The 72,089-nt window shown below is 42.1% G+C and overlaps 1 protein-coding gene across 3 annotated transcripts; it reads left to right on the top strand.

The window, feature by feature from the left end:
- The first annotated feature begins 14,466 nt into the window (after positions 1 to 14,466).
- LRRC3B (leucine rich repeat containing 3B) lies at positions 14,467 to 62,199 on the top strand. Of its 3 annotated transcripts, none has more exons than XM_037387357.1 (2): positions 14,467 to 14,625; positions 60,935 to 62,199. In XM_037387357.1, exon 2 carries the CDS (start codon positions 61,098 to 61,100, stop codon positions 61,875 to 61,877), a length of 780 nt encoding a protein of 259 aa, XP_037243254.1. In that variant the 5' UTR covers positions 14,467 to 14,625; positions 60,935 to 61,097; the 3' UTR covers positions 61,878 to 62,199. The 3 variants fall into 3 exon arrangements, with proteins under 3 accessions (XP_037243254.1, XP_037243252.1, XP_037243255.1); XM_037387355.1 differs by having other exon boundaries at positions 14,467 to 14,739; XM_037387358.1 differs by lacking the exon at positions 14,467 to 14,625 and adding an exon at positions 15,163 to 15,398.
- The last annotated feature ends 9,890 nt before the right edge of the window (positions 62,200 to 72,089 follow it).

Raw genomic sequence — 72,089 nt, 5'->3', positions numbered from 1 at the left:
TTATGGTGCTATTTGTAAGTAGTAATAGTGTCTTACAGAACCCTACCCACAGCAAGTTACTGTGGAGAAAAGAGTGAGAGAAGGTGCAGAGATGATCCCAGGCCACCTGCATCTGCCTAGTTCAGCCAGAACATGTCTTTGCCTATGAAGAGACATATCAAATGGGATAGCGGCCCAGCCAAAAATGGGCAGTTGTGCCTCTGTCATGACTACATGTTATAACGTGGGCTAAGGTGGTTTATTGCTAAACCACAGGCTTCCATCAGTTCAGATTTTGGGAGCAAGTCTGTTCTTTCCACCCCTGGTGGGTCGAGGCCAGTTTGTGGATGCAGTTGGTAGCAAGGAGGCATCAACTGCCTGGAAGCCAGGCACCTTGCCATACAGCTGTCTACGGGCCAGCACAGCTCTCCACAGCATAGATCTCCTGTCAAGTGATTCAGTTTGGACCACTGAGGATAGAGACAAGGAGTCTACTAAATAGCAGCTGTTTTGTTTGGTTTTTTTTTTCTTCTGCAATCCTCGTTCTTTCTCTTAATCATGCATGGTTATTATTTAGATTCACAGTTTCAAAATACATCTGTACATGTCCAGTTTCAAAAATAGGTCAAAGCACCCATCCCAGTGTCAGTAATAAAAATTCACAGGGTAAGCACAGAAGAAAGCCACCCATAAATGCACAACCTGCAGACCACCCTGCCTTAACTGTGAGGGCAAAAGTGAGTGCAGAGCAGGGTACCTCAAACATTAACAAAGTTCATGGCTGAAAGCAAGATCTAAGCCTACTACAGAGGATTTCAGCCAGCACCTCCCTTTATGAAGAGGGTACACTGAATCTCTGCTGGTCTCCCCAGGGGCACTGGGACATGGAAGTGAAGGGTGTTTCTCAAATTCCAAACTGTTTAGCACACACTAGGTTAAAGCTGACCCCTTTAGTCCCATCATGAAGCTTATCAGAAACCAACACTAGTTTTGGAGCACTATAGTATAATGTATTTTCAATTGCTGCTATATGTAAGATAGGAGCTAAGCACTGCTTCAACTACACTGGCAACCTCTGGCCCTGCTGGTGATGGGTGGCACTAATGACTAATAATAAATGGCTGTTCCAATTGCCATAAGATTAAGAGAAATAATCTTTTTGAACAAGAATTCTATACCCCAGTCTGCTTCTTAATAGCTACTCTTACAATTGGAAGATTACTAGCTAGTATTCCCAGGCATTATATTTAACATTCATTTACTCCCAGACTGGTATAATAACATAATCATAATAAAAATAGATTTATTGGTTTGTTTCTCCTTCTAGCTCAATTAGGTAAAGCTCAGAATTTTATAGGTTATTGAGGACACTGAAGCAGACGCTGAATAATAACAGCTAATCTCTGTTCATTGTGATATATCCCAGAACAGCTGCAAATGATGGCCAAGCTCTGTTATCATCCTGGATAGCATGAAAAATAAGGATTTCTTCCAAGTACTTCCAAGTCTGCATTACAGGCCCATTTTCATTTCCTGTTTAGTCCTCTTCTCTCCTTTGATTGAAATCCCATGAATTTCCACATATGCAAAACAGCTCTTCCTTGTTCTGTGTTCACTTAGAGGGGAAGACTATTGGACTATCCCAACCTATATTTTAACTGGGCCAAAAAGAGACTTAGGTTGCCACGGGTAGTTCCAAGTGTTCCTTCACTTGTGCTGGTTATACTGGAATGTTGGTTTTGAAAATATTGTATGACAAAAACTATTAATGATCAGCCTACAAGCATTTTTGGCAGTATCTAAAAAAACATGTTTATAATTGCCAACAAGTCCACAGAAAGCACAATAAATTGTGTGTTAAATATGGAGAGTCTCCATCCCTATAGATGAAATAGTCAAAATGCAATAACCCTTGTTAAACTGTGGTACAGTGTCACATTCTTTCAGTGGCTGTTTTGGGCTTCATGTTGTGTAAGACATTATAGTGCAAGGTATTGCTTCCCAGGTCATACAGTTGTCCCTGGGGAGTGTATCACAGAGCTAAAGTTTCTCAAATATTCCATCTTCTGTCCAACAGTGTGTTTTCTTGTCCCACCATTTCCTGGTTTCCCATTCCCAAGAAACTGAACTAAATATAGTTTGAGAAACTAAATTTCACTAGAATCAGTGCCTGGAAAAATCTCATGCATGACACCACCCATCTTACAAGCAGTGAAGTAGTAAGACATGGCAACTCAAGTGCTGTTTTTTAAAGAAAGTGACACATGGTAGTCCTGGTTTTTTGCATTCCTTGCTGCTTTTTGAAGTGTGTTAGACAGCTCTAAAAATAGGTGTGAGTGTAATTGCCATGCATTTGTAAAGGAGCCTGTTTGTGAATGCCAAAGAGGTTTGAATGTAGATACATTTTGAAAAAGTTGAGCTGGAGTAGTTCCTTTTCCTTCATCCCACACTGTTTCAGGGGATGCAAGAGTAGAGCATGTGTCCATGCAAGGTGCAGAAGAGCCCTGCCAGCAATCTGCAGCAAAAGGGACTGTGAGGTATGCAGCCAGTGGAAATCGTGCTGTTTCGTAAAATATATGCCGCCTTTTTCAATACAGAATTTTCCTCTTAAATATAAATGCAGTGGTTTTGTGCATATGTTTCAATGCTTATGAAAGCTAACAGTTGCAGATACTGGTATAGACTCCAATAGCTTTCCTGAAGTCAGTGGAACTAAGTTTTACAGTTCTCTATTTATTCCAACGAGCAAGAAAATATGTAGCCTTGCCACCTTCTTTTGCTCCAACACGATCCTAATCTTGACAAGTCACCATCATGTTCCAGAAAGACAACTGAAATGCGTCCCTTGTCTCTCTGTGCCTCCTGTCCCTACAGACGAGCAGCCCCTGTGACTTAGGGGCAGCAAGCAACATAAGCATGCTACATCCCTGGGCATTAGAGCATAGGGCTGTTCACGGTGGCTGTAGCTCATGTAGACAGAGCCGTTTTAGCTTTAAAGTAGCTAGCTTGGGCACTGATGATGGCATGGGAGCCATGGGAGCTTTGTAGTGCAAAGTCTGCCCAGGAATACTTAGGTAGTTAACACATGTATACTTTGTAGTAGCCACAGATGAAGTACTTTGACAGGTTGCATAAACAAGCAATAGGTCAGCATGGCTTATGAGCAGGTTAACTGGTGTTTTTCACTACCCTGCTTTTGTCGAGACTGGGAAAATGCTTGTGCAACAGGCCCAAGCTGTGATGGCTCACGTGCAATGTGGGGAAGTGGCTACTTGGAGCCCAGGCTGGTGATTGCCCCACAAGGCCTGGCTGGTCACGTGGGGCCCAGGTTGGCGCTGAACAAGCAGTTCACCACCATCGTGGTTAAGGAGTTTATAGCCTATTACCAGTTTTCTGAGTCATCCGATCATTTAATTCAAAGCCTCTAAATTAAAGTTTTCAGTCGCAAGGCTTTTAGCATTACAGCTCCCAATATACTTCATTCGCAGTTCTGAAAATGTAGTGAATAACTACCACCAAAAAAAAAGAAAAAGAAAATGCATTTCCAGTCAAGTGTATGTGGTATATGATGTTTCTTACATATATATTGCAGCAGCTTTCAAACTCCTCTTCCTTGAAATAATTTTAGGCTTAATTAGTACTTTAGAAGATTTGTTTTTTGAAGATCTGTAATGACCAAAAAATGTTTAGTTTGTTACTGAATCATATCTTTCTTAATCAATAACAATTACATGTACTTCAGTGTGAAGCATGAGTTCCCTGACACTTCTCAAAACACCTTACAAGGGAGCACAGCGTGCAGTTCATCGTTATACCCTGCCATGTCAAATGAATCACATTGTTATTGAATCATCAACAGATATTTAAAACCAAATTCCATGGAATTTCAACTGTTTACTGTGCCGTCTCTGAACATTATTTTTATCCAGTGTATGTCAGCCAATATTGTAATATATTTTTCATCTAATTTGGCAAGGCAATTACCTCAAATTGAGAACTCTTACCTTTTTGTGTAGTTAGCTTTTAAAGGCAAAGATGCCTTGTGTGATCTGAATATGGTTTGTAAAATCTGAAAACCTCCACATGCATTTTTGCTTGTCTTTGAGCCTGGCAACAGTTGAGGTACAGAATTTTATTAAACTGTCCAAATAAACCATTACTCTTGTACTGGTGGTGTTGTGTGCCAAATAGTAGCCTGAAGCAGAGCTGCTTGGCTCTGTTAAAACTCTGAACTAATAGGTTCATAATGAAAGCAACAATTCAAACTGAGCTGTAAGAAGCATGGAAGGGCCTATGCATCTCATAAAAACAAATATGTTGTTTCATCACTGTTCTGTGGTAACAGGGGTCATTTTTTGACTCAGCCTTGAAAGTGCACACAATATATGTGCACACAGCCTCTCCACGAGGAGATTCCTCAGCACATTTCGGAAGTGCTGCCCAACCCCTTCTTGTATGTGAATCCAAGGGACAGGAAAAAAGGAATGGGATGAAAGTCACTCTTTGACTTTAGGGTGAAGAAAAGATCAAGTTCTCACTTCAGTTCTATCTTGAAGGCTTAAATGGAAGAAAATTGTATGGGCCTGTGCCAGCCCTCTGCATCAGGGTGGATGCTATTCCAAAATGTAGCGCAGTTTTGCATGCCCAACTGGGAACAGTGGTACGCTGCTTAAAAAATCTGCTTCTTTGCAGGTCACGTACAGATACATGTCTTAGACTAATAAGAACTTCAAATTTAAGGTGGGTTTTTTTTTTTTAGTGTATCGTTCCAGATGAATTAAAAGATTTCTTTCCACCCCGTTTTTTATTGAGTCATATTATTCCTGAGATCATGATCCTCTGAATTCATATATGCACAGAGACCTTACCATCCAAATGTTTTCAACCACTCATCTCTCTCAAATTCATTTCTACACTTATTTTCATAATGCTTCTGCATGATCTAGAGAATAACTGTCCTAAAATGGAAATTTGGATTACAGCTGACTCTTCCCTTACCTGTTCTCCTTGGCTTTAGAAACTGATCTGTCCTTGGTTTTAGATAAATAATGCTATTTCAGAAATGTCTCATTAGTATAAACAATGATGTAGTTGATGTTTTTCTCCTGACATTGTAGCTAGCATCCGTATACAAGATCCATTGTTATTGTGTTCATGCTGCATTTCTGTAAGCACAAGCAATGCATCATCATGGGACAATAATTTTGCCAGATCAAGGCTGCAACTCTGCCCTCAGAGGGCTGTCTGTAAGCAGATAATACTGTTGAACTAGACAGAAGGATTTACAATGAACCTCTTTTTAATTATCCTGCATAACTCTAGGGAGCTTTTCAAAATGGTCCCTCTTTGAGTAATTTTAATATGTTTCTAAAAGATTTAAAGCGATATAGGTCCAGAGGCAGAATAATATGTATGGCTATTTTAAAATGCTAGTGTAAAACCCCAGCTGCACAGCTTTGTCTGTATTCATATTTTATTAATCAGTCCATTTTAATGTCCTCACTTTTCTCTCTTTCTCATTCTCTTCCTCTAAGTCCCTGCCCAGCTGCTTCCCAGAGACCATTTTAAAATTAATTCTAATGATTTTAGGCACTTCTAATGTGACTATCATCACAAGGTTGTCCTCTTAGTTTACCAGGTTGTTAGCTGGCAGTGGTACTATTTGGGGACCTTGTCTCATTGTTTCCCCCAAGCTGACAAGAGAACAGCCAAATCCTTGGTCTAATCGTGTTTATTTATTTACAATTTAAATTAATTTAAATGAATATGCCATGGGATATTGGCTTCCCTATAATATAATAGCAATGTAAAGAGGTCTAAGCTCCAGCTTTTTTTCAGAGAGGGAGCCAACTGAGACAAACCCTGTGACCAGGCTCATTCCCTGCAACCAGAAAAACCCTGCACCCATGGTGAATTTTCTCTGGCCTGTTGGGCATCTGGGGCAATTACTCCCCTCTGATTAATGATCAGTTTTGACTAGGAGTTTTGGATATTCCGCTGAGCCTGAAGGAATTCTTGGAAGACCACTGATTTTAAGTGGGGTCTAATGTTTATTTGGGTTAAACAATGGATGACAGCCTTTAGTGCCTTTCAGCACAACAGTTAGCAAGACCTCTAGTCAGAAGTTTTGCACTTAAATAGTTAAACGGGAGCAAAAAAGTCTGATTTTATTGACAGCCAGAAAAGAAGCAGGGAATTATGCTTCAAATGTTTCTTCTTGATCTTGTTCTTTCTTTTTTTACCGTTCTTGTGGATCACTATGTATCTATAAAGAGTCAATAACTTCAGCTTTGGCAGTTTGTCCAAAATCAGTGCCTTGCAACAAGAAATCTCTTTGTGGACTTCTTTGCAGAAAGATTTACTTGTCCCACTTCCTAAAAAACAGAGAGACAGTGTTCATGCTTATTTTCCCAGGACCTCTGGTTCTTTTATGATGCTTCTCCATTCAGGTTGCACTGGCAAAACTTAATTCAATGTGGGGGTTCACACTGGGCTGTCTTCTGTGGAATTCTCCTGAAAAGGACATTGTTGAAGAGTAATTACAACAATCACAGACTACGTTAAATCTCTGTCAGCTTCTCTTCAGAGTTTAACTTGAGGGGGAAAAAAAGTACATCTTCTTAGGGTTTCAATCTTGGTCCTCCCTGATGTCCGGCACCAAACAACAGTAATAACAAAGGGTATCTGATATATGTGAAGAAAAGAAAATCTTCACATGTAGAAGATATATATAAATATATGTTACTACAGGTCATGTAATTTCCCCTGTAATATCTGTTATTACACCACAACATATTTGTCCATAACATAACATACCTGTTATTACACCATAACATAATTGTCTTGCAAGACAATTTCATGGATGATTAAAGTACTTTTTCAACAAATTGGCTGCAGGAAAAAAATAAAATAGCAATCTCATAGTAATAACAGGTTTTATACAGCACTTTCCATCTTGTGAGCAAGATTTCCCTTGAAAGTAAATTGCACATACCTTCTCATTTTGTCTAGGTGGAAATTAAAGTGCCTAAGCATGAGGGATCATTTAACCTATATATTTTGTTCTCCCAATGTGTCCATAGGTATTGTTGGAAGTGTCACTCAGCAAAAGACTTAGGCACACAGTTAACTTTAAAGACTTTAAAAGGCTCAGTTGGTCAGTGGCAGTACCCTTGGTGCATAACACTGAGCAGATGTATAAATACCTGCAGGATCAGGACCTTAGGTTGGCAGTTTTTTTGGTGCACATTATACTTCTCATTCTATTAATGTAAAATACCATGTAAATATTTCGCAAAATATGTATGTTCAGTAAACACACACAAAATCCCAGTGAATTTGGCTAACAGTTTCTACATAACAATAACAGACATAATTTTAAAAATCAAACTAGTCAATCAAGTTGATTATTTTGAAAGGCTCAAAATAAAAGAACCTGGGTACCATGTGATTTCTTCCAGGGCAATCAAGTTCTTGTAAGTCCTTGTGATACTGTACATAAAGTAAGAAATATCTTCAATATCATCTGAACAGTGTCTCAGATGTCCAGGTCTCAGACGGCTGGAATGTTATGTTATTGTTAGTTGTTGCTAGATTACTTTTTTACAATCTTTTTCTTCTGTTTCACAAAGATAATAAATCCCCCAAAGTTTCTCATTTTCTGTCCAGACACCCTGCAAACTGCTTCTGAGATAGTGCCGGTTGCTTCTTGTATGTCCCATCAAAAACAATGATTCTTTATGAAAACTATTTATTTTTGCATTTAGCTATGAAAAATGACAGCAAGAATTACGCAATAGAGGATTTCTTTGGAAAACCTCCTTTGCAGTCTATACATACACTCAATGAGACAATCCCATTTCTTAAATAAAACTGGGGTGTAAAAGAAATCTGTGATAAATCTAAACCGAGAAGAGTATCTGGGTGAGCTGAGGCTATAATGTGTCCTTTCCTCCCACCCTGCAGCAAGAAAAAGTATCCCAAATTCTGGATGAAAAGCATTATATGAAGCTGTACCTACTATGTTCGTGTAGGCTGCCAGGTGCAAACATTTTGGGGATCTGTAATACCATGGTTTATTCATTTTATTTATGAATAATCTGCAATGTCACACTATTCATTACACTTATATATGATTAACACAACACTCGTTTTAAAATTATATTATTCAGAGGCAATAAGTCATGGAGATGTGCATCTGTGCTGGTATGATACATGTACGTGCTTTCTGTCTTGTTTCATCAGTCTGATGACTCTCTGGGTAAGAGGTTAAAAACAAATTATCACTAGTCATGTTAGTCTACAAAGAGGAACTTATGTTTATTCAGTAATGACTTTCCAGATGGAGCCACTTGGAGCTTGCAACCACACCAAAACATCATGGTGCCTGCCTTTGTGAATGTTTTGCCAGAGAGGGTGTTAAATATCTGAGTTCTCATGCAGGGATGCTGAGCACCCTCACCTGTCACAAGGATGAAACGCCTCATAGCTAAGAGCTGGAAGTCTTCAGAAACCTGCTTTGAACAGGGCTTCTCCATGTCCAAGCTGTCTGGTTGTCCTGCAGTCCTGTCCCATCAGTGCAGGCAGAAAGGGACTACTGATGGTGGATACTGTGAGGCCACCTCTCTTGCTAAAGGTAGACACCTCTGAGAAGTTTTTGAATTCTCCATGAGTTTGTCTCTCTCTGACCAGTGGTACTGGAGATTGTTTGGTGCCTGTGACTCATGTTGTAACCACCTGCATTCCTGGGAGGCCCTGGAAAAGTAGGGGCTGATATTAGGTTGGGACAAGCTTTACATTCCTCACAAGTTAAGGTCAAAAGAGATCATTAGATTGTCTAGTCTGATATCCTGAGGATTGGTGGCTACTAAATGTTGTACGTGTACCTCATAGCTGAGATAGCTATTTCATTAGCCGTGTTTTAGTCCTTGAGAAACCAAACTTATGTGCCCAAAGCAGTACCTGAGATCCTTGCAGTACCTGAGAACTGATTAGGCATGACATGTCCAGACAATCACAGAAACAATACATGCAAAAAAATCAACCTCTTTGCCAATCTGAGCTAGAAAAATCTCTGCTGCTCCTGGACTTGGCTGAATTCAGACCCAAGAATCAGATGTCTAAGATTATTTTCTTCATTGGTTTACTTTCCTCCTGGCTACAGCAAAATAAATAATACATGCTCCGAGGGAAGGCAAAAATCTACTGCAGAATATATGAGGCCAAATATCTTCTGGGAGGAGTGGAGAAGGGAATCCTCCTCCCCGCTGTAGGCAGCCAGCCGGAGCTCTCAAGTGCGGGATTTGATTATACTCATTACCTCAGAGCCAACCTGCAAACGTCTGAGAGGGCAGGGTACAATTCAAGGCACCTTGCTTCAGCCATAATATAAGAAGTCGCACAGATGCATCATTCTAATGGATGCAAGACTAGAGGGATCACCAAGGGATCTAGCCTGACGTGACCCTCCTTCCCTCCCTGTTTGAGGCTGCTCAGTCCATTACAGGTTCTCCCAGAAGCTGAAGTAAAGCCCATATTTAAGAAAGACAGCCAGTTTTTAGGACAAGATCACACAACGGTGAGTGCACCACCTCCCTTTGTAAGCTTTTACAGAGTTTAATTACCTTTACTGCTAGGAAATTGCATCTGATTTCAAGGTTGATTGCATCTCACCTTAAACTTCCAGTCACTGGATTTAGTTGTGCTTTTGTCAGCAAGAGTGAAAAAGCTCACCACTATCTGTTATCTTTTCCCTGTATCTTCTCATCCTTTTCTTGAGCAAGTGAAATATGTCCAGCTTTTTAGGCCTCCTGTCTCCAAGACTTGTGCTTGATTCGCAAAGTATTTGCATTTTCTCCAGTATTTTCTCATCTTCTTTAAAGTGCAGGCACCAGAACTGTGCCTGATGATTTTGAAACATGCAAGGACTGTGCAGAGTCCTTTCCACAGCATTGCACTGAGATCTCGTGTTAAGGGTGATTATCTAGAGTAATCACTTTTTATCATTCCCTGAGTCTTTGCTCTCTGAGCTAGTGTCCGTTCCTACAAGCTTTTGGCTCCCAGAGGTATTAATTTGCATTTGACTGTAGTAAAATGAATTTGGTGTGCTGCTTGTTGGACAGTGATCATTTAGCCAAATCAAATCACTGCAGAAGTAACGTGTCTTCTTTATTTACTGTGCTAAAATACATTGCGTCATGTGCAAGCCTTTAAAGCAAAGATTCTATCTCAAGGCCTGGATTGCTGAAACCAATATAAAATAAAGTTAGGTGAAGACTGTTTCCGATTCTGCTTGGGAAAGCTCCCCACATTGAATGAAACCTCCCCATTAAAAGACTACATTTTGAAATTTGTCAGTGAGACACTTCTTAATCCTTGTAATGGGTGACATGTTAGTTCCATGTAATGCAAGACTTGAAATTATGTTATGTAGTATTAAGTCGACTGCCTTCCAGAAATCCAAGTATGTCCTATCAATACAGCTGCTATTCTCATGCAGTCCTGTAATCTTTTATATAAATCTTCTAAATAGCCAAAAATTCCGCAAGTGTGTCTGACAAGACCTAACTTCCACTAGCCTGTTTTGACTAGCATTATATATATTTATTCTCCAGTTCTTTTTCTAATATTGAAGTATACCAGAAATGCATGCTGTTTTGTCACAAGCCCCAAACACTAATTTCAAGTAATGGATGGCGCATAGCAGAAAAATATACTTCCCTACTTATATTTTTCTCTAAATCAGAGCTAGGTGGAGTATGAGCTGAACTAGTTGAGCTTATTTACAACCACTGTTTCTCTTTCAGAGATGAATTATTGACTGTCGAAGGATTTTCTGTTATTTAAAACAGAAACTCTCTTCTATAATACCGTGCAACTCTTCACTATGAAGAAAAGGGACTATGTGCAAAACTAGAAAGGTCTTTCAAAATGACAGAACCTGCCAAATACAGGAAAACAGAAGCTACTGGTACTTTTTGAAGAAAGTGGTTAAACCCCAGTCCTCAAACCCTTGTGAGAGTAGCAGTGCTTAGAAATCAAGATGGTTGGCACATTGCTAGCACAGGGCTTAAGCAAGACTAAGAGACACAAAGGATTTGTACTGGCCCTCTGCAAAGATGGCTCTTCTCCATTATTAACCTCCTTGGGGCAAAACCTCATCACCTACACATACAGTGGCAGTACCTATGGGCTGAGAGGACCATGAAGACTCTTGGCACCATCAAGCACAGAGGAACAGCAGAAGCAGGTGACCAATTTAGGAATATGGCTACAGTGTGAACACTGTAGTTTGTGTGGGGTTTAGTATTTCCAGGATGCAAAAATTCATACTTTTTGCTGCTCTTGTGGCTCAACGCAAACTGCTGCTTCAGGCCCTGTGTGTGTCCTCCCTTTGATCATGGAGTAATCCCAAGGAGGATGACATGTGTTTGCACTGTCTTTACAAAAAAAGTCACGCTCTGGCCCATGAACAGAAGAAATATTCCCTCTAAACTCCTAAGCACATGCTGCTAGAGTAAGACCGTTGCAAGATTTAGTTCTTTAATGTTGGCTATGAAAATAATTGATCCTCTAGTAAGGTCACTCAATTTATCTCAGCACTGACTTTTATACAAAGTTATTAATATCTGGGAAGCTTAAAGGAATAGATGGTACCAGATGATTCTTTAATTTAGCCATTGAAGTATTTTGTTGATGTTTATAAATTTTTAAGGATCCAATCCTGTAAAGCCTTATTTGTATGAATGACCCTTACTCATAGTCTGTCTGAATTATGTAGGGGGTTTTGCATTAGAAAAAATAATTTGTGTAAAGGTTGTTAGTACTGGGGCCTTTAATATTTATGAACACTTATTAAAATTATTTTATGAGGTAAACTTAAGAACCATCTGGTATCACCTATTTATGCTCCCTAATTTGCAGAACTATGTGTAAAAGTCAGCAAGTATTAGCAGTTGCTTTCTTATTTGAGGGCAGCCAAATGACCTTCTCCTTTAAACTTACACTCCTTCCTAACAAAGGACTAATCCTTTCACTTCTGCTTCTGCAAAATGGACATGTGATGCCAATAAGCTAATAAGCAAATCTGCTAGTGGGTTTGTTCATGGAGCTAAGAAGGTTTTTTTACCTAGAATATATTTTCTACTGCACACACAGCCAGCTGGGGATGGGGGGGGGGCATAACATCAGCAGTATTTCAGTTCTTAAAAATCTGTGACATTTTTAACAGCAAGTAGCTATGCATCCCTTCACAGTAATTTTCCACAGAAAAAACACACCTTTCTTCTCCTTTTCAAAGATACACTAAACACCCATTAATTTCAGCTGAAGTTATAGATGCTTAGCCGCTCTCAGGAGTGAGTCTTTGAATACAAACCTCCAAACCAGCTACTCATGTGCAGCTGGCCAAAAAGTTTTTGGAAGCTGCAATTTCAACAGGAAAAATAAGTATTTCTATCTTTTGTGAGGTTCTTTTTGCCTTAACACAGGCAATCACGCTTAAATCAATAGGATGAGTAACATCACGGCTAATGCGGTAAACTAAGTTATGCAAGCTAAGACCAGCCTTCCCTTATATTGTTATGATATTTAACTATGCAAACGGTTCATTCCACAAAGTAGAACTGGAGGTTCAGTTTTAAAGGGAAATTACCGCTGGAAGCCATCCATTTTTATCTAATCAAATAAACTTTCTTTTTTTCTGTACTGTTGAACCAAATGGAAAGCAGATCTGCTAATCTTCTTTTTCATTAAGAAAATATTTAACAGCAGCAAGTCACTCCAAGGAGGTTTGTGATGCTTGTCTTATTGTGTATTGTGGGTATGAGCAACAAAATGCATCCATCCTGAGTGCTATACCCAGTTGTCAGATGCCTGTCTGCTGAACAGTGAAAATACAAACACAAGCTGAATTTGAAGAAATGGTTCCTGCACATTAGATTTTGGGTTCTCAGCAATGATTAATATTTTTCTACTGCCTGAAAATGAATCTGAGTCAGTTTCAGTTAAAGGAATAAAACTCACAAAGCCTGAAAATCATTTCCCACTGCAAATAGTACAGGGCTGGCAGTCCAGTCGTGGCTTCTTCTGGTCACTGACTTGTAACACAACACACTGTCAACAGGAATGCATGCTCATATACTAAATTTTTATTTTTTAACTGATTATGTCTTCAAAGCTGGGTTGAGTCAGTCAGCGTAAGGAATGTGTAAGGAACCGTCAAAAGTGATTTTTATCAAGTTTCTCCATATTTTCTATTTCCTCTTATACTAATAAGAATAGAAAATGATAGGCATACATAAAAGTGTTTGTGAGCCAGTTTGCAAATATTCTTAGGAGGAAAAAAGCAGGTTTTGATGGAATACAAAGACCTGGTCCTACATTATCTTGCCGATGTGACTCAGACATTACTCAGGGACGTAAGTATTTTCTTGGGTAGAGACTCCCAGGACTGAGGTTTAATGATGGAGAATGGCATTTAGCAGTGTATGTTGCATGTTTTTCCTTCTCCCTGCCTCTCCCCGCTCCCTCAAAAAAAAAAAAAAAAAAAAAAGACCAGCACACAGCTGGTCCTTCTGACCCAGCAGTTTCTTTTTAACTATGGCCTGTATGGAGACAAAACAGTTTTGTATCGTTAGAGGCCAAAAAACCACCAAGGCAATCCCAGCCAATTCATTTTCTGTTCCACGTAGCACCTTCAGTGGCTTTCACTTTTAATGCAAACCAGCTACCAAGCAAAGGCGAATCTTTCTGAAGCCCATCTACCCAGGTGCTCTCAGCCGGAGACAGGCAACGGAACCCTTGGCTGCACGAGGTAAACAGAGCATTAACTTCACAGAGCCCGAGTAGAAAAGTGCACCAGGGAGCGTATGTTTCATTGGGAGAGCCAACTGACCGCCTGGTGATGTTCCTTCAAGCCTGGCTTCGGCTTTGGCAGTCCGTGCCACTGCTGCAACGTGGCACGTTTCACAGAAGCACTTCTCAGAGCAGAAAGCCACCCCAGCCAGAATCACGGTAGACCCAGAGCAGGGTCTGAGCAACTGGTTCTACGCAACACCAGTGCAAGGGGCTGGTGGGGCTGGGCGCAGGGTGAGCTCCCCTACTGCAGCAAAACCCCTGCAGCAGCAAGTTCGCCAAATCAAGTACTGCGGGCGGCCGGCCGGGCGGGGAGCGCCTCTCATCCCGATCGGCGAAGCCATCGCCCCGCTCCGTGCGCCGCGGGGGCAGCCGGCAGCCGCCGGGCAGCGCCGCGCCGCGGGCAGGGACGGGGCTCCCCGCGGGCACTGACGGGCGCTGCGCGGCACCAGCCGCGGCCGGGGCGGCCCCGACTCTGCCCCGGGCTGGGGGCGCGGAGCCGACACCGCTCCCGGGGAGGCACGGGCGGCATCGCCGCTCGCGGGGGGCGCCTCCCCGCCGTGCCGCGGGAGCGGGAGGGAAGTCTCCTCCTCCCCTGCTCCCCGCCCCGCTCCCTCCTCCCCGCCCGCCCGCAGCCGCAGCGCAGGGGCAGGAGGCAGCGCGGCGCGGCAGGCACAGCCGCCCGGCCCGCGCCCGGCGCAGGCAGCAGCGCTGGCGGGCGGTGGCTGCGCCCGGGCCCCGCCGCCGGCAGGCTCCGCCCGGCGCTCCCATGGCGCGGCGGCCCCGCGCCAGGTGAGGCTGCGCCGCCTGTTGCGCCGCTGGGGCGCGGGCCGAGCCGAGCCGAGCCGCGCCGAGCCCCAGCGGCGACACGCCGCGAAGTTTTGCGGGAAAGCGCCGCTCCGCGATGTGAGTTGGGGGGCCGGGAGCGCCGGGAGGAAACTCGACGGGGACGGAGGGAGAGAGGGAGGGAGGGAGGTGGGCAGCGCTGCCGCTACCGCCGTGCCGTGCCGTGCCACCTGGCCCAGCACTGATGGGCGAGGGCCAGCCGGGGTACCCCCTCCCCTCCCCCGCGCCGTGCTCTGAAGCCGCCGGCGCCCCGTGAGTGCTGGGGGGTGACGGGGTCGGGGCTGCGCCGAGGCAGCGGCGGGGTGGGGAGGGAATCAAGAGGCAGAGGCTACGGGGGGGGGGGGGGCTGCCACCCCCTCGCTTGGGAGCAAACGAGGGATTTGGGACTCGCGCCCCTGATCCCGTACCGGGGCGGCATCAGAAAACGAGGGGGGAAGGAAAGCGCACCCCCATCCGCCCCTGTCTGCCCGGCGGCGGCGCCCCCGGCCGTGTGCGGGGCGGGCTGCCGGGGGTCGCGCTGATGGTGCGGGCGGCGGCCGGGGCGCGGAGGCGGCAGCGGTGGGAAGGCGCCGCGTGCGTTGCGGTGGGATTTTTCCACGTTGACACCTACCAGGGACCAGCTGCTGCGGAGCGGGCGGCGGTGGCTGCCATGGGGAGGAGAGGGCAGCTCGCTCCGAACGCGAGCAACAAATGGCAGCGGCGGCGCCCGCTGCGCCCAGGTGAGCTGCACCGCCTCGGGCCGCCCCGCTGCCCGGTCCGGAGCCGGGCGGGACCGTGGGGGCGGCGCTGGCGCTCGGCGGGGACCGGCGGGGCCCCGGGCAGAGCACGGCCGCCACCGTAGCGCCCGCGGGGGGATGCGGCGGTCGCTCGCAGTGCGCGGGTACCGGGTGCTCTGTGTGCGCAGAAACCGCAGGCTCTTCTCTCGCCTTCCCGGCCATCTGCACCTCCAGAATTTCCCTCTCCAAAAATTTGGGAAATGTCTCTGATGTGCCAGCGGGATTTTGTTTTTTTCTCCTTCTTGGCTTCTGCCTTCAAAATTCAGGAGATTTCAGAGTATCTCTTAGGAAATCGCAAAGTGATTCAGGCTGCAGCTTATCACCCAGTCTCTTGGAATGTCCCTGGACAGCAGAAACGGTGTGAATACAGAATAAAACCAACCAAATAACTTGAAAAACATGAATAAACAAACTACTTAAAGAGTCAGAATGAAAGCCAGGCAAACGGCATTTAGTACTCCTTTCAAAGGCGTCAGCCTGGAGATATTTACATATATGTATATCTCTGAAAATGACAAAATAAGCTAATGCTCTTGAGATTATTGTAATTATTTTTAAAATAAGGTTTTGGCAAGGAAAGGAAGATGAGTACTTTTCAAGGCAAAAACTGGATAGCCTTACCTGAATGCTGAAAAATAACTGCCAACAATTTCTTCTTGTGTCAATCTGTCTAATAATTTGTACATTTAAATTGCGAGGTGTGCATCACGCCCTGCTGAAAGCAGTAGCTTGAAGGCTTGGGTACAGACCACCACAGTGTTTGTATGACTTACCCGTTGATATTATTCTTAGTAATTTAATTAAAAAGGACAGGCACGCAATGGGCTTCTATTTTGATTTAGAGAGGAAGAAAGTATTTAAGCTGTAGAATGAACTGATTTGTCAGACCTTCACTATGTTCAGAGTCAGATTTTCTAGTTTTGAAATGGTAAAATTGTTTGGAATTTATCATAAGTGTGATTGCTTAGCTGATTCTGCAGCACTTACTGGTGCGAGTTGCCATGGGTTTCTGTGGGATTACTCCTACAGGTAACGTTCTGATGACTCAAGATAGCAGGATTGGGCCCGTTGTGAGATAATTCCACTGTACGGCACTATGTGGGGATGTGCCCATTGGCGGTACTGAGAGGTTTTTGATGTCAGTAGGAGAAGAACTTGGGTTTAAGTCCAGATCTCTTCCAGTTTTTCAGCTATTGCTGACAGGAGCTCTGAGCCCTGATCTTGCCTTCCCGGAGGTCTGCTGTAAAATTTGCGCTGAGTTAGTTCAGTCCAGCTAAGATGAACTGCTGTGGGCAATTGTAGTTTTCCATTGCCTTAGGATGAGTTGAAGGAGATCAGGGCCTCAGTAAATGAGAAGCAGGGTTATACCTGCAACTGTCAAGAATCAGCGTGGTTTGCCTCAAATGAGAGATTAATTGAAAAAGAAATATAATTTAATAAGCATATAAGTTCACGCTCTGGATCCGGTCCTGTGCTAATAAAGTTGATGAGAGCTTTGCCACAGATACACTTACAGCAAGGCTTAATTTAAAGACATTTGTGATTTGTCTCTTCCATGTGCTTTACGGGGTCCGTATTTCGAATCTTTTGGGAGTTAGGAAGCTCCTCCTGCTCACACTGAAGCTGCATTAGAGTAACTTCAGAGCAAACGCATACATCAGCTCAAGAAATAACCTCCAAGCAGTAGAACTGAAATTTATAAAATTCAGCCTTACTCAGAAGTGCTAATTTGGGTGTCTAAACCCAGAGAAAATCTATTGCTTCATTGCAAACACACCTTTAGATATTCAGTTAAATAATACGGTACTTCTGAATCTTGCTTTTAAGGATATTTCCTGTCTCTTCGCTAGGAATATTTATGAGGGTAACGCAAGGGATACATGGTTCACTGGCAGGAAGATTTTAAACTTTTTTAATGACATGAATAATTTAAGCAAGCAGGAATAGGTATAGAAATACTTGTTACCGTTTCAGTTAATAAGAAGATGGACTAAGGACGGTACTTTTTCTTGGAGTAGAATATTGCGTTTGTGATGACTTAGAGGATTTATATGTAGCTACTGTCCTTGTCATCTGCATGCGTGGTCTTTGGATCAGGCCTCATGTAAGAATGCAGCTTAAATTAGTGTTCTGTGGCTAGTAAAATAATCTTTACAATTCTACTTCATGCAGTAAAAATTGTTTGTAAATTTAGAGAAAATTCTTATGGAGCTATGAAATTTAGAAACTTGTAATAATGCTAAACAGAACCTTATTTCAAAATTATATTATTGTGAGCCAAGGATAAATTATTTGAGTTCATGGAATATGTAGCATTTACCTTGGCTTGTTTGGCTAAGCTGTTTTAAATATTATTTTATTTACTAAAAGTAACTTCCAGAAAGTGCAGCTTTGGTAGAGCACTTCAGTGCTGGTATGAATCAAACGTCAGTATGTCGACAGAAACTACAAGCAATAAGGATTCAGAAACTTCTCAGCGTATTCAATAAGTATTTTTAAATAGATGTGCCTTCTACTCTTAAATCCAATGTGCAGTGGGTGAAGTAGCATCAAATTTAGAGTTGTTCTGGTGAATGTAAATCTGTGCTTCTAGGTTTAATTCAGCTCTTATAATAAAGAAGTTTCTGTGCTTCCATCGTTCTGGTGCAGTTTGTTAGTCTGGATGTGCAACGGACTTGTGGGTGCATCCCAGAGAAAAAGCAGTGTGATGTGGTATTGATTTTACTCACTGCTTCGTCTGAGCTCACGTTTTAGATAAACAGTTGCCAAACCCACTGTGGAGGAGGATCTCTGTATTTCACAATGGTTAAAGATGTGTGCTCCTGCTTCATGAAGATTTCTGTGGGTAATTGGTGTCTGTGTCCGTACGTGCCATTGATGGCTTGCATTGCTTACCCCTGTAGGCTAAGCGGCATTTGTGGCCGGCGCTGGCTGGTTTTACATTGAGACCTAGTTTGAAGAACAAACACAATGCTTACTGCTACCGAACAAGCAAGTAACTTTTATTCCTCTCCCCTGGATATTTAAATGATCTATTGAGTTCCTTCAGCAAGCAGGTTTTTATTTTGTCTAATTAGCTTCTTTCTGCACTGATTTCACCAGTGGATGCGGGAAAAGCCTTTTACCATAAGGATCAGCGTACCTCCAGAGTTCTGCTTTCCATCAGCAAGGAAAAGGTGATGGGAGCTGAATTAAAATGAGCATTCCTCTGGAGAAGGTATGAACTTTTATAGGGGTGAAAAAAAGAGAAAGAGGGAAATGGGAACAGATGAGGAAGGACAGATGCCTTCGGAGTAGGGGAAAAGTGAAGGACAGCAAGGAGCAAGATAGTGGCTGAACTGGGTACTTTGACTTCCCAAAGGATGAAGGGGTCGTGGGGTTGCACCGTAGCCCTCTGGCTCGGCTCCCTGCTGTGCCACGGACTTGAGAGAAGATGTTTTTGTTGATTTGAGTGGAACTAGAAGCGTTGCTGGGGATTGAACTTGGCTTTTTGTATCTCCACTCCACTGACAGAAAGGAGGTAACAAAGTAAACAGGGCTGGTAGAAGCCTTTTCAGAGATACATAGAACTGGGTAATGGGATTTTTTACATAAACAGAGATGAAAATTGCCACTACAGATCTTGATGTATTTGATTAAGGTTTACCTCTACTTTTCAGGGTCAGTTCAGCTATCTAGTGTGTGTTTTGTCCTACATTACTAGCAGTTTCATAAAGCTGCCGACTTACCCTTTGAGAAGAGGAAAAAAGTTGATCTCTGCCTGCCAGATAGTACTATAAAGATACGGCAACAGGAGAAAGTGAAAGGTGGTAGAAGTGACTGATAGCACATAAATAGGATGCTACTCTGGCTTGTAAGCAGGAAAGCAAATGGAGACTGTTTAATTATTTAAGGAACAATAAATGAGAAGTCTGGTTATGAAGTGACAGTAAAAGGAGAGACAAACAATAAAAAAAAAAGTTAGGGAAGGGAAACAATGCATAAAGAAAGTAGAAGGTGAACAGGGAGGGATCAGAGGGGCAGGGGATGGATTTAAAATTTCCATGGAGTTTTCAATTGGAAAATATTATCAGTATAAATCCATATATTGCAGTGTTTACATAACAACCTGTATTCTACTCAAATTGTGGAAGCCTGATGCAGGGCGTTTTCCTGAGGGGTCGTTACATGTTCCTGCTTCATCCTTTGGGTGCACAACCTCATTTAATAGGGCATGTGTTTTTAAAGGTGGCATGCCTTAGTGGTAAGCCGTCTTAAGAGATATACTTTGCGGATGGTGTTAGTTTTTAATGGCATTATCATTTTCCCTTCTGTCAAAGTTGCAGTGAAAGTTAACTTTCCTCCAACAAATAATACCATTGATTTTAAAAGGAGTATTTTTTGCAGTTTATCAAAACTGGTTTCATACTTTTGCGACTGTAGTAACTAAAGGTATTTTGTATGTAAAATTCGTAAGTATTCAGCATTTCATTAGAGTGCTAGAACAACTTGAGTATTTACTGCGCTTGTACTGGGAGGTAGAGGGACAGGTGAAAAGCATGTGGGGGTTGTTTACCCTCACCTAGATTACAGATGTGTATTGCTTTGGCAGAATTTGCTTCTGCAAAGTATTTTTGTAATACTTACAAAGCATACATACTTAGGTGCATGTGAATAATTCGCAGCCAAAGGGTGAAGCCTTGGGTGAACATTCAGATGAAATCTATGCTGTTTGCTATTGAAAAGGCATTATAATTAAAAGAAATAAAAGCACTGGGTGTACAGTGTTGGTTTCCTGCAGTACTTCCTCCTCCTTTAAAAACAAAGGTCAAGTACTTCTTCCACTTAGAAGACGAGCTACAACAAAAACATGTGAAGTTGCTTGCTAGGTCATATGTGGTTAAGCAAGCAACGGTGGTTATTATCTTACTGGTGAAACTTCAGCTTATGAACTATAAAACCAAAATAAGTTTTTAATTCTTGACTTTTTTACCCATTGTTATTTCTGTGGGGTAATGAAAATTCACACTATCTATTTAGACTTCATTTAAATTATTTTAATGCTTCATGTGGCAGGATTTGTGTATTGTTTCAACGCACTCTTACCTTAAAAAAAACCCAAATAACACCAAAAACCTGCTCAGTGTATTCTAAAAACAGATTCTTGTAATGGTTTGTTTAAATCTAAGTTTTATTTGAAAATGGTGATTTCTGTTATACTTTCCTCCATCTAGGCAAAAACTGGTATTTGCCCAGAACTAAAGTATGAATCAATATGTGCAAATGTAGGAGTCCAGAAAGAAGTATGAATACTCAAAGGCAGAAGAAGCATTCACAAGGCTGGGAAGCAGGAAATTCCAGGATACAGGTCGTTACAGCGGATCCTGGCTTTTGGGTGTGGGGTGGGGTTTTTTTTTCCCCTGGAAGTACTGTAAATGATCTTTAAAATGTATGTTGATTCCTATTTATATTAAACATAATTTATTGTTATTATTGTGAAAGAGAGAATTACCCTTGGTTTCTTTTCTCCTGAAATGAAGTTAATAGTACAACTGCCACTGCATCCTTTAAGTAGTCTGACAGTATTTCTGAACGTCCTTTCTGCCTTCTTTCAGCATTATTGACACCAAAGCCATTGAGATGAGAATTGGTGACTTTTGAACAGTCTATTTTAACAAAAATTTGTAATAGAGTATTACTGCTCGTGAATATGTGTCGGTCCCAGTCTTCACAGGCACTAAAAGGGAAGGCGCATATCAGATGGGAACTGCTTTCAAGTACTCATTTTTGGATTTTGTGGTTCCGTGGGTGTGCCTGGACATGTTCTGTAGATAAGAGTATCGATCTTCTCTCTGTTGCTGCAAGGATATCTCCTCTTTTTTTAAAGTGGAGAGATTCCAAACTGTTTCAAATAAAATGGTCTACATCACATTATAGAGTGGGATAGGAATGGGAAATTGTTGTTTTCTAGGATCTTCAAACATAGAGCGAAGCAACTCCGAAAACATGGGATCACAGTATTTCTTAGAACTTCACTTGTCACTTTTCGCACGCAGCAAATAACTGAAGCACACCCATTCAAATAGAGTAAGAACATATCAGCTTCGACTTAAAAGCAGCACATGGGTGACAGCATGCAGTAAATGGGTAATCCTTTCCCTGTAAGCGCGTATTGAGGCTGGAAATCTGAGATGTCATGTCCCTACAGACCAGATTTCTGATCCCATTCTTGGTTTAGGCAGACTGTTGTCATTGAAGGGTTAATAGTTTTTGTTAAGAAATGTATTGGTCATTCTGTTTCCAGAAGCTGTCACGGTTTTGCCCTTGACAGAAGACACTGTATATGTATTCTGCTCATCATTTTCATCAATTACATGGTATGCTTATTGCAGTTCTCATGCATAGTTATTTTGTTGGAGTAGGAGATGACAGGATTTAGACATGTAAGAAACCTAAATCTTTGGCTCAGATAAAATTCCTGATGGATACAAATGGTATTTCAATAACTTTCGATCCAAAACTTTTCTTGCAAAGCGACATGACTGTTCTTCTTGCCAGTCACGGCAGGTGCTCCATCTGTACAAATACCGCCTAATTTGAACCAGTCAAGCCTAACATTTTTTTTTCCCGCTATCTGCCACATTTTCAACAAATTTTCTCAGTTCTTTAAACAAGTGTGAGGCAGCAGTGTGGAACAAAATGGACAGAGGCCAAGCAATTCCTTAATTATAACAGATTTTTTTTAACACATTGAGATCACAGTCAACTGTGCAGTGTCAGTAGCATTGCAACTTCCCTTGGTTTGAGGAAAAAAAAGAATAATTTGCATGAATCTGTTAAAAATTGACTGCATGCTGTTGTATTGTCTAATATCATCTCAGCCCTTCTCATTTTCATGCTGCATGAACAACTATGAACGTATCAGCTGTGTGCTGTTCTTTTGATCTGCTTTGTGCAGCAATAATTGATGTACCCTCTTGCATTCAGTCTTTGTTGTCTGAGGATGGCTGTTTCTTACAAGCTCGCCATAGGGATGTTTGCTATTACACCTTTGCCACTGATTTTGGCTCACAGATGCGTGTTATATTTACATTACAAAAAGCTGTGTGCTGGGATCTGTCTTGATATGAATCAGACCGCAGGTCGATCCAATAAAATATTTTGCATTAATGTCAAGATTAGTTTATATAAAAATACCATTCTAATCTGGACTTTCTGTGCAGCTGTATCACCGCACCACAAACGTACTTTACAGGCTCTGTCCCTTCACCACAGAAGAACCTGGCCTTCCCTGAGAGAAGCTCTCTCCATGCAGCGTCGGCTTCATGCACTGACATCTTGGTTTTTTCACTGTGGCATGCACAACTCGGCAAGCAATGCTTTGGTGATGAGTAAATTGCTTTAAAAAGTTTATGGATGTTGGAGTTAGCTGGGAGATCATTAGAAAAACATGAGGTGAATGAGGATGCTGCAGGTTGCACAGGTCCTTTATTTTTTTTCCTTTTGCTGTGGAGTTGCAGAGCAGGTAAGCTCTGGTTTTCTGTGGGCTCCCCAAAAGTAGTCTTGTTGACTGGAGTTACTGTGCCTTGGTGGTTGTTTTAGTTTAATGAAGCAATTTTAATCGTGGGCTAAAACTGCTCGTTTTAGATTCTGGTTCTAGAAGCTGTGGAGTGCAGCTTTTGAATCCCGAGTAGTTGCTTGGGCTTCTACAAAGGGAGGCCACAATGCTGTCAGGGCTGCAGAACGGAGCTGCAATGCGATGCAAAAGCAGGCTGGAGCCGGGGCTGACTCTGACCACGTGTGTTCTTCCATTCACTGGCTACTCCAAGTAGCTTTCTCCATTTACCCATGCATCCATAATTACCTCAATTTATTTTTTTAAAAATAATATTATTATTACCTTTCTTCTAAAAATAGTTAAGGCAAGGGTTAAGAAGACTGTTTAATAAATATACCTTATTATATATAAATATGTATATAAATAAATATGTTTTAAAAGTGATGACATTTTTGTGACTGCACATGTGATGTATGTATACAGGAGCTAATGGAGCTCTGAAAACATTTGGTCTCAGCCCTTCTGATGTCACTGTTTCTTCATTTTGAATCAGTCAGTTGCAGGTAAAGGTCACTGTCAGGGTACCTCTTTGGTGACTTAAATACCACAGCTGACAGAGAAAGGTTTAATTTCCAAGGATCAGCTATCAGGGCAGTGCAGTTCACCATTGCCATCTAGAAAAAAAAAAAAAAAAAAGCATGTTTGCTTTTGATTACAGATACCGAGCTGCCTGTGGTCACTTGATGTGAGTAGAGGTAGGCTAGCTATAGAGGTGGGGAGTGTGGTAGTGAAAATGGAAGATTGGTGAGCGGTGGACTGCTGGCCATCATTGACACTGTACTCAGGTTCGCTGTTCTCGCCCATACACCTGACTGTTCTTGGAGTTACCTGGCAGCACCTTGGATAGGAGGGTTGCTCCTGGGAACAGTTCCCTTACGGTCTAAGAAATTAGCTATAAACTTTGTCCTTTCTCCAGTATAACTTAGACTAGATGATTTTATTTGACAGCTTAATAATTGTACCTAAGCTGCCTCTGAAAATATTTTGCACTTGAATTTTATTAGTCTTGAATATATTACTTTTCCAAAAGAATTTTTATAGTTCTTAGTAAATGAAGAATGAACCTGGAAAAAGGAAATTAAAAGCAAGTGCTCTTGTGTCTTCACTTCCAAAACAAATTCAGTATATAAATAAGTGTAATTATATTATCTTTTCTTCATTTTCACACCAGAATGGGGCGGGGGAAGCCCATCTATGTAAATCTTTTGAAACCTGCTTCCTGTGCCATAGCCTGTGCTTTTCCAGACGAGAGAGGAACGCTGCGTTCCTCAGGTGTGGGAAGGAGAGCATTGCTCTGCAGTGACTGCCTTGAGGAGCAGAGCAAGGCCGGGGCTGGCGGTCAGGTCCCTGCTGCCCGGTGGCAGCGGCGGTGCTGGCGCCTCGATGGCAGTGCTCGGAGGGGAGCGGGGGTCTGCAGGCTGCCCGGGAGCCTCGTGCCGCACGGTGCACCTGCGCCCCGCCAGCGCATGGCTCTAGGGCACACCTCTTTACTTCAGGGGCTCTGTGGGACATTGCGGAGTTCACCTGGCATCCCTATGCTGCGTTGCAGTTCCCCTTGTTGGTGAAAGCCTTTGGCTTTTCATTGGGAGGTTTGACCCCGGGTTGATTTGAAGGGGGAAATTGATTTCCTCACCCACCCAGAAAAAAAAAATCCACCCCAGAAGAACCAAACAAGCGCACCAGCCTCTGTAAATTCACCAGGTGTGACAGGTTGGTGTTCCTCAGTTCGGGCTTGCATTCGTTGGGCTCGGGGGCAGCATGGGAAGGAAGTGCTGTCTGTAGGGAACTGGCAGGGAGGTACCAGATAAAACACTTGTGGAAGAAGGCTCATCCGCAGAGATGAAGGGCGGAAAGACCGGGACATGCTGAAACATTTGCTGTAACATTTGTACCTCTGGTGAGCGGTAAAAGATAAAACATCCTGCTTATGCTGCAGCGTACCCTCGCTAAATTACTTGGCAACCCTGGTGGGGGCATTTTGCAGAGAAAACGGGCATTTTGCGTGTGCACAGGGCACAGGGATTTGTCAGGGCTGAGACACAGACACTGGTATGAAGGCAAATTCTTGGTGCTCCTTCCTAATCCATCCAGGGAAGCATCTCAGATGGGAGCTCTGTCTTTGGGTGTCTGTGTGAAGGGCTCACAGCTGTCAGTGGTAATGGGCTTCCCTCAGAAGTCATCATCTTAAAAGGCTGTTCAAGAGCTGAGCCCCTCTGCGAAAGAGTTCCTTTGTAGGATGTGTGGCTGGTCCAAGGTGTAAGAGGAATGATGATATGTTTTCAGTACCTGCTGCTGCCAAACTTAGTTACGCTTACTGTGCACAAAAATACCACCATTTGAGTTTTTAACATGAATATTGTCAGTGTGACCCGAGGTTGTTTGTAATTGCCATGGTTTGCAGGAGACCTTCAAGGTTGTGGTTCAGGGCTTCAGGAGGTTTTGTCCAAAACCTTACCGGGAAGAAGTGCTCAGTTCTTTTGCGTTAGTGAGTGACATCGTTTAGGAGAGGGTGGGTAGGTGAGGTTTCAATCTTCTCAGCCGTGGGGGAGTCTCATGTGACATTTTGCAATGTGCATTTAAAATCTCTAACTTCCCAGCCATTTCCTTTTTTTTTTCCCCCCTTCCCCAGAACTCTTAAAACCTTGTTCTAATTTTTATCTGAAGCGAAGTGATGTTTAAAGAACAAAGTCCATTAGAGATGTTGGCACAACAAAGAAAAAGAGTTTCAGAAGATGTGAGTCAGCTTAGGAGGTCTGAAATGGGAGGTGGATAGGTTTTTCCTTTCTCAGGGGAAAATGGTCATTCTAGATAAGAAGGTAAGGTGTTCTCAGGTGACAGACCAGAAAAGTCTTCAAGAGGCTTAAACAAGTACAGCACATCTTCATTTCCCAATCAAAGATGGAGAAATGTTTCACTATAGCATAGCAGCGTAGCAAGTTAATAAAAAGTAAACTGTGTAATTTTCCTTGCAAATATCTGGATAGTAATTAGAATGTTTACAGTTCCTAAACTTTTTACTGTTTTCTTTTTATCTTGCTTTCTTCCCTTTTCATTGCTGCTGCTTTTTGAAACATGTTTTCCCCCTCTCTTAGAGGTGTCGGCTACAGAGGACTCTACCCACATACCAGCTGAACACTTTGCGTGGGCTGAGGGTTACACGGAGCAGGACAGCAAAAGACTTTCAGTGCAGGTGCCTGAAGCTGACAGATGGGTCTTCTGGGGATGGAGCTGGATTCTTAGGAGGAGAAGGAGCCACAGGAATGTGTGTAGGTTCAGACCTGAGACCAGAGTTGTACAGAGGTGTCTCCATTAGCGATTAGGTTGCTGTTTGTTTTGGGAACACCAGTATTGTGGATCTGGTGGGGGTTTTTGGTTTTTGTTTTTTACTTGAGATTCACTCACATATAAAGACTTGAGGTAAACCTGCATAAATCTGAGCTCACTGAAGGTGCTTTGATTAAGGTGTGTATAAGCCACAGTAGATTTACGTCCATAATGCACATACTGTCTCAGTTTATGATAGACTTATGCAAAATCATAATGAAAACACCTTAAAAATGGATGTTATTCATACTGATTTGAACACTGTGTATGTCCAAATGGGAAGTGAAGCATTGTTCCTAACTTGCAATATAGAAATACTTGAAATAACTATTTCTGGGACTTCAGTATTATCTATTGAATTAATATCTACCCTTGTCATCTGACAGGCTACTAAAACAAGATTCTGCTTAAAATGATAGAAGTGACAGTCATACAATGCATTTCATTCCTGCTGAGCTCTGTTACATAGTTAGTTCAGGGAGATTGGGATCTTGCTTCAGTCCTTCAAGGACAGTCATTTGGAAAGGATTTGCAGAATTTATAATTGTACCTATAAATCCCCAGCTCCCTCTTGCAAGTATGGTAAAATTTGTGTTGCAGCCCTACTGTGCTGTGCTGGGGAAAGGGCATTTCTATCTTACTTCTTGCTTGTTCCCTCTTTTTCAAGGGAAACCTTGAAACCAGCGGTTGTGTTGTGCTTGCAGTGAATTCCCTCTGCCACTGCCACAGACCGTGCTTTCCTTCCTCTGCGACGTTGTTATGTAGAATTGCTCCTGTGCTCTGTCAGCGTTTGACCCCTTGCAGCTGGCAGTGAATAGAAGAAATCATATATACAGAGCGCACAACTCTGCCCTTAGCTGCACTTGTGAAAACCTGTGGCATTATACAATTGGCTTGGAAAGACTTAAGGAATCCCGTGAGATCTGCTCTGCTGAAAGTCACTCTGTAAATGTTAGACAGGGCTGTTGTTTTTGCGCTAGTACGTTTTCTTTTCCAGCCATACCTGAACCGCAGTTGATGATACTGTTTCATAACGTTGAAATAGAGGGACAGATTTGGAGTACAAGATGTGCTGTGCTGTCGGTGGAGTCTGCTGTTAAAACTGTCTTAACTAGTCACCGCAGCAGTGTCTGTGCTGCAAGCACAGACGTGCTCTGTGGGCTCCTAGTTCCTGGCAGCGTTCAAACCTCTGGTCACGATGTGACCGTCCTCCTCTGTGGCCTGATCTCTTTTGGGAAGGAACCAGGCCCATCTGCTGGCAGGGCTGGGCAGCAGGAGGTGCCCAGAGTCCGTTGGTGGGCACTGGCCATGTGGCACAGCGAGCCCCAGGCAGCAGAGGACATTGTCCTTTCCAGGTGAAGAAAACTGTGTTTAGGTCTGACACGTTCCTGGCACTATCCAGTATGGAGCAGGCACGGGGCTGAGGAATGTATGGGGAAGGTGCTGGCATCCCCTCGGTCTCCAGGCAGTGGGGTGAAGCTCTGGGATCTGGTCCATGGTGGTGTAGCTGACTGCCCTGCCATTTCTGGCTGCGAAACATAGTGCACGTGGAGATGTATGTCACTGTATGGAAAGGCCCGTATGACCTTTTTGTTTCACATTCAGTGCCAACCATAGGAAATAATGTTTAGCCTATCGGCAGATACTGTACTGACTGCAGCATCATTGACTCATACCAATCTATGAGTGTGGAGGATACTTCATACTGCTGGTCCACAAATAACTGAAGAGCTTAAGTAGCAGTATTCTTCTTTAAACAAGTGTTGCAGCAGATCGGAGATTGAGGCAAACTGTCCTGCTCTGAGCCCGTTACTTTTCTTCCTGGTTTCTGCACATTGTGATCCTGCTGAGACAAGAGAGCAAATAATGAGAAGTGAGGAAGTGAAGCAGAAGATACGATGAGTTGTATTATATGCACCTCCAGTACTGTCGTTGGTCGCTTTTACTTACTTCTATTTTGTGGAAAATTTTCAAAAGGAAAAGTTTTGGTTATTTTTTTCAAGACCGAATTGGAAATTTTGCCATTGCTTTGTGTAGAAAGGGAGTCGGAAATACCAAAATTACATGTTAATTAGTTATGTGCTCAGTTTGCTGTTGTGAATGGAGGAGCAAAGATTTTAAAACCTGATAATTACTATGGATTTTATTGTACTGACTATGGTTGTAGCTGCAGGCTGCGTAAGCTCTGGAGGGTAACCTAATGCCCTGCAGTCTACGTGCACGCTTCTGGGAGGGAGGAGGGAATGTGCCAAAATGCTTACTGCTGAGCCGTGAGGTTACATCTGGATGTTTTGTTGTGTTACCAGAGAGGCATGGTGTTTTTCCTTCAAGGCCTGAAGATGTACAGCTTTATTTATGTTTCTTGTGGTGTGTCCAGAACAGAAAAAAGAACAGAACTAAAGTTACCATGCTGTAGTACAGCGTCTTTGCATTTTTTATTCTGTGCTTCCTTATATTCAAGGGATTTCCTAGCAAGAATAGAAGCATCTGCAATAACAACTTCTATTTATGTTAATCTTTTGCAATCAGCATGCAGTCTGAAATAATTACAATGAATGCACCCTCTGCTCCAAACACTCACAACTTGCATTTATTTCAGGCTTTTTTGCCTCGTAAGTCTAAGAACATAATCCCTCATTCTGCAGTGCTTCATCTCCTTTGCATGAATTTATCCAATAGAGCCTTTTGTGAGCTTCATTAACAATGGCCGTGCCATAATAAATTACATAAATCAAGAAGTTTTTAATTAAATAAGTTAACAAAAAAATATCAAAGCACAATAAATTTAATTAGGTAACATTTTTTTCTGTAATAAATTTGCACGTGAGGTGCATAATGAAGTAGGCTGGGGTAAAATCTATAATCCCAAGTTTTTTAGCCTTCATAGGTGCAAAAAGATTTATCTTACTTTTTTAAAAAAAATTTTTTTTAAATTATATGTCAAACATACCTTGTTGTGCAAAGGATTATGCAAATTTAGCAGAAAAACAGGAGCTACTGACAAAAGAATATGCCTGACCCTATGAAGACGCATCTTATGGTCTTTCCTCCTCTGTTTCTTTTTGAGCTACTGGCCCAAGTCAGGGTTATTTTCTCCAGTTTGGCAGTGGCCCTTCAGCACCATGCAATTTTTTGGTGCTGGGCAGAATTGGGGGGTATTTTTGGTAGAGTTGGACAATGTATGTGGTATAAAGGGCACATTCAGAGCCGAGTCTCCGTTCTAGTGCTGTGTGCATTTAGCTGGGCTGCTTGCCCAGGCATGTGGGAAGGAAAAGATCAGCCTTGGCCCATGTGTGCAGTGCCATGGAGCAGCTCAGGTGCTCTGCAGCTACCAGCACTTGCCTTGGCTTTCTCCTTCCTGAACTTACAACCAGAAATATTAAGATTGCAATGTGATTCCCTGCCTCCTAACCTCTTAAATGGCTCAGCCAGGTTGCTTTCACTTGGGCAATGTTCCCATCCAAGGGATTTGGTCCAAAAAGGAGAGCTTTCATATCCCTTTATGTCCAGGATGTGCAGCTTCATGACAGTGAATGGTGCTCTGGTTTTTGATGGTGAGACCATGAGGAGATTGAACAAAAACCAGTGGGAGAGGACACAGAAAGGTAATCTTTACAATTATGAATATTGGTTTGTGTTTTTCTTGACATCTCTGCAGAATCACAGAGATCAAGTGCAAAGGGAGTGTGCTGGTACATTGCATTTGCTGTTTTGTTTTGGTGGTGCAGAGTTGGAATAATGTTTTGTAATTGTCTTTCACAAGTGCAAATGGCTGTGTATTGAAGGCTATGAAAAATACCTTTTTATTTTCCTTCTCTGCAAAGCATCTTTTCCTTCTGGTATTTTAATTTAGGACTGATCTAGAGAGGCAAGATTGATGTCAGCAGCATCAGTTTACTGTTTGGGGTGAATTTCTTGTTTTTGGGGTCTGCTGCCGTTATTCTATGTACCATCAATTTCGGAAACCAGGGAATAAGACATTTGGACATTCTGTGAAAAAACATAGCACCAGGTCATCTGATTTGTGTGTACATACAATTGGAGTTGAAGGGTGAGAAAAAGATGTATGATGAGGGAGATAAGGGAAAGACAGACATGCTGGGTCAGATTGTGACAATGCTGCCTGTGGTGGCGTTGACAGTGCTGTGTCTCCATCCCCTCCTAGTCAGCTGTCCCCTCATCTTAGGTCACTGCAGAGGTGGCTCAGTATTATGGGAAACAGTAAAAAAACGTCTGTTGCATTTTAATACTGGCTCTGCCAATAATTCTTCTGCATTCTGCAAGGTGTAAGTAATATTTAACCAGGTGATGCCTGTTGTGAGGGTGAAATGGCAGTTTATCTGAGATGCTGTATAACTCCTAAAATACACCAGAAATGTCAGAAACCTGTGAGCGGGTGGATCTCTTAACAGTTCTCCAACTCACGGACTGCCGTTAATTGTCCACCAGATGACATTATAAAACATTTCAGTATATCCAGATACCTTATCTCTCTCTGTGCCTGCCTTTTTACATCGAAAGAGAAGCAGCTATAATTCTAGAGAAGGTAGGAGCACATAAAGTTTATATAGCAGAAGCACATCGATTTTACAGAAAATGCCCCACTTAAGTTTTAGGGTTCTACCTGAACAAGCGCCAGACAGCACTCCTAGACTTGTAGAGTGTTGCACAGAAATCATTGCTGTAGTCCGCAAAATTTGAGAGAACTTGTAGCATACACAGTAGTCTGGTGGTGAGGAAGAAGAGGGACTCGCAGGTCCAGAGAGCAAAACCAAGGTGAAAGGAAAGAGTGAATGGGAACACAAGAGTTGGGAGAAAAAACTGATGCACAGGAAAACAGGGAGGAAATTGTTCAAGAAAACATAGGAATTAAAATACAAAGCTTTGGCTGAAAAAAGCAGCTCCCTAGTAGCCACTTGCTAGGATGAGAACATGGTACATTGAAGAAAACACTCAAGCAGACCTTCCCCTGGAGGTTTGGGAATTTCCCATGCGAAGGACCTTGGGGTGAGTGGAAAGAAACTCTCCCTCTTAAAATGATACAAATTAGATGACTGAGGCAGAGAAATTTTTAAATTGTATCTGGAAAAGAAGATATTAGAAATTAAGGTCCTGACGACAGGAGTGTGTCAAATTAATGCATTATGTATTTTTGGAATTATACAATGTGTCATAAGCCAATTTCATTCCAGGGAAAATGTGACATCTTCTCCCTTGTGAGTGAGGTTTCCAAAGGGCTGAAAGGCAAGGAAAACGTAAAGCAAAAAGAGAAGTTGTCAAATGGAGAAGAAAGGCATTGACTGTGCTATTTAAACTGTATAAATCAGCAGTGATGTGTCCTACCTCTCAACCCCTTCTTAATAGCTCTGTGTGTTTAGGCTGCGAGATCTGTTTTCCATTTTCAGTCTGTTTCAGTGCGATAGATTTTACCTTGACCTGTAAAGCCAGTCATATCCTTTTACATAGCACTGACTTCCCAGACAGCAGAACCATAAATTTCCACTGTTGCCATGAGGTACATGCTGTGCCTCACAGCAGATCTGGTTTTTAACTGGCAAGAATGTGTGCAAGAGGATTTTGCTGGGCTGCTGAAAATATTTGAGCTGCAGTTTTACATACTGAATTCTTGTTTCTTCTGCTTCCAGAATCTGAATAGTTTCGAAGGGGAATGTAGAGTTAACATCTGCTGTCTGAAATGATCTTCCTTTTCAGACAAATATTGGGTTTGGCATTCCTGTTCAGCAAAAAGAGCTATCCTTTCCAAGACATTCGGTATAGGTATGAAAATGTTCAAAGACCTGGCAATTAATAATTATTATTAACTGCTGCTTCTTTGCTTCTAGTACAGTGAACATGTTTTCGGAGTAGAATTAAATCCAAGTCTCTCCAGGGGCTATTGGTATTTAGCTAATGCTAAATTAAAGCATGCCATGTGCGGCGCGCTAGGGGCGGTCAGTAGTGGCTTGACAGAATTTAATTGTGTGTGTGTGGCAGGGGTGCTCTGGGTCACTGCCTGGTAGGCGCGATACAGCTGCGATCTGGTGGGAAAGCAATCTTTCAGAGCCTCTCGTGTTTTCGTGACCAGGAAGGAGACATCCCCAAGCTGCTTTCCATCCTGCCTGCGGGTGAGGTGGTCCAGCTCCTGGAGGGGGTATTCTGCACAGCCAGTTTTTGTGCCTTCTGCTCATCACCTACCCTTTTGCTTTTTCTGCTCCCAAGCTGTAAATACTTAAAATAAAAAATGAATTAATTACAAGCCATGAAACAGAGATGGAAGCTGAGCTACCTTAAAAAAAATCAGTAAGTGAAGAAGCAGGTTCAGGATGGAGAAGAAGGGAAGTTGAAGTAATCTTTATAGCCTTCAAAAGTACCTTCCTGTGAAGCTGTTGAAGCATAGGTTTGGAGGTATCAGTACAAAAATTTAGTAGCATTCCCTCTTTGGGACAGGCAGGTATATGTCAGAAGTCCTTAAATGTCCTATCATCCTCTACCACCCCATTCTGAGAACTTGTCCTCTTAATATGTCTGTGGTGTTACTTTTCTTGGTGAGGTCCTCACCTTTCTGAGCCATACACTTGTGAGCGTGTTCACCCTGCCGGGACTGGCGCAGCCAACGCACAGTGTGGTGCAGCATGTCTGGGCTAAAATAAAGTGTTAGTAGGAGGAGACCCACCAAAATTAAACCTGTGAGTCTCGCATCTGAGCCAGCAGAGTCACTGGGTGGGGAAGTTCCCTGCAGAGCCGAGCTGAAGGCCCTATGTCCAGGCTATCCTTCTTCCCGCTCTCTTTTCCATTTCTCACGGAGGGGGCTAAGCCAGCTCGGGCAACCGTGCACTGGCTGTGGATGGGGCTCCCAGGAGAGTGGCAGACGTGGTCTCTGTAGCATGCGGCAGCTAAAGGGGTAATTGGTGGGATGCAATGCTCAGTGAGCTGTAGGTGCAGGTAAAGGTTCGGGTGAAAAGTACCCCGATGTGTACTGTACCCATAGCGGTCCTCAGCGAAGGGCGTGCTGCCTCGGGGCAGGGATGGAGCAGGAGCTGCGGTCATAACTCGGTGCAGGTGCTGTGGCTGGTTAGGTGGTGGTGACAGGGCTGGGTGGGTGGTGGTGACAGGGCAGAAAAGTTCAGGAGGAGAGGGAAGCATCTGAAAATACATTGGGCTAGCATTTTGTTAATTTATATAGTAATTTGTGATGGCAGTAGCTGAATATTGAACAGCTTAAATCTAAGCAGCTGGCATTTCATGCTTTGGTGAAAAGAGAGTGGGTGAGTGAAATAGTAGGGGTAAATTGTGAATAGGAGTGAAACCAGTATGTGCAGCTTTCTCTGAACCTGCCCACCTCTTTCTTTGTGTCATATTGAGCAGCTGGGGCTGTGCAATCTCAGCTTATCATCACTAATCAGTCTGTGGATCTCTGGGGACATGTTTTGCTTTCAGTTGCTTTGGTAGAAATCTAAACTTATTACCTAGATTATTTGCATTTAGACCAGCAAAACTGCACGCAGAATTTGAGCCTTTTTTGTCAGTGTGGTTGGTGGGAAGTGTTCTCATTTTATGAGAGACTCCTGCCTTTGTGTAGTCAAAGTAGAAACCACTTGAATATAAAATGAGAGAGCATTTGCACTACTGTCTTTTTTTTTTTTTCTTCTGTGAGGAAAATTGTACTCATCTTAGTAGGAGTAAAACTTAACAGAGTTCACTGTAAATTAATTGAATTACTTAGTTTATTTAAGTGACATTTTCCTAATCCATAATATTTATGCCAACCTGTAAGAAGACAGGACACAAGACTTAACCGAGTTAGTTACAGAGGTGTACGCTAGTGTAACTGAATTCCTTCAGCTGTTCCAAATTTTTTCAGGGAGATTTTCCCTCACTTGATTTCCATGGAGTTTTACTCTTAAGTGGAACACTGGATTTCATGTATGCTTTTTAATGCTAGGCTAGGTAAGTATGTTCATGAATTGCCATCCGAGACTGCTTTGTCCAGAGGTGTAATTTAGATACTGGCGTTTCGTTCATTATTGAGTTTACCTTGGTCTTAATCTATGATTCCATCTGTTGTTCAGCTTGCGACTGATGACTCATTCCTGTGCTTCACTGGATAGCTGCACATGATCTTACCCCATTCTTAGATGCGCTTTGGGAGCAAGCTAACAAGAAATGTTTACAGCATTCGGTGTGGTAAATAGCAATTCCACAGAAAAATCTATTAAAAAAAAAAAAAAAGAGAGAGAGAGGAAAAAGAACAAAGGTTTGCTGTAACTAAACAATTTTTTAAAAAATCGTTTATCTGTTTTATTACACCTCTGGGCCTCACAGTATATGCAAAGGATGTAGGAAGATGCCCTCTGCCCCTTTCTAGCATGCATGAGAAAAGTCAGGGTGTGCAGAAGCAGAGTGCTGCTTCCATGCAGGAACAAGGTGTAGCAAAATCACCAGAGACATCCATCTCATATCCTGTTGGAATCCATGTAAAGAAAGAAGTCCTAGTGGGATGTCCACTGTATTTGCAGGAGTTTTCTGTACAAGAGCAGCTTCCTGCGTGCCATGTCCCCGCATGACTTAGCAGCATCCCGTAGGTGTGAATGCCTGCCTCTGCAGGGCAGGATATGGAGAACATGAAAAGGTGGGTGGTGGAGGGAGACTGTTCCTGGAGGCGTACCCGCAGCATGGAGGACAGCATTAAGTGCGTCCCGGACAGGCTCCTCACAGTGTGTCATTACTGGGGGATTAAGCTATTTTCTCCATGGATCCTGTACTTGGCAGAAAGCTCCGCAGGAGGGGTTAGTGTGCCTCCTGATTTAAACATATGCAGAAATCAGCACTTGCATAATAGGCTAATTCTTTATTACCCACCAGTTTTTTCTGTTCTGTGACACGGGTTTCAGATACTGCACATGTTGATTTTTCTTCTTGTGCCATGTGGTCCTAACACATGGTGAAGGAAGGACATTCAAACTTGAATTATTTCATCTCCCAGAATCTGTCAGTTTTCCAGTGCTACTTTTTTTTTTTTTCCCCTGCTATCTCTTTGGATATTTTTATTTAATTTTTAAGAAAATAGAGCATTGAGTTTAGATTGTTACCTTAATACTAGTTGTTCCTGTTCACTACTAAAAATATATTCGTGAAATGCAACTAAAAGAATTATCAGGGTGTAATTTTGCCTTTTTGGGGGGGTCAGGATTGGGGTGAATTTGCTGACATTGATCTTTCTGCTTTGCTGGGTCTGTGAAGACCACAAGGTTTAATTTCTCTAGGTAATTCTAACTTGTTGATTTTCCGAGTTTTTATCTGCTAGCTTTGAATGGTAACGGGCAATCGCAGGGAAGACTTTTAATGGGATTTGAAGAGTACCTTTATACTCAGGGTAAATATATAATTGCTTTCTTTATGTAGGTAAAGGTTTAAGCCAGCACTCTTGCTGCTGGTGTCCTTTTGAGCAAACCTGGATTATTGTATTGTGCAGAGTGCAACAACCAAGTGATACCAGGCAATATTTTTGTTGTTACCTGCTTATAAGTGATGCCCTCAGGGTAGTTAAAGGCAGCATAAAGAGTTTACACTGGGCATGCTCAACCTGTCTTGCAAATGCTGTGTTCATACCCCCGCCCTGCTAGCCACGTGGGACCTTTTTTTCACCTCATAAACACTTCTTGTGGCCATTTGGAGGGTCTGCATGACCATGGTCCACAACACCTTTCTCCAGCCTGGCCACCGAGCCATGTTTGCACAGGTTAGAAGCTGGATGGTGAGGCTGAGAACTGAGATTTCTCTAAGGTCAGTTTATTAGGTTCCTTCAGAGCACAGGAAAAACAGCCTTCCATCCAACTGTGTGGTTGAGAATCACTTACAAACAGTGCCCTTCTCTGGTTTATTCAGTGGTCTGGCTGCTGTTGAGCTTTTGCAACTGTGAAGTCAGCTGGATTCTTGTGTACCAGGTTCTGTGGAAAGAATTTTGGCCAGTGGTGACTGATAGGAAAGAGGAGTGTGGACTAATTCTGTTTAACAGCTTGTGCAAAATATATGTAGGAGTGTAAGGAAGAAACTGTCACTACTGAATCTCAGAAGAAGTAAATGTAAGAAAAATGTTCGGCATTTAGGGAGGAAGGAGAAAATGGTGTGCATGGGTTGAATGTGAAGCATGAAGTCCCTGTTCAAAAAGGGAAGCTATCCAAATGCTGTTTGGGAAATTTGGGTAGTTTTCAGAAAGCATGTTCTGTTGTATCTTGCTACTGATTAACAATTCTGTAAGTGTTTGGTGGGTATCATAGTTTTACCACATGCCATTACAGCTTGCTGACTAAATCTGGTGAAATTTGTTTCTACTGAGGATGAGTATCCTCATAGGATGTGCACAGAGAAGTGAACTGATTATATTCTTCACCTTTTGAGAGAGCAACAATGTTCATTACAAACAACTTGTAAAAAAGCAAAGAGCATTTCATTGATAGTGTTATTGAACACAAACTTCTTGTGTCATCTTATATGAACCAGACCAAAAAAAACCATGGTAGTTTACAGGCAACAGCTAAAGCAAGGCTTTGAAAAAAACATGGGTTTGGCTTCTATCAGTATAGCAAAATATTTACTTAAATGAGCCCGACTTCCATTTGGTGGTGTAAGGGAAAATATTTTTACATTTCATTTCTTTTCTTTACCATAATGTTGAATCTTGCTTACTTTATGTAGTTGTGCATGGATAAGTAGTATTTTTATGAGTTATCTGGACATTTGAATTTCTTATGCATGGACCTATGAATTAAAGAATGGAACTTGAAAAAATGTTTTCAGATGAGATAAAAAGATCACAGTAACTCAGTATTGCCTCCTTTACATATGTACTCTAACTTTATTTTTTTCCTTAACATACATACGTATATTCCATCTGTTCTTGTAGCTTTCTGATATTAATTCCTCTGGGATTCTTTTCAGCATTAATTTTTGTGTAGACCATTTTTTTCACATATCAAATCAAATTAAAAGATGCCACAAGTGAAATAAACAGAGAAGTAAGTTAACATGTAGAAACACAGAAAACTTGTATAGAAAATAGCTTTTTAAGTGGATTTAATCCAAATGGTCAAATTAATAAGGCTAACAAGAAAAGAATGGATGTTTTTATGCAGAAGGGTGAAAGACATTTTAAGAGAAAGCTGCGAAACCCCAGGGGGAAATACGGGAATGGTGACTTTTGAAACAGTCTAGCCTTACGACCAGAAAGAACTAAACCAAAGTAATTAAAAGAATTAATTGCTTTCTTACCGTCAGCCCTTTCCCACCATGAGAAGCGCCATAACTGGTGGTTACCAGTGCTCAGAAGTAATGACTGTGGGCAAGTATGTGGTGGGCTGCCTTTTGTAGGCATGGTGCCTACAGGAGCTTCTCTTCAGCATAAAACAGAAGTAGAAATTAAACTTGCCTGGAAATGTGAACCCAAGTTGTTTAGGGTATTAAAAGAAAATTGTCTGCTGTAAGTGCTATGGTTCCTTGAATTTTGAAGGTATTTTTGTTACTGTGAACTTGACAATTGAGGTGGTGCTTTTCTTCTGAGGTACAAACTACATGATGCCATGATTTAGCACCTTTGCTTATGTGTGGAGGTTATTTCTACACTTCACTCCCTGTGTGGCTTTGGAAAAAAGCTGGTCAGCAGTAGCACTCCCCTTCTCTCCTGCAGATTATTTGGACCTGTAGAAGTATGGAGCAGAAGTGGTATGCCTTGCTTCTCCAATGACTTGCAGCACTTGAACTTGCCTTCAGAGTCTGGCCTCCTGGGAGCCCCTGGGGTTGCGAGATTAAGCAAATAGCTTGATAGGAAGTTTGGTACCAGGAGATGAAAACAGTTGTGCCGGCTCTGCTGGAAGGTAGTAAGAGAAAGCCACAGAGAATCCCAGAGCGAATGTGAGCAGACCTGGGGGCTCTTGGTTTGGCAAGCTGGAGGCTAGCAGGATAATAGCCTTTTTTCCTTTAGGGCTGCAAAACCCAACAGGAAGCTTCAGGGAACACCTCCATGGCTTGTTCCCCTGGAGTTCTTCTTTTCCGTTGGCATGCATCACGTCCCTGTAAAGGGATGTGAATTGGCCTCAGATCTTCTAAGGCAAGACTGTAAATATAGGATGGGAAGTTGTATTTCTTGTTACAATCCATTTGACTGACTTCTCAAAATTAATAACAAAAGGTGGAGATTTAGAAAGCTTGTACTGCCATGGCTCATTTCAGCTCCCCCTGAAATCATTGGGACAGACTACAAGATGCTTAAGTAGGGACAGTTCAGTGGGTTTGTTTGCTTTGTTTTGATTTTAACTCTTCTAGCTACACTTCACAGGATTTTGTTCTGCAGTTTGGGTGCAGAAAACAGAATGCAAATTTGCCCCTGTTTTCTGGCCCGCTTGAGTGTCATTTTGGTGACTGAAAACACTTTAAAAAGGCTTAAACTTTTTTTTCTCTCTTTCTCTTTTTTTTTTTTTTTTTTAAAGGCAGCATTCTTAAAACAGCTTGTATGAAAGTAGGCACCCAAGTTAGTGTTTGATGCATTGAAATCAGTTAATCGCTTAATTGGTTCATTTGGTGTACTTATTAATATAATTAGCAAAAGTTTGGCCATGTGTGACTTGCTGTCATTTAAAAATCTTCTCCTTTTAAGAGCTTCCAAATAAGTTTATGCATATTTATTGGGGGTTTTGTCATGGCGTCAATTCAGTAATTCAATTTGCTGACTTCAGTTCAGTTACGTAAATAATAAGTATTTGCAGGTTTTGTTCTTTGCTTTTAGAAGCTGGTATGAGTTATAAAAGATGAGCACTATTTTGATTTAGAGCATGATGTCACAGAGCAATACAATAATTGTGCATCTTCAATGTTTGTTTGTTAGTATAGCCATTTCTCAGGAAGCACTGTTGTTGTGGAAACCAGCATAATTTTAATTAATGCTTTACACTATGTGCCTTACAATTAATATTTTAAAAATAGAACATCTGTAATTAGACTTTTTTACCCACCCTAGTTGTAGTGGAAACTGTAGTCGGTGGTAAGATGTCTCATAAGCACTAAGTGATAGAAAACATCTACAACTGAATTCTGGTTTGTGTTTGTAAATCCTTGTTGCAATTGAAGCACCCCATGAAGTGCATCTCTTCTTTACGGATAACACAGATTGTACAGCCATGTGTAACACAAACAGGAAATAAAAATGTGCTTCAGTAGGATGCGAATGTTGTGCTGCAAGGCCTGCAGTTACCTCTGTCTTGAGTTACGTTGCTCTCAAGTATTTTTTCTGGAATTACAGTTCTTTCAGGTGTTTTGTTTAACCTGCTTGGAAGTAACCACAGAATGGCTGAGGCTGGAAGGCATCTCTGGAGGCTGCCTAGTCCAACCTTCTGCTCAAAGGAGGCTCACCTGGAGCAGGTTGTCCAGCAGGCTTTTGAGTATCTTCAAGGATGGAGACACAGCCTCTCTGGGTAACCTGTTCCATGTTTGACCACCCTCACAGTAGGTTTATTTTCTTACTTTCAGATGGAATTCTCTGTGTTTCAGATTGTGCCCATTGCCTCTTGTCCTTTTGCTGGGCACCAACTGAGAAGAGTCTGGCTCTATCTTTGTTATTCCTGTCCATCAGTTATTTATACACATTGACAAGACCTTCCTGAGCCTTCTCCAGGCTCAACAGTCCCATCTCTCTCAGCCTGTCCTCATACATACGGATCGTCCAGTTCCTTAATCATCTTTGTGGCCCTATGCTGGACTTGTTTCAGTCCTTGTTTCTCATGTACCAGGAAGCCCAGAACTAGCCCCCGCTCTGCAGATGTGTCTCACCAGTGCTAAGTAGAGGGGGAGCATCACCTCCCTTAACCTCCCTTTAACCTCCCTTAACCTGCGGGCGACGCTCTTTCTAACGTGGCCCATGATGCTGCTATCTACCCTTGCTGCAAGGGCACATTTCTGGCTTGTATTCCATTTGGTGTCTGCCAGGACCCTTAGGTTCTTCTCTGCAAGGCTGCTTTTCAGTCGGTCAGCCTCCAGCATGTAGTGGTGCATGGAGTTATCCATCCCTGGGTACAAGACTTGGAATTCCCCTTTGCTGAGCTCCATGAGGTTCCTGTCAGCCCTCCAGCCTGTCCAGGCCCCTCTGGATGGCAGCACACCCAGCTGGTCTGTCAGCTGCTTCTCCTGGTTTTGTGTCATAAGCCAACTTGCTGTGGACTCTATCCCATCGTATAGGTCATTCATGAAAATGTTAAATGATACTGGCCCCAGAACTGACCCCTGGGATACTGCACTCGTGACTGGCCTCCAGCTGGACTTTGTGCTGCTCTCCACAGCCTTTTGAGCTAAGCAGTTCAGCCAGTTTTCTATCCGCCTCACCATTTACTTATGTAGTCTGTACTTCATCAGCCTGTCAAGGAGGATGTTATGGGAGACAGTGTCAAAACCTTTGCTGAAGTCAACATAAGTAACATCCACTTGTCTCTCATCTCAGTGAGGTGAGCCGGGCATCTCATTACAGAAAGCTATCGGGTTGGTCACATGTGATTTCTGCTTTCTTAAATCCATGCTGACTACTCCCAACCACCTTATTTTACTTCACACGTTAAGAAAATTGTTCCCAGATTTATTTACTCATCACATTCCCAGGGTTGGAGGTGAAGCTGAGCTACATGTGGTTTACTGGATCCTCCTTGAAAGTAGGACTTTTGCTTCCTGGCAGTCCTCAGATGCGAGTAGTATCCCATTCACATCAGCCAGCTCCCTCAGCATCCGTGGATACATCACCTCAGGAGCAATGGGCTTGTCTATGTGCAGTTTGTTTAAATGTCCCTTAACTGGATCCTCCTCTGCTGACAGCAAGTCTTCATTGCTCCACACTTTCTCACCGGTTGCAGGGGGCTGCGATTTCTTAGAACAGAAAATTGAAGGAAGAAATAATTGACTGCCTTTTTCCTGGTGGTAGTCTGTCCCTCTGGCTATCAAAGATAACACTTAGCGTGCTTTAAATGCAAACCAGTTCTGGCAGAATGTGTGTATTAAATTTAAAGTCTGTTGATAGACCTTGTTTAAAGATAAACTGTTAATATCTTTCCATGATTGCACTGAAAAAGAATTCTTGTGCACAAAAAAGTATTAATCTACAAAAACTGTGGGAGTTTTTCCTGTGTGCTTCGCTCTTGTGTTGGCCTGGCTGAGGGCCGGCAGTGAAGAGATGTGTAACAGGAATGACTACAGGCAGTGCAGGGATTTCAGAGATGGTTTTCACGTGTCAGAACAACAAGGTGGATTAGTCTGCAGTCACGTTCACGTTGCCATCGAGAGCTGTCGACTGTGCCTGAGCCATTTTGTTTTAAGCTTGCATGGGTGTAACAGTCCCAATCTACAAGTGTTTCTGTGCAGTCATCAAATAGGGACAAGGAGTGAAGAATAAAAAATGAAGATGCCGTTTCCAACTCAGCAGGAACCTGATGGCCCCTGAGCTCAACAGGACCAGAGCTTTGGGAGCCACTGCCTCCCAGGGTACAGGTGCAACCATTGGTGCGAGGTAGGATGCTGGTTCTCGGCTTCCGAGCTCCAAGCCCAGCAGCAGCTAGGGAATCCCACCACTTACGGGGCTGGAAAGCACAGAACGTCCCTTTCCTGCTGAGCATGTGCCACCAGCGAGGAGCACAAGTTACATCAGCCCTCCAGATTTCTCCAAAAAGAAATTGGGTATCTGCATTGAATGGAGTCAGAGCTGAGGAGCTGTCCATCTTTGGCAGTGTTCATCTACTCTTCCAGCATGGCTCCAGCAGCTTAAGTTAATAATAACTTTAAAAGGCTTTCAGTTTCTTAAGGTTCCTAAAACAGCCAGCAGTTCTGAGGGGGTTGCGCAGTGGTGAGGACTCATCCTAGCACCACGGGGAGGTCTGCCAGGTTCGCTCCTCATCCTGCACACAAGCAAGAATGACTGTCTGGGGACTGTGGCACTGCCTCAAAACTGATGGGCTGCCGCAGGTGCTGCAGTAATTATTCCCAAGAGTAGCTGCGCCATCTTTTGGGCTGCTTTCTGCTGGCACTGTTACACAAAAAGGTCATTTATTTTCCTCAGCGTATCTTCTGTTGTTAATGCATCTTGTTAAGTCAGGGTTGCAATGCATTGTTGAATCTTGTTCATCGTAGACCATTCCTAACATACCCTGTGTTAGGTGTCTTGTTTTACAAACAGGTTGTATGATCTCCAACCACCTGAGCTTCTGCTTCAGGTCATTGCTAAGATCCTGAGTGGAAGCCCAGCCAAGCAGCAAACAGTGGGGCCACTTTGTTCACCTGTTTGTAAGGGGCTGTAACTATTAGTGCAGTGGAGAGGCACCTTCTCCTCATTTTGAAGAGAGCCAGCTGAAAGCTCCGGGTGGAAGAACTGCTGAAGAAAAAATACCATCTTTTTAGTAAGATGGGAAAATGCCAGTTATTTAAATTTTGTAATTGGATTGAAATTTTTCTGTCATATGATGTTTCATAAAATTGTTTTCTCTTGGGGATTTAAAAGGTTTTTTAAAAGTTTTTAAAAATTAATATTTTATTAAAATGGCTTTCATAAAATTCAGTAAGAAAACATGTATGTTCCAGTAACATTAAAAAAATCCATCAAAGTGTCAATAACACCTTTGACACAAACACTATGAAAAATGCAGCAGAAATAAGAAATTACTTAACTGAAAGAATGCCACCATAAAGGGAATGATGTGAAATTATTTTTTTCTCTTTTTCTCTTCATCCACCATCAAGCTTTGAGCCATGCCCAATTTTAATGAGTAAAGGTAGGAGGTAGAATTTTGCCTGGGCAATACTTCAATAACTTTAAATAAAATAATTATTGACAGGTTATAGAGTATTTTTTTCTCTCATCTTACTGCTAACATTGATTCTAAGAGAAGGCTAGTATTTCTTTTGTTATAAATAAGCGATTGCCATATTAAAGCAGCTGTTAAAATAATACAAGAATTAAAATCAGTCATTATTGATGAAGTTGTTTGTGCAACCATATAAGTAACTTCATAATACAAAGTGAAGTTCTGATGGGTGAATATTGTAGATAAAGTTTTAAGACACCTGCAGGGCTGGTGGTTGACTTGCCCAGTTCTCCCTGGTTGCAGAGGTGTTTGCATCTGCCAAAGACATTTTAGCGTTTCAGCTTTGGAGAATTTTGGAGCAGTTATTTGCAAGATGGTATTTTTTTGGTGGGAACAGAAAGGAGAAGTATATCCTAATGAAAAGGACAGCAGGTGAAGTGACCCATCATAGTAGCTGTTTAGGGCTTGTTGAGGCTCGTGGCTTGAGTAACCACGTGCTTGCTGTCTCACGGTCTCCTGGCTTGCCATAGCGCAGTCGTGCTGTGGCTGCTGGCACATGCTCCCCATCTCCTCTGTGGTGGCTGGGAAAGCCAGGAGACTACCTTGATTTATCTCTTCGCACTCAGGGTGGTGCGTGTCACTCGCTCTAGCCTTCCTTTCACAAGGTGCCTTGGACACTCTTTCTGACCATCATGGGAAGAAGTAATTTTAACCTCAAAGAGTCTGTTACTGAGGAGTGTTCCTGCTAGAGCTGGGACTGTACACTTGTGTGCCGAAGAGCCTCATCCTTGTGCTTGTTTTTCTCAAAGATAATACCTGCTGCTGTTTGCCAAGGTAGTTTCTTTTTCCTGTCTACAGACAGTGTCTTCAGGTGGTTTGGAAGCAGCAACGTGGCTGGTAGTGAGAAGCTGAGGATTAAACAGGACAGCGCAGACATGGTGCTGAGGTCTGCTGCGGCCCTGCTGATGAGGGCATGTGTCCACAGTGGTGGTGAAGGTATGGGGAGACCATTGAAGCCATGGCTGTGAGTGTCTCCCTTCTGTGCTCTGGGGAGACGCTTCTGAGCACAGAGCACCATGAAAGCCCTGGTGGTGCAGTAACACATGGTTATTGCCACGTAACACTGGCTACTTTCAAATTCTGCTCATCTGGCATGGATCAGCTTGAAAATCTGTTGACAGCACCGGGCTGGCTGAGGTTTAATGCTGGGCTGTTTCTCAGGCTAGCAAAGTTTTCAAGGTTCGAAATGCAGTTTGCAAGGATGGGCTTCTCCTTGCAGCTGGAAGAGATAGAAAATCTGACGTTTTCAGGAAGCATCCTTTTGGGATGCAAGCAAACTTTCCCTGGACCAGAATGAGTGGCACTGAAAGAGTGTATGGCACCACTGTGTTGCAGAAGTTTAGTCTGTTTTATTGTGTGCGAGCTAGTCTGTTATCCTCACTGTTTGGTAAGGAAGGGCAGGGTAGAACTGGGGGGGACCTTTGGCTGACTGAAAGCCAGAAGGGTAGGAGTCGGGAGTGCAGGAGGTGCTCAGGTGTGCCCCAGCTTATGAAGACGGGACCCGCATTACTGCAGCACTGTGGCACTCCGTCTATGGCAACAAAGGGAAAGAGAATGAGTAACAGTTTCCTGCAGTGGGAAGCGTGAGGAAAAACTGAAATGAAAATGCTGCTTTCAAGTGGTGTGGTTCATTTTACTCTTTGTATTGCCATTTTTCATAGTATGTAGACTGGGACTTGATAATGTTGTTGCACAGGCCATTTGAACTTCTTTGGGTGTCCCGGACTGTTGACTTGTATTCAGATGTGGGATTTGAAGGCATAAAAGAAGTAGAGATGCCTTAGAAATTAATTGATTGTTAAAAAGAGAGAAAGGAGAGGGACATTTATCAGGGTGCATTTCATCGCTCTGTTGCGGTGAAGATGTGTAAATACAGGGTAAGACTACACCACTGTATAGGTTGTTGACCATGTCAGTGCATCTCTCTGTGCATTATTAGTCAGTGGAAAGCTGATGCTGCTGATGGTGGGCCACTTCATGGTTTTTCATGTAGCTCCCAGAAAGATGGTATAATTTGTAGAACTTAATGCCTGGCAATTTCATTGGGCCTCAGCTTGTAAGAAGTTCACAAGCCAATGAGGTCTTCCACATGAAACTCCCATGTCTGGCTTCTCCCTCCATGGTGACAGCACTGACATGGCAGCAGTTTCTGGTTCTCTTTTTAAATCACTCTTCCTGCAATTCCACAGGCTTTGCTAACAGCCTTGAACATTCCTGTAGGTTTCACCACTCTTCTAGCCTCTGTCTTTATTTCCTTGAGTTAGTAGTCCGGCCAGTGAGATGAAGACTTTGTAGCTGGGCCATCTCTAATAAAGAGCCCCTAAATCCTCATGTTTGTTTCTGACAGATGGGGAAAAAGTGAGTGGCTTTGAATTCATGTGCTTTTATTTGGGACAAACAACTCCCAAAAACCAACAACAAAAGATGCAAGTGGGGGAACAAAAAAAAACAAAAAACAAAAAACCAGTTTAAAATAAGTCTTGATTTCAAAGAAATGTCTGTAATTTATTTTCTCTGCCATTACATTTCGTTGCTTCTCCCTTACTTTTTTTTTTGAAGGAATCATTTCAGGGGAAGAAATAGTAGTCTCACTTTACCTGTCACCACCCAGACTGTTTTAGGGAAGTGTATGGACGCAAGTGACACATACTGGCCATCATAGTTATGCTCAGCACACCTCACCAAGAGTAGCTGTTGTTTCAGGAACCGGAGGATTCCTGAAGAGGATCAAGAAGGGGAGGGAGTGTATGTGTGCCACGCAGCAGGGACAGATTCCCTTTGCTCCGATGTGACTTCTATACATCTTGGTAGAAGCGAGTGGGTTAGTGACAGGGCAGGGATCGCAGGTGACAGAGCGGGGCTTGGCATAGCAAAGACTTGAGGCCACTTGGGCTCTTGTACTGGGTGAAAAAATTCAGCTTTACGGCTCTCCTGGAATCAGACTGAAACAAGACTGGTAGTAAACAACTTCTGTGCTGATAGCAGGGTGCCTGAGCATGCAGGTGGTTTGGAGCAGCAGTGAGCGCCTGTAAGCATTGTTTTATGGCGGTGTGCATTTCAGACTGAAAAATGGCCACAGGCTTTATTACTTTCATATTAACGTTTTTTCATTACTCTCTCCCTCCCCTCTCCTGCAAACTGCTGCATTCATCCACTGTAAAGTGGCTCTTTCTGTTCTCCCCTCGCCTGCCATTTCTCACAGCATGAGGAGGGGGAGGCAGGTGGGTGGCAGGAGGGACAGCTGAGGACATAATGGCACCGCATTCTGTTGCCAAACGAAGCCAAAACCCAGGCTGCCGCCAGATAACCTGTTGAAGTAACTCTCAAAGCCCTCGATGACAAAAGCATCCCTCCTGTCATGGCTGCAGCTTTCTAGTGACCTACGAGGGGAATGCAGCTTTTATGAGAGCTTCTCCCATTAGGGTTTTTTATTTTACCTCTTGCTCCTTGATGGCAAGGGCTTTGCAGCACAGGTGGTGGTATCCATCCCTTCCCAATGCTTGCAGTCGGGTATTTCCACTATGCTTGCCACTGAGGGCTGTGTGCCAGGATGTTTGAAAATTGTGAAACAAGTAGTAGTGATTCACAGGACCGAATTTGCCCTGCTCCCCCCTGCAATTTGGAGGAATGGCCTAAAATATTTTTTTTTCAAAACACTATTCTTACATTCTCTTTCCTTTTCCAAATATATCATGTTTATCTTGGTGCCAGTACCGGCTATAGCCAGAGTTAAATTAGCCCTCCTGTTAGCTCTGCCTGGTTTTCAACAAGCCTTAGTAAAATAAATCATGTCCCACTTGTCTTTAAATTTCATTATCATGACCTAACTTAATTTGCTATAAATTATTTCTACCTGAGCTTCTTCGGCTGTGAACTTTCAGCCTCCAGTGTCTTGCTCGTTGGATCATTGCCCAGCTAATCAAGATTATTTTTTTTTTCCCTTCACAACTCCTGCTTTTTGTATCAGCTAACCCCTCCAAAGTCAACTTGGCTGTGTAACCTCCGTGGGGACACATGAAGAGCTGATGTATTCTTGTCTTTAAAATAAGGATTTTATTGAACTGAGTTTCGGTCTCTTCCTGTCGTGCTCTAGTGCTGCTAATAAAGACCTCTTTTCCCTTAGAATGAATGTGACCTCAACAGTTTGTTCTCATCTTGGAGGCAGCCATTGCAACACTTTCTTTTGGCTCTTCCTTTCTTTTCTACTTGGGAAGAATGACTGACTGGAAAATCTCTGCTCACTCAGTATTGAGCAGCTGTGCCTTGTTTTTGTTTTTTAGCACAGCTAGATTTCATGTCTGATAAAGACTGGTGTTTATTTCCACTGAAAAATGTTGATGTTTCTTTTTTTTTTTTTTTTATCCTTTAGAGCTGTTCCTTTTATTTAGCAATTGTTGATAAACAACTTTTATTTCAGCCCCCTGAACACTGAAGGCTCGCCTCTCACCAAGCTGCTGAGTTGCAACCGGGCTAAATATTTTTGCTGAGTAAGGGTCAGAGAACCCTTAAAGGATTTCAGCCTCCTACATCGAGTTGTAATAACAACTTGCTATGATCATATGTCCTCAGAAGAGAAACTTAAACAGCAAGCTTTTTATGACTTTGGAAAAATACTGCATGGTTTGAAAAGAAAAAAAAAAAAAAAAAAGGATTTTACCTGATTTCCTTGGGGATGCTCCAGAGCAGTCATTTCAAAATGAAAACACGCTGATTGTTGCTTAGGTGGAACACATGTAATTTGCAGAGGCCTTTAACGGCATCTGAGGGCCTGATGTAACTCTCCAGCACATTAAAAAATAGCCAGTTTTTCTAATTCTCATTTGGAGACGAGTGGTAACATGCAGCTGTTCGTGATGAGGAGTCTAACATTGTCTTTCAATATAGCCTTTCTTTTGAAAATAGACACTCCTGCTTGGGGTCTTAGATGCTGGTGGAACAGGTATGTCTTCTAGAGTAGTTTAACGGTTGGACTTGATAATGTCAAAGGTTTTTTCCAACCTAAATGATTCTATGATTCTAACTGCTACAGTGGACGTTGATGGAATTGCACTTTCTGGGTGCATTCAGAGGCCGCTGAAGGCATCCTGTTACCTCCTGGTACTGGATGGTGCAGGAACAGCGGGGGCAAAAGGTACTGCCCTGGGCACACAGCAGCGTCCTCGGTTCTGACATGCTTCAGTCTGACCTGAATTACTGGGCTTGAGATGAGGTTTACTGGTAAAATGACACGTCATGTGATAGGCAGGGGGTCAGATTAGATGATCTAATGGCTCCATCTGGCCTTAAACTCTTAATTAGGGAAATGCTGCCAGCACAAGATGGCATTGTAGCTGTCGGCTGCTAGATTTCGCTTGCTTGGGAGATCCTCAGCTGAAGCAGAGCTGCAGAGATTGTACTTGGGCTAGTCTTTTCCTTGGCCTCTGGTACCAGTGGTAGCCAGCAGAGCTAAAAGTGAGTCCTGATGGGAACCTGCTAATCTTGCTTTCATGGAAGTACAAAAGCCCTGTGTCTAACTATTCCAGACTGTCACACGTTCAGCTTTTACAGCTATAATGATATCTAAATATAGAAATAAAATCTGTTATTAGCCCGGTAGTATGGCATTCATTGAAAGAAAAAAGATAAGTAACTGGCATGATGATGCAAAAGAAATTACAGTTATTTGAAACTGCTCATGGATTAAAATATTAGAAAGTGGGGATGTGGTTTTATTAGTGGGTGGTTTGATACAGTAGAGGTTTATGATACCTTTGCTTGAAACCTTGGGTGCAGAAATGGGAAGTGTAGGTGTGTGCGTTGTTGTCGATGTGCACTTTGCTGTCTCAGCTATGCAAGTGGCAGTGTGCAGGTTTAATAACCATTGACACTGCAAAACCAGCATCACTAATCAACTGGTTTCTTTGGCAGGCCCGAATGTCTTGTAGTTAACTCAGTGTGTCGCTTGGATCCAGAAGGTCACTTGAACTCCTTCTTAAAGTTGCTTAATTTCTTACTGATCTCATAATTACTCCAGACTTGTTGTCTCTTTTGCTTTTTTCTGAAATGCATTGATACGTCACAATTTTAATTTCTTCAATAGAAGATTGTGGTTTTGTGGTGTTGGGCATTCACTTTTAAGTTCAGAGCTTTTAACTGGGAATTGCAGACTTCATTGGTTTCTTTTATATACAAATGTAACATATTTTATTTTTCTTGCATTTTTCTAAATCATATACTCTACTTTGGTGTGCCATTGAAAGGTCCTGTTATTATACAACTAGCATATTTCAAAGTACAGGGAGCTGAATTAATAACTGCTGAGCTACTCTGTTCTGAAGTGCTGGCCCCTACTGCAGTTTAGCTTGTGGTTCCCCCCGTCCCCTTTCAGATATTTTCATACAGAGTAATTGCTCTGGAAGTATATTCTTTCTCTTTGTGGTCTCATCTTGTGGATATTTATGAGATTGTTTCATTTCGGTAGTAGCTTCTACTGCCCTGGCTTCTTTCCTTGCAAATTCCTTGTGCCATAGGCTCTGTGTTTATGTCAGTGAGCAGTTGTGCGTGGAGAGAAACAGCCATGGTTTCCTGTGGTTTAACACAGCAGAGTAATCTAGATCCCAATTAAAAGCAAGAATATGTGAAACTGGGTGTTAAACTGCCACTGCAGCACTGCCTCTGCTCGCTTCTGTATTTCTGAGGTGTCTAACCCAAGAGATGGTCTCCTCTGCGGTACCCATCATGGCTTCTGGGAACCTGCTCTGTGGCAGAGGTTCAGCTGGAAGAAGCGGCTTTCAGCTGTGCTCTGCCTCATTCTCCTCGTCCCTTCCCTGACTGACTTTGGAGTCTGTAACACATCTTATTTCTTCTAGGACTCCCTAGTGCCCAGGTATGTGCTGCCAGCAGCTGTCTTGCTGGCTGCTTCGTGCAACTGTTGTCAACTTTACAAAGCTGCTAGCGTGTTCCTTGCTGAATGGTCCCTTCAGGTTTGCATGCTTATTTCTGCCTTGCTGACTTTATTATCAGCACAGCTTCCTCAGACTAATTACAACTTCTCTCTTCCCACTGCCTACTAAGTTGCGGGAATATTTGGATGAACCTCCAATGAGCCTGAAGATGGATAGCAGTATGCAGAATCAACTAAGTGCCCTTTAAAGGTGGAAGAAAGGTCTCTAGATGGTCTGAAGCTTGCTTATCTTCCAAAGCAGTACCTTAAAGGCCTATTAGTTTCTGGTAACACAGTTTTTGTTACTGGGGGTTTTACTTACACTTTGCAAAACAAGAATGAGATTTTTCAGTTGGACAAGGACACCATCTGCAGTCACCAGATGCGGTTATCAAGATTAAATTACTAGACTTGTCACTGATTGTGCTGGTAATCATTGAGGTGATCAGTGTAATTATCTTGAGATCAAGACGACATTTTCTCTGATATGGTACTGCAGAATTAAGTTGAAGAAGCATTTATCATTAGCTACTGCGTAGAGTCAGGGTATGGTTCCAACTAAGCACTTGTCTTTTTCACATTGATCACATTGTCGTAAGAGAAAAATAGATCAGCAAATATTGTGAAATTGACCTTTTGTGTTGAAAACATCTTCCACTGAGTTCTGTCAGATTTATTGAAAACCTACTGCGTTGCCTAATCATGAAAGGCTCCTAGGCATTCAGTTCATAAACCATAACTTTAAACTTTAGTCTGGATCTCTTTACCCAAGGAAGACAAAGTATTTCCACTTCAGTCTATTTTAAGCTTTCAGAGTATTTTTTTTTCTGGTATAGATCATATGGAGGATTGACTCAGCTGCTGCTGGAAAGGGTTTTCTTGCCAAACAGAGTGGTTGTTGATGTTGTCTCAGAAAATGTGACTAAGACTCAGTAGAATGTAATGTATGAATATATATATATAAAAATAGAATATATATATGACTAAAAATGTTTTTGATTCTAATGCACACTAATAATTAATCTATAAACAAATGCTATAGCTTTGGAGAACTCTTCACAGACAGTCATTTGTTTGTGTTGGAGCATTTCCCTTTAGCGTATGTAACATGGTTCTTCATGTTCTTATGTAGTGGTAAAAAATACATTTTGCAGATATGTTTGCTGAGCAGTAACTGACGTATCTTGAGCCTTTGTTCATTCTTCAATAGATTGTCAAGCTAATTTCTTGCAAGTACCGTGATAAACGATGTTGAAGAGATGATGGTATTTATCTTACATCTTATGCCTTCATTTTTAACTTACTTCATGATGCCACTATATATGCACTGTAAGTGCATGTAATGTTTTGTTTCCTTTTTCAGATGCCATAGATATGCATACAAAATGTTGTTTGTGTTTCCCAACAGGCTATATTGCTTAGGAGAGGGATGGGAGCCTTTTGTAGTCTTAAGGCATACAAAGAGGATGCAGGAGATAACTGGGAAAAGTAGGCGGCACGGAACATCTTCTAAAAATCAAGTGATTCAGTCTTAGGGCTTGAAAGAAAGAGGTCTAAGAGCACCCCCGACAGCTGTTTCTTTAATTTCCATCGAGCATATCAAATTTCATTCCAAGAAATGTATTGCCACAGAACACTTCCAAGAGCAAAGCATCATAGGAAAGCTAGGAGATAATTGGTGATGTTGTTTTCTGTCAGTGATTTGTTATTATTATCTGCTAAGCTTCACACAATTATATGTCAGCTGAGAGTTATAAAATAATTCCTGACTTGACATGAAAAGGGAGAAAAGTCAAATACATTTTTTAACATGAACCCAACCCATCAGTCTTAAAGTGCTGATTCATTTGCCCACACAGTATAATTAAGATGTTAATCTGTAATAAGGAGTGATACATTCAGTGATCTCACAATCAGAAAGTAATTATAGCTTTAAATGTTCATTTGGCTCTCCTTAACCATTTTATTACTCCGTGACTGTTAAGAGAGGGTATTTGTACCTTAGGATCTGTAAACATCTGCACCCACAGTTTGCTTCTGCAACTGGACGTGGTTTGCCATGAGCAGTTGTTGGAGGGATGTCTATACTGGAAGGTTTATGGGAACAAAATGTCAACTGGCATTCGGAGTCCTGTCTTAGGGGAGAATATTATAGTTTGAGTACATTTGGCATTTCATTAGATAATGAATCCATTATGTAATTAGCGTTCAGGCTCACACCGATAAATCATGACATTTCAATTATTCATTGAATCAATGATCTTTTGCGCCCCTTTTTTTCCCCACCTCATTTGCTGTTGGCTTCTGTTAATTTCTCTTCATACTGCTTTAGGGTTTCATCTTGCCATGTTCTGAAATCCTAAAAATCTTCCATTGCCAGAGACTTGCATCTGGGAATTTAAATCACCTGGCACCTTGCAGGCAATTCTTGGCATCTCTCTGGTTTGGTGCTTCATAGCATTTTAACTGCCTGCCTTCAAGGTGAAGCTGTGAAGCAGCCAGGCAGCTGCCCCGCATCTGAGGAGTGCCAGGGAGAGAGGCGTGAAAGACAGAGGTTGTCCCGAGACTGGAGACCAGATTCTTTTTTTCATCTGCTAGGCTGAATTTCATGACAGTGTCCTGGAGCTACAGAGAGGGTTGAGTTGCCCAACTCAGTCTGCCTGTGCAGCTGGTGAGATTGCCCTTAGCTGTGGCATGCCATGGTGCCTTCCCCGCTGACAGTACACAGGCAGTGTTGTTTTAAAGAATTGTGTTGTTTGTCTGGAGGAATTCACTTGGTACCCATGAAATCCGTTGTTCCGTAGTGCGCAGACAGCACAGAGACCAGAAGTGGCTGCTGTGTGCTCCTTCAGGCCCTGCTGCTCCCGCTCAGCTCCAGCACGCAGGTATCATCATTTTCCAGCTCAGTACCCACTCAGTCACATTGTCATGGTGTAGTTTTATCATATGTCCATAGGGAAGTAAGCAAAAATCCCTTTTTCTTCTTTTTTTCCTTTTTTTTTTTGTGTTTGGTTTTTTTTTTTTTATAATTACGGTTGTTTTGATACTGTACTTTTGAACCATCGTCTGAATCCTGGGACAGATGTAGAATAAGATGTAGAAGAAGGACGCTCACCATTTCTTCATCAGTCTTCTTGCATTTTTAAACAGTTGTGGTCAGCTTCAGCCCATGTGTTTGAGGAGCCAGGCAGGATTTCATGGAGATTTTTGCCCCGCTGTGCACAGACTGTGTTGGCCCCAGAGGCTCAGCTGCTCTCAAACACGGCACGCAGATGCACAGGGCAACCCCATGGGTGGCTTAGTGCAAAGTCTGTACTAGCTGGTAGTATAAGATTGAGGATAGGATGTATAGAAAAGAGTCTTTCCTTTGATATCTTCTCTGATTTGATTCTTCATAAATATGCCGTCTGGACTGTGGGAGTAGTGGGGACAAATCTCTTTCTTTGGTTCAGGTAAAATTGTCCTGTCCTCAGTCCTTCAGGAAACAGGACTTTTTGGGTGGGCTAATGGCCTGTGAATTTTCTCCCTTAGCCAACTTACAGCTGTCTTGTCAATACTAATTACAAGGTTGTATTTTTAGAGATAAACTAGTATATGGCATTTTATGACCAAAAAAAAAGGGGGGGTACAAAGACATAAAATATAGCTCTTTATGGATGTAGAGAGTAAGGCAGGCCTGTGTGTGTGCTGTAACAAACAGACTGGCATTACAGGAAGAAGAGTGCAAGGAAAACAGTCCATTAGAGAGAGAGAGAGGAGTATTTTCGGTTTCAGTGGGTAATTTGCTAAACCTGATTTAAAATAAAAGTATTCAATATGGCAAATTTAAGATCTATTTTAGTAGAGAATAGGAGACTAGATTTATCAACGTGCATGTTTTCTATATACCAACATAATCAATATCTTAAGGAGGGGGGAAAAAGAAGTTATAATAACATCAGGTCTTTCAAATCTATAAAACAACTTACTAATTATCTGGAAGTCAGATAAAACAATAATCTTTTTACAGTGTTCCTTTTTAATGGATTTTTAGTCATAAAAGTTTAATATTTATTCAAAGTGAAAGTTTGCTTTAAAGGATGTCTATAAAAAGAGCCCTGTAGGAGTCTATTTCCTCGGCTTTTATCAAACTTCCAATGCTGGCACCCAAGAAGGTTGTTACTCTGAGGGGTAGGAGTTTACTTATCTAGGCTTGAAAAACCGAGCTGTTTTTTTTAGGGATCTCTTGAAGACTTATGGGGAGCTGAGGGTTTCATTTGAAGGTGGTAGGGCTGCACACATACACGTACACAGAGCGGTTTACAGGTTCCTCTGTGAGTCGTATGGGCTGTACATGAGGAGAACGGGAGGCACCTTGACAAGTGCCGTGCATCTCTGATGTGGAGGGCAAGCAGCTGCTCACAGGGACGCCTTTGGTATTAACTGAAAAACACAGTGACGTTTGTGGTGGTCACTGTGATCCCAAGGAGTGTGGAGCTCTGTTGTGCCATTTGGGATCTGTTTTCAGTGAGGGCTTCTCCAGGTACTGTGCCTAAAGTTAGTAGCAAGGTCATCCAAGTTTTCCACCTGTACATCATCAGAAGTGTGGTATGGCTGGGCAGGTGAATTGTGCACTAGACCCTACGAGCCACACTCTTGGGAAGCTGGGTTGTACCTAAATTCTTCCATTTTTTCTGGTGGTCAAAAAGTGACAGACCAGACAGATTGAGTGCAATCATGACATGGCCCACAGGTCACCCCCTGTGGCTGGTCTTCTGGCTTCTCCCATTCTCGCTCATTTGGGTGCATAAGCCACAGTAGCAAGAAATTCCTGTCTGATCATGGCACCTTCAGTAATCACGAATACAAACTGTGTGTGCAGATGCCAAGCGTCTCTAGTTAGCTGTGACCGCTGTGACATTGCTGGAGTAACAGATGCAATCTTTTTCATCAAGGGGTCCAGCTTTGAAGACAAGAAGAGACATTATTTCAGTACCTTACATTACTGGTAGGGAAAATGGAGTTGCTATCACTGATTTCTTCACAGTGAGACATGTGTGCCATGCAGCTCTCTTTGCACATGGCAAGAGGCTAGTGTAGTTGCTCAAATTCCAGTGAAGGCATATCTTACGGCATCTGCACAGATGATCATGCATGAGATGGAAATACCACTTTGCATAAGAGAAATGAAATGAAAACATTTTGTAGCCAGACTTGACCCTAGAAGCCACATAAAAATCTGTAGGTGGCTAACAGCTATGCTCTTACTTCCATGCTGTGCCCCCAGACTTGACTTCACAAGCATGCCTTCCTGCTGTGCCCTTGCTGCTTCTCCCAGCATCCCAGTGCTCCTGCAGCTGCCTTTACCATCGTTCATGCTTTTGGAACACTGCTACAGTCCCCCTTTACCTGCTGGGCACCTTGAATACCTCTGCCTTTGTTTTTTTGCAACTCGTTTTGTGCCATGGCTTTACAGTCCCATGCAATCTCTGAACCTAGAGGGATAAAAATTTCTTGTACTGCTGGGACTGTACCCATTGACAGTGCTGTGCTCTCCAGTTCTCGGGGTTGGGCTTGAGCGGTCATACGCAGCTGACTGACCTGATCAGATGCTGAAGGGAAGAGAGAGGGAACACTGCGTAGTTAAGTAGGGGCAGGAACTTGATAGGAAGAAGCATGCCTCTTGATGGACCCTGGGCTCAAAAGATGATGCTTCAGCTGCAGCTTGATGCCATACCACCTGCAGTCTTTTTTTTTCTCTGCGTGCCATGACATCAGATTCGAAAGAAAGAGCATCTTCCAAAATACCTGTTTTATCCAATATTTATCCAATTGTTACTGCTAGAAAAGTGCATTCTGCACAGTGTCTGTGCTGGTTGGCTTAGGGAACTAGAATGGTTTTTTAGGATCATATCTTTCTCCATTTTGCCACTTCTGCTTGTTTGTAAATAATAACAACAACAATAAAAATTAAAAGTCCTCCTCTGTCTCTTGTCAGTGATGACTCCTTACGATTTGCGATCCAGTGAAGAAATATGTGGTATTGACTGCAGAGAGCTGCTGCTGATTCTTCTCATTAGTGTTTGACCACAAGCAAGAGGAGTAATTCTGTGTGTGAGTCCGGGGGTCTTACACTGGCGTGGGCCTATGTGATCCTGTTTACAGACTTCATTTTCGGCCCTCATTTCTGTAATTTAGGACAGGAATCATGTAAAAAAGACATTTATATTAAATACATTGGATCATGATTTTGTCTTTATTATGCGAGATCTTGCTTGATGAATAATCATCAGGAAGAGGGTGGTGGTCTTGATCTCTCCTCAACAGAAATGTTTGGGAATTCACCTGAAAATGTATGAGAATTCAGGTGAAATTCCAAGTAGAAGCATTGTGATACTGGAGCAACTCGAGCAAAGATTATTGGCTGTCACAGGTAATTTTTGTAGTGCTAGAAAGTAATTTTTGAAGCATCCTACTGAAGTCTAGATGCACAATGTAGGAAGAAGGCATCTCCTGAACAAGCCGAGAGTAAATATCAGCCTCTCCCATTTGAAAGATACAAATTTCCAGGAACAGTTTCATCAACAAGTGGATCTGCTGACTTCACCTTGGTGGAGATGCAAGATCCTGATGGTTGAGGGGAAGGGTGCATGTGCATTTAAAACACTATGGGCAGAATACTTCTTAAGGCTGATTTTAGTCTCTAATTTTGAGTCTTTTGAGAGCAGTGGCTGGCCTTCAAGTACAAGGAACTGGCAGCTGCTCCACACTCACTTTTTATAGGGGCAGAGGCTGTGTAAAGGACCAGTATGGAGCTACTCACACGTGTGTGAGCACTTGGGTAATGAAGAGCTGCCATGTGGACTCTGAAAGTCTCTACATTACAGTAGAAACCACTTTTACTTCCCTTTGCCCTTCCCTTTCTCTTCCGTGAAGTCAGACATCTTTAACTATATATATGATTTTTTTTTTATATATGTTGCTTTGGTTTTTTAGCATTGTCCTAAACAGTAAGAGGTCTCAGACTGTCATTTTTATACTGTGCCATGTGATGGTTATAGGATTTGCTATCCTTCTATATCTTGCTCTGAAGACGCAAAAGTATAATATTGCACGTAGTCTTGTCATGCATTTCTGTGACTTGGCTAAGCCTGCAGGCCTTTTTTTCCAGGTTGGTCCAGGTGGGTAGTTGGAGGCACTAATGCTTCTTTACATCACTGATTTCTTGTGGGGAGGAGTAATCAATCAAATACCTAATGCCGTAGTATTGCGTTCAGGTGCTAAGACACAGTCTCTGCACCTTGCTTGCTGGAAGGGCAAGCATCTGCAAGTGCCTGACACCTGAAGCTCGGTGGAAATATCAATGTGTATTAAAAGCAAATATGCTTTCCTTGAGGGTTTCAGGATTTGTACGTTTTTCCTATGCTGTCAGATGTTTGTACTGAGTGAATGGTCTTAGGGGAGCATGAGAAGAGGAAAGATTGAAAACCAGTTTAAATTGCAAGATGGTAAAGAATTCTTTTGTGCGATCTTCACTGTCTTTTATTGCCTTGCAATATTTGACTTGTATGTTAGTTTTTCTATGTTTGTACTTGAATTTTAGAAATGTACACAAAAGGTCTTTTTGTACATGATGCCGTTACCGGTGTTTGTAGTATTGCTGTCATTTCCCTGTGCCTTTATTTACTTTTTAATTTATTTTTATTTTTTTCTTTATTTGGAGATTTCTAATTAATTCATATACTTATTTTTATTCTGTTTCTGCCATCCTTTTTTTAGTGTTTCTGACTGGTTTATCTCTTGTCTTTATTCCAGCTTTGTTACCTTCTTTATTTATTGTGTTCCAAGCAGAGAAAAATTAGATGGAGTTGAAAATCTTCCTTCTGGCATTACAAATGTGCAGATGCTAGTTCTCTCTTCTCTTGTTGCCGTCACTAGCTTGCCTGTGACTCAAGCAAGTCCTTGCTGTAAGTTTGTTGGTGAAACCCAAACCTCAGATCAGATATCCCTTGGATCAGATATTCTGATTATGGAAGTAAACAAAGCTCTGTTTCCCCTGACTGATGCTCAGTCCTGATGAGTTGCTTCCAGTTAATTTACTGAGAATTTGTTGAACTTTACTCCTGCTCAGCTAAGTTTTGTTGACTTGTATTGATAATTATGGGTTTAAACTTGTGTTTGCTCTTTCTAAGGACTTAAAGCACTGGGAGTTTTCCATTTACTTACTTATCTCTTTTGAAGAGGAATTTCCTGCTTAGTCTGTAAAGATCCTACTGCTTCCACTCAAAACACATCAATACACTATAAAGAAAAAGAGCTTCATTTTTCTTCAGTGGGATGAAAATGTTCCACATTGTCTTTGGTGCCTGGGGCCTTTTTGATACATGATCTTTGGTGGCGTAGGTGTGCTGTGGAGGACTCAGCAGGGTCCATAGTGTGATTCCAGGTTGGCAGGTTTTTTTTAGTCTGTAGTGAAGCAAATATGATATTTAATTGTCTCATCTCTGCTAAGAACAGTGTGGGGTTTATGCTTCCCTCAGAATTAAGCATCCGAAACTACTTTAGGCCTTTGCTCTTCCACCCCAGTCCATTCCTGCAGTAGGACTCCAGTATCGTCGGTGGGAAGTCACTGTATACAAGCAGTAGGTGATGAGGTGATGCTCATTCTGTGGTGATGAACTGGACCACTCATCTCCTCTTTTGGTGCAGCCAGTAGTGAGACACATCAACATGAAGGGAAAGGAAAATAGGCAGCTGTTTTTCCAGGGGATGGGCCTTTTTGCCACAGCACCCAGGGCTGCTGGAGGGAGGAGCAGGTTGCCACCTCAGAGCTGCTGGGGGGGGGGGGGAGCAGCTGCCAGCTCCAGCTTGGCCTCCGAATGGGATGCACATTTTAGCAAGTACTTAGCACTTTTGGGCAGGCTGGGAAAGAACAACTTCTGGAGCTTGTCTGCTTCTGTAGCAGATTTCTATCTGACCTGAAGACCAGGCACTGCAGTGACCAAAGAGCAGCAGGGAGAAATGGCAGGGATGCTCCCTGTGCAATGGGCTTTTTTCACGTAAAACCTGTTTCTTCCACGGAGGTCCTGCAGGACTCCATGGTGGAGGTGCTACCTCACCTTGCTGTCCTCAAAGGGAGCTTTTCATGCTCTGCTTACTTCCCTTCTTAATGGTTTCACATTTCCAGGGTTGACTTGACAATTTTTCATTGCTAACAATTTCCCTTCTTTTTAATTTTAGAGTAGGAGTTTTTTGGAGTCCAAGTGTAAAACTTCTGTTTAGGTTCTTGCGCAATCTCTTGATCAGTAAATGAGTTGAAGAGCAGTGGTGTTACGCTACTCTCTGCAGTAGTTGCAGTGAGAGTGGGCTGAGCTTTTGCTGTTCCCAAGCCATAGCAGAGGAGTAATCACACATGACATAGATGCTATTAGGATGGGTTTGGGTGGTTTTAGTGTTTTTCTGTGTGGTTACTTGACGTAGTAAGCCTCAGCAAAAGGGTTAAATAGGGCTCGAGCTATGGATTTGAAATTCTGCGTGATACATCTGATCCGTATTACTGTGATGTGCCAGAAACTGCAGTGATTGTGTGAGTTCTGCGAGCAAAAATGATTGCAATGCAATTTCTTCTTTTTCCTGTAAGATCGCATGTATCCTCCCTGCAGGGATTTTATTGTTCAGTGGACTACGGTGTGGGTTTGGAAAAAAGTAAAATCATTTGTATGTAAATACAACCTGAAGGCTGCAAATATCCAAGCTGCTACAAAGACAGAGGATGTGTACATGAAAATAAATGGACCTGTTGAGGTTAGAAATTCATAGTTTACCGTAACAGGGGAAAAAATAAATGAGGTTGTCTTTGAAACCTTATAGGTCAGCATTTCAGACTTCTGTATTTGTGCTCCAATTAAAGGAGAAAATGGAAAAGCTTCTGGATATTTACTATTTTCAAGCCAACTTGAGAAGGGAGAAGCAGAAACAATATTTTTCATATGTTCTATTACCAAATTACATGCCATGAATAAGATGGTTGTTGTTTGGCTCGTACATAGGTTTGTGTGAATTTTATTTGGTTTGGAGTCAGGCTGTGTGAGGTTTTTTGCAATTGTTACATTTCTTTTTTTTTTTTCCTTTATGTTAAATGAAAAGAAAATCTTCAAGAAAACTGGAAGTAGAAACGATTTCTGTGGGTCTCACAATATGCTGGGAGGTACAGGAAACCCAGCGTTCAAAAGCAGAAGAGAAGGAGAGGGAGACAAGAAAGGAGATGCTGGATGTGTCTTACAGCAGCATTTGGTTTACTTGATTTTTATTTCTTGATACAGTAAAAATATTTCCTTGCTGAAGTACTTTGATTTGGACTTAAAATAGCATATATGCTTTTGAAATAAGTTCACATTAACCCCCACAAATCCCTCACTTACCTGTCCAACTCTCAGCTCCTGTTAATGCATATTCTGCTTTCAGCAAGGGAAAATGTAATTTAGTTTTATAGCTGCTTTAGAAAAGTCTGTGATAAAAACAAACCAGTGCCGCCTCTAATGAGTATTAAAGCCCAAACCTGTGCACTTTCTAATAGGTGTAGTCTTTCCTCTTAAAAATGTCCTGGGGTTTTATGTACTAAACTCAGATTAATGATAATGGGAGTTACCTAAATAAATCCTCTGGTGCACTGATAGTATAATAGAACATTTATTTAGTGTTGCATTTCACTTTGACTTCATTTTGTTTCTATTTTTTTAATGAAAACAAAATTTTCTTTCCTTCCTCTCCGTAGGTGTGCTTCTAAGAAGAGTATTGACCATGAGGAAGCCCACGTGTTAGTCAGTTTGTACTAATCCCACTGAAGAAAATGAAGCCACGTTTCAGCTTTGCCGACCCTTTTCCCACCACTGTTGGCTGAATGAGAAATGGTCGCGTGATTATGCTGACACCCCAGCATGCATTTGGTAGACCTGTGGTTAACACGTTCCCTCTCCATGTGTCTGCTCTTACAAAGTTTTGTCCTCATGATACTGTGCTTTCATTCTGCCAGTATGTGCCCGAAAGGCTGCCTCTGTTCTCACTCTGGAGGTCTGAACGTCAGCTGTAGCAATGCAAACCTCAAGGAAATTCCCAGAGATCTTCCTCCAGAAACAGTCTTACTGTATTTGGACTCCAATCAGATAACCTCTATCCCTAATGAAATTTTTAAGGACTTGCACCAACTGAGAGTCCTCAATTTATCAAAAAACGGGATTGAGTTTATAGATGAACATGCCTTTAAAGGGGTGGCAGAAACCTTGCAGACTCTGGATTTGTCCGACAACCGGATTCAAAGCGTGCACAAAAACGCTTTCAACAACTTAAAGGCCAGAGCCAGAATTGCAAACAATCCCTGGCACTGTGACTGCACACTGCAGCAGGTGTTGAGGAGCATGGCCTCCAACCATGAGACTGCCAATAACGTCATCTGCAAGACTTCTGTGCTGGATGAACACGCGGGGAGACCGTTCCTCAATGCTGCCAACGATGCTGACCTCTGCAACCTTCCTAAAAAGACTACCGATTATGCCATGCTGGTCACCATGTTTGGCTGGTTCACCATGGTGATCTCGTATGTGGTTTATTATGTCCGGCAAAATCAGGAGGATGCGAGGAGGCACCTTGAGTACTTGAAATCCCTGCCAAGCAGGCAAAAGAAACCAGATGAAGCTGATGACATTAGCACTGTGGTATAGTATTCTGAATACAATGACTGCCTTTGTGATGGAGACTGGATTTGGATGACGTGAAACCCAGAGGTTTACTTCTAACGTTCATTGTAACATTAACACTTTGGGGTTGGGGTTTTTTTTCCTGTTTAACTGAATTACACCACTGTTGAGCTTTCTAACAGAAAGTTTTGTCCGGGTGGTATACTTTAATTATTTCTCTGGTGGTATCCTAAAGCAAGTGAACTAATATGTAAACATTAGTTTAGACCCATTCCACTATTTAATAACGAAATTTATTTTTTTAATTTAAAAACCAAATAAAAGCTTAAATTTGAACCATGTAAAACAGAGTAATTTATTGATCACAAACCTATCCAGTACCAGGGCACACTTGGTTTGATCAGTGCTCGCAAGGTAGAAGAGAGGAACGATGACGAAGTGGGCTGTGAGAGGTCCTGGAGCCGAGGCTCCCTGAAGGACATTTCTCTCCCTGGGGTGCGAGGTGAAGAGCTGGTGAATGGTAGCCCATTTTTGGGGCTGCTGACCGTGATGGGAGAAGGGTGTGGAGAGAGCACAGTGCCCTGATTCTGGGTGTAATGGACCCGTGCTTGGGTAGGACCCCGGGAGGCGTTTTGGCGGCACTGGGGAGGAGCCAACATGAAGGAACTTCATTGCAGGACATGAAAGAGAGGTAAGTGGCAAAATGCGGTGGTGTTTCATCTTATACCTGCTTACTGCCTCCCATGAGCTTCAGGCAGGGGTCCCCAGCAATGGGGAGGACAGCGAGAAGGCAAGCACAAACTTAGTATACTGTTTAAACTAGAGTAGTGATGGTGATGACAGATTTTAAAATTTAAAACAGCAAATTAGTCTTTTTAATCTGTGTATTGGTTCATAACTAAAAGTGGCTTTATTTTTTAGAGTGCATCCTTTTTTAAAAAACTGAATTAAGTAAGTGTATATTTAGGCTGGGCATATTCTGTTGTGTGTTAGAAAATATTTTGGTATGATTTTATGGGCAAGGCTTAGGAAGTCCATGTACTTAAATTCGGCCTTGGATACAAAATGGATATTTTAAAACCATGTCTTTGAAAACATGGTAGTGTTCTCTTGTCATAGATGAGGTTTTCAAAGGGAACAGATTCACAAGAATGTGTACCTCTTGTCCTTCATTTCCATAATAAAATAATACTTGTCTCTGGGTCCCTATAGGTCCAGTCTAACTGACATTAGACTATGGATTGCTGAAGGATGGATTAAAAAATGTATAAAATGCTACTTTGCCAAAAAAGCGTTAACAGCCTTAACTCAGAAAACTCCAGTCATATCTTCCATTAGATTGTCTGTTATTTCTGTTACAATTATACTCTTACGGTTTAGAAGGCACAAGCCTGTTTATCTTCTTTCAGAACATCGTTAAAAGAGTATCTAAAATCTGTTTCAAAGCAAGTGAGAGAACAGGAAAAAAAGACGTCTTAAAAAAAATTTGCATAGAGTCAACTTTTTATGTCATCTTTGTGGGCTGACTCCTGTCTAAGTAGCTGTTCTTGTGACCAACTTAGCTATTTGCATTGCTTTATCTCGATTAACAATTTGTGGCCTTTTAAGAGAATGTTCATGTTTGTAAAGGGCAGAGTTTATCCAAAAAAGATCTGTGCTCTGATATTTCTACCTCCCCCCTTTGCCCCCCTATTACGTTAAAAAAAATATATATTTTCTAAGAGGAGGATGCTGTTGATTACACACCCTGCTTAGCTTGCATTTTATACCTTCCTTTTCTTCAAGCTCTATCTTGCTGAACTTTCCAGCATTGCCAAAGTCCCCAGCCCCCCCAGTGCTGTGGGGCCTCCTGCAGGTGCTGAAAGCAGTGGGACTAAATACACATGTGACTCTGAAGAGAGCAGATAAAATGTTATATTGTACTGGTGATATAACAAACCCTACTGAACGGGACGTGTAGTGCCTCTGCATAGGCTGAGCCAAGCTAATTCCTGATATAATTCTCCTAACTTCTCTAAAATCTCCTTCAGGGTAAAATTTATCTTGTTTCTTTCACTCTGTTCCCCAAGCGATATTTCTGATGCAGGGGGGGGACTAGTTAAAAGGGACTGAGCTGGAGATACTAACTTAAATCAAGAATTCAGTGCTGTGTATTCATAATTAAATGGAGGAATTTCTCCACAAAATTTAAAACAAAATTTGGACAAAAATATTTTAAACAGCAATAGTTACAAATCCAGACAGTTTTAAAACACTTAAAGATACCTGCAGGTTTTTTAAATTAGCTTTTAAGCAGCGTTTAAAACAAAACAACACCAAAAAAACCCCTTAACACATCTCTCCCCAAAACTGACTGACAAAACTATAAATAATTTATCTTTAGTTTTTCCATGTTACTGCTTGATCCGTAAGAATTGTTCTGGAGCGGGTACAGTTTTCCCCCAGCTGAGCTTCTGACTCTGTGTGTTTAAATCCTGGCCAAAAAACGATTTAAACCAAGTTAAGCAGTACTCTGTAGAAAGGCTCTGGAGGGATGGTTTCATATCAGTTCTCCAGGTCTACTGATTTTCTTTCATTGATTCACAAGACTTTTCCTTTCTTCTTTTAAAGACAGTACTGAAAACTGTTTAAAATCTGAGAATCAAGGCAATGCTCTGACAACAAATAGATGCAATATGTCCAGCTGAATTTAGCTGACGAGGAAAATGAATTAAATCACTGTTCCTCAGCAGACTTGATGGCGCTAGTATTCCTGTCAACTCAAATATTTGAGATACATCTCTTTGTTTCATTAAACAGAAAGATAAAAACCTTTAGCCTAAGAAGATACTTGGTTTTATTGTGTTTACTGTACACCTTTGTGTCCCAAACTGCTGTCTGTAGACCTGCATGCTGCCCTTTGAAGTCAACGGCACCAACTTTTAAACTTCGATTGCATAACGCTTCAAGAAGTTATTTACAAAAACAGTTTTGTTCAAAAATAAGTAAATTGGTGTATTTTTAGCTGTGTTACCTTAGCATATAAATACAGATGAGAGGAAATGGATGTTTCCGTATTCACAGGAGATAGCATATGACAGAAAATAAGGAGGGCAATGCATAACACGGTGATTCTTAATTTTTTTTTAATTACGATGCTTCAGGAAAAGTAGAGCTAGGGTTCAGAAACTTAAATGTGATTTATTTCTCTAGCCTGATTTTTTTAAAAACCTTTGCTAGATTTTCTTTCTAAAGCATAAAGGATATCTCTCTGAACATTATTTTTTTCCTTAAAACTAATGCTGATTTTTCTCTGCTAATTTTCTAGTGTAACTATGCTCTGTGGGTGAGATACGTGATGGTGCATTTGGGCTGTGTGTATTTAGGCTCAGACTTTATACTTCTATTCTCAGTTTTGTGCACAATTAGATACAGATATCTTCACCATTAATGTACGTTGGTTTTAAGTCTTCAATAACAAGGTTGCACACTGTGATTGCCATAACTTTGAGGGGGCTGAGTATGAACAGGGTGTGTTGTGGTGCAGGTTTTGGTCTTCCCAGGGAGGAAAGAGGAGAATCTTGGTTTAGCAAAGAGTTGCCATACAGAAAATCCACCACAATATTTTTCAGTTTGAAAGGGGCAGGTTGTAAGCATTAGGAAACAAGCAAAAAAAAAAAAAAAAAAAATTTAAAAGGAGCAGCTGGAGGCTAAAATGCTTGAAGGTGTTGTAGAGTCTTGAAGCATGTTTAGATGTGCAGCGGGGTCTCAGACTGAATCTAAATGAATTTTAAGAAGAGCGTCCCTGTACTCCCACGCCTGGGAAAAAAGCTAGCATTGTCCCAAAAGCGTCCCGAAGATCTCAGAATGGGACAATGCTATACAGTGTATTTCTGGGTGATGTGGAAAAGCCAGCTAGTGAGCTGATAATATTTGTGAATGATAAACAGTTATTGAGGACAGCCCAACCTACAGCTAACTGTGAAGAAATACAGAAGGTTCTCACATTTCCAGGTTAGCAGAAGATGATAAAATGAAGGTTGGGTTTTGTTTGAATAATTGCAAAGTACTGCAGATGGCACATCCTTAGTTATGAACACAAGGACATTCTCTAAATTGGCTATAATCAATGGAAAAAACATCTTGGAAGCACAGTGGGAAGGTCTTCAACTATAAACACCAGAAATTATTAGGAGGGAAATAGTCAAACAGCATGGTGGAATGACATGATAAACCACTGAAAGAAATCTGTGATGAAGCCACATCTGGAACATTGCATTCAGCTCAGATTCTCTTTGTCTCCAAACTGCTGAAGATGTAGAGAATGGCAGTAAGATAATCAAGGATATGAAGTTGTTTCTATAGGAGAAGACATCAAACATTCCCAAGCATGGGGATGAGATGCCAGAAGAAGACACGGTAACAACTGGAGTGGTACGCAAAAGGTAACTTGAGAAAGACTGATTTCTTTTTCTTGCAACAGAAAATAGAACAGTTCTGATTAAACAATACCAGGCACTAGGTGCTGTATCTTGAGGGGGGGGGGGGGGGGGGGGGGGGGGCGGGGTGTTAATATTTTTTGTTAGCATGCATTGAAATGATAAAGTATGGGATACTATAGAGTAGAAAACACATATGGAAAGGTAGGACACCACAAGTTCATGGAAGTCAAGGTTGCCGGAGGTTACTTAACACTGTTAACATTCATGCAGATACAGTTCTCAAGAAGGAAAGCCCCTGCTCATCCTGTGAAGCAGGGATGTTTTCCTAGGAAAAGCTCACAAGTCTGTGCTTCCTTTAGTCTCTCTGAGGTACTGCTGTGGGTGTTTTTTGAAGAAGGGAAGGTGGACATGATTTTATGGCACTGATGATGGCACTGGATTGCATCCAGTGGGGTGCAAGCCATGCTGCACTGCCCTCCCTGTGAGGCAGGAGGGGACATTTGTTGTGTGGACAATGAGGTTTCACATGCATGGAGTGGGAACGAAGCCTGGGAAAAGCAAAATCACATTTAATTGCTGGTGTCTCCTCGTTGTGAATTGCAGTGATAACTTCCAGGCAGGGTTCAGGCTCTCCATGCTGAGTTGTGCCAAGACTTTTTTAGCTAAAGGAATGACAGCTTTTCATTGGGGACCTTTGGGAAATCTATTCAGAGATTTTCCCTGGCACATTGAGATGCTTTGATACTACTCTTACAGCTCACCCGGTGGTCCATCTAAAAAGGATGGGGATTTTCCTGTAGGTTCTTCATTAAAACAAGGCTGAAGCCTTATTTTCCACAAAGAAATCCCTTCATTGTGGTCTGCTTCTTCAAGTGAAGGCTGTTCTGATGACTTAATGAAAGTATGAGTACTTCACAGTGCCACTTATGACAGGGAAATACCCTGGCTTCTTTAGTTTTGGTTTGCCCAAGTCAATTAATTTGAGAAATGAAACCAACCAACAAGCATTAAACAGAGTATACATGCTGTACCATGGCAATCTATGAAGTAGGTGTTTTTTGCAAGCCAATACATACATGAGTAAGTATGTGTGCAAGTCATCCTCTGTCTTTCAAATTCACTCATATTTCCCTGTGGTTAGTCGCGTGCATGAGTGTGTCAGATACGTGTATGTACACATGCAGGTGGGTAAAACAGGAACTCCTTTGGATGCTTTCATTTCCCCTATTTAATCATGAAACAGGTTGCTTTGAAGCCATGAGTCATGCTGCATCCAAGCCAAGTACACCTCCGTCCTCAGCCTTTCATGATGTCCCCCGGGTCCCAGCACCAGCTGCACGCAACATGAAAGAAAATGGGGTGACACTGGCACATCTCATCCTCTTTCTGAGATCCTTACTCAGATCCATTGGTTACTATATAAAGCTGTTACAGACCTTTGTGAACAACCTTTTGTTTTCCTTCTGGCTCACAGAAAACAATTTTCTAGAAAGAAAAATGGTTAGGTGGATGATGTAATGCCTTTTAGCTCGTAAGGAACAGTCCTGTTTGTAAAAACTGGAGAGTGCAAATGTGGCTAGTGTCCCTGGGTCTGTTCTCCTCTTCCGCACTTGTTAATGAGTAGGTTCTTGGCATTCTGGTGTGTTTGGCTGTGTTTTTCTCTTAGGAGATAGCTATGCCCCTTGGTGGAGATTTCTTAAGATGGTTGTGAGTCTGAATACAGCTGCTAAATCCAACAACAGCTCCGGAATGAAAAATGAGATGGTTTCAAGCTTTCCCTACTGCAGAGAAACTTGAGAAGCAGTTAAGTATTTGGGAATTTCAAACATCTGTATTATTCTTAATGCTGCTGTGAAACTTCAAATGCACATTGCGAGCATCCCACTGGTTTGGTGGGGCAGTCTGCAAGAAGATTTCATGAAGACGCAAGAACCTCCAAAACCTGTTAGTGGTAAACTGGGCATTTGGTGGTGGGGGGAAACAACCATAGGAAGTCCAATATGCTGAACAGTCAGTTTACATATCTTTATCTTCACAATTACTAGTCTCAGCCTCATAATCAAAGAGTTTGTGATCATTAGTCTTTTTAATAGCTCCATCTTAATTTGGAAAAATAGGTCTTTTTAAACACAACTGCCCTAACACTGGTACTATCTGGCCTGGCAGTGCTAGTATTTAAAAGGTGACTGAAGTTCAACGTATTAGTTAAGCTTCATCTGCATCTGTTTGTATGCCTGTCTGCACATTACAAAAAAGTATTTATGTATATATTAAAAATTACACATTTTCCTTACATAGGTGTGGCTGTAAGACCATACTCTTTCCAATAGGCTCTGAAAGATTTTAATGTAAAAAAGCAAGGAAAATATTAGAAAGGAAAAACAAACTCAAGAACTTTCAGGTCTTCTTTGTAAGTCAGAGCTGGATGAAGGGAGGAATAAAAAAAAAGCCATAGCAAAACTTATGCTTGTTTCTTCCTTGGAGGATTAGTTTTGTGCTCAATGCTGCATTTCATGGCTTACTTATTCTTTATTTCTGTACTTAAGCCAGATTAACATCCACTTTCAGCTAAGTCTGTTATAAACAGAGATCTCGGCAACAGAAAATACTGAAGCATATCAAGTTGGCTGAAAAAAAAAAGTAACTGCAACAAATAAGCTCTCTAGACAATATTTCTATACCCTGTTAATTAAATTTAGTGGTGAAGGAAAAGAGTTGTTGAATTAAGGTAATGCTAGAGAGATTTCAGGTTCTCAAGTAGATGCTGGCTTTTGTATTCTTAATGTGGCTGTATGTGGGGCAGCCAGCCTTCTTGCTACCCTATTTCAGAACCCACAGGTCTGGTGGCTATTACAGAACACAAAACCTTTTATCTCTTCGTGTAGTCACTAAGGACGAGAGCTTTGGGAAAGTCTGTACCTGGGAAATGCCACCCTGAGAGCAGTTTGCTCAGTGTCCTGCCGCAGCACTGGCAGCACGTTGTTTTAGGCCATTTCTAAAAGAAGGGAAACTGCTGTTTGGATGACATCTGTGAACCCTCTTGAAGTGGCTCAGTTACCACTGGCAGCAGATACACTACGGCTCAGAATCCCAGAAAGCTTGTCCCTTAAAACCATAGAGCACTTATTTATTTAATTTTTTATGACATGTGGAAGAAGCCATATGATCTCGTTAAGCCAGTTTCATTGCTGCTTTGGTACAGAATGACACAAGTTAGTTTTGGGACATCAGACTTTCCAGTACTACAAACTGAAAACCACCAGCACAGCCAGTTGGATTTTCAAGAAAAGGGTGTCTAACCACATCACAGCCATACTAAAAATGTTAGAAATGTTTTCCCTCTCCTTTGTTGTTTAATACTAACCTTTGTGGTTGAGTAACCTTCATAGCTCTTCATATTGAATCTTCAGCAAGCTTGTTTTCACTTATCGAAAATTATTTTCTATTGCTATTAATGGTAGACCTCACTGGGAAATACATGCATGTGTGGGCATAGATTTGGTCTATTCTCATTTTATTTGCAAGATTCATGAACTGATTAAAATATTAGGGGTTTTTTACAAAGTAAATGAGATATGATGCATATACACAAGTTTAAAAAAAATGATTAATAAATGAACAAAGTGAAATTCACTGTATTTTATTCTGAAGTTCTGCAGTAAAGAAAGAAAATCTGTTTAGAAGAGCTGGGTGATATATAAAGATATTCTTTCAAAAGACAAGCTTTGCAGTACCTTGAAACACTTACTTCTCTTCAAAACCTGTGGCAGCCCTGAATCTGTAGTTGCATCGCACTAGATGCAAATTGCAATGCTGAAAATAATATATTTTTAGATAATAAAAATAATCAATCTCTATCTCACATTGTGATATACCAAAATTCTTTGCTGAACTTGAGTTTGTGCTTTCTTTGTTAGCAGACTTCCTTCCCAAGTCCAGGAATGCGCTTTGGGCTGTATTTGCCATTGCCTTCAGTGGAATCAGCATTTCTGCAATAAATGTGTTATTGATGTGGGGTGAACTGATTGATTGTTCTGGCAATTGCTTTTGTACTGACGGGGTTAGTGTGGGTTTAATCTATAAAAAATGGCATCACACAGCTCGGCAGTGGCACACCCTCAGACTTCTGGAGTGGCAGTGAAGGACTAGCTTTTCCTTATGCTGGTGGCAAAAGCGATGGCAATTGTCTTTAACTTCATATTGTTTATATGATAGAAGACAGATGGTGTCTTTTTTTTATTTGGCTGTACATAGACCTCTCTGGAATCTGTAAGTGTGTGTGTATGAGGGCAGACCTTTCCAGTGTAAAAAAAAATGGTTTGTTATTTTTTACCCAAAACCTGGTTGACTGCATGTTACTAGCTTCCAATAATGGGTCACAGTTCAGACAGCACCACCCACAAAGTTGCTTTATAGCAAAACTGCTGGAGTCAGCAGGCTTCTGGAAAATAACCACTGTTATTTTTTAAATGCTTGTACTCTGGTAGTTTTCCACAATTACAGCTGTACTGTTGTGCCCTCTGTGAACACCACTGTGGAGGTAGGCAGAAAGTTGTCTTGGAAGGAACAAGCTCTACATTTTGAAACTCTCCTGAAGGCATGGAAAAAGGGTCTTTCATGGAAAATACCCCAATTAAAACACAACAGTACATAATTGTGGACCTGAGGAGACCTGACACACATTTTATGCCTGGCCTCTGACTGCCTGAGTAAATTGATGCCATACTTAGCACAGGGAACAAGTGGTTTGGGCTGAGAAGGGCGAGTCATTCAGAATGGAGCTGCTTTTCCTGAAAACCCACAGAAATGCAATGATTAAGTAGTCTTTGCTTTGGAAAATCCTGCAGGTAAGTCTTCAGTCAGTGTTGAAATGTGTTTCCTTCTGATGCGGGTAGATTTATTTTGATGCAGCATGGAGATGACTGTAGGTATGGCAGTCAGTTTTAGCTGACAGAGGCGCATGGGTGATGGCTGCTCCCGTTACATGAGCACAGTACTGGGTGTCTGACGAGTGTGCTCCTTCTGCCGCAGGTGTTGGGTTGAGCGCAACAGAGAACCAACTTCTCTGCACAAGCTGAGAAGATGCCAGTGAAAGGCCCTGTGTGGTCTGGCTGAAGATTTGAAGAGTGAGCAGATGGCACCCTTCACTGCAGGCCTGATGAAGCTGTTTCTCATGAACTTGGTTTGAAACAACAGTTTTCATCCCTTGTGGAAAACCACATTGGTTCATGACACACGGACTTCGGCTGTTCCAGCCTCCTGTCCCCATGCACGTGTGTGTGCACTTGCACGTTTGACTCAAGTAGGTCTTGCTGGTAGGAAAGTGGGAATTTATGTGCCCAACATCGTGAGTTAGTGGATTTACAGGTGATGGGCTTGGGTGGCAGCAGTATCCTGGAGAAGCTGTTCACAGGCTTGTTGGAAGGTGGGTGGGAGAGGGTTAGAGGGTGCTTGCCACGGTCATGTGCTATTCCAGCATTGATATAAAAGGTTTGTAATTATTTTGTCTTCTGTTCTCTTACTGGCCTAGTAGTAGAACTTCTTCTGTAAAAATGAAGGCAGGGTAATTAAATTATTACTTATCACTGCCATAATGAAGAAGTACTTAATTACTGCATGCTATATGTCACGTCAGAGCCTGCCAGGTTGCTTTTGTCTGAGGCTACTTCCCCAGGGCAAGGAGTCAGCCAAGTTCTTCGTGCGTCCCCACCTGATGGCGGGGCACCTGCCTCTGAGCAAACGCCTTGTTCACCTGACAGCTGTGCTTGCGGGGGAGGGGGGCTCTCCGCGTCCTTCAGTGGCAAACTATCTGCCT

The sequence above is a fragment of the Falco rusticolus genome, chromosome 4, assembly GCF_015220075.1.
Source record: "Falco rusticolus isolate bFalRus1 chromosome 4, bFalRus1.pri, whole genome shotgun sequence".
NCBI classification, from domain to species: Eukaryota; Metazoa; Chordata; class Aves; order Falconiformes; family Falconidae; genus Falco; species Falco rusticolus.
Note: the sequence above shows the minus strand (reverse complement) of the source record. Positions and strands in the feature narration are given on the sequence as shown.

Excerpts from the sequence above, each read along its gene's own strand:
- LRRC3B (XM_037387357.1), top strand. The coding sequence starts at position 61,098 with ATGCATTTGGTAGACCTGTGGTTAACACGTTCCCTCTCCATGTGTCTG.